General features: G+C 35.4%; 5 protein-coding genes across 12 annotated transcripts; 2 read left to right on the top strand and 3 right to left on the bottom strand.

Annotated features, from left to right (window-relative positions):
* Nucleotides 1–1,575: 1,575 nt before the first annotated feature.
* On the bottom strand, nucleotides 1,576–3,001 carry LOC140837711 (trans-resveratrol di-O-methyltransferase-like). The gene is made up of 2 exons (XM_073203826.1): nucleotides 2,181–3,001; nucleotides 1,576–1,952 (listed from the first exon to the last, which is right to left on the bottom strand). The coding sequence occupies exons 1-2, from the start codon at nucleotides 2,952–2,954 to the stop codon at nucleotides 1,644–1,646; spliced, it is 1,083 nt and encodes a 360-aa protein (XP_073059927.1). The 5' UTR covers nucleotides 2,955–3,001; the 3' UTR covers nucleotides 1,576–1,643.
* Nucleotides 3,002–26,230: 23,229 nt separating this feature from the next.
* On the bottom strand, nucleotides 26,231–31,944 carry LOC140838580 (uncharacterized). Of its 2 annotated transcripts, none has more exons than XM_073205000.1 (12): nucleotides 31,747–31,944; nucleotides 31,488–31,595; nucleotides 30,764–30,925; nucleotides 30,036–30,446; nucleotides 29,819–29,896; nucleotides 29,311–29,603; nucleotides 29,110–29,220; nucleotides 28,547–29,028; nucleotides 27,621–27,795; nucleotides 26,861–27,100; nucleotides 26,636–26,770; nucleotides 26,231–26,407 (listed from the first exon to the last, which is right to left on the bottom strand). In XM_073205000.1, exons 2-12 carry the CDS (start codon nucleotides 31,582–31,584, stop codon nucleotides 26,276–26,278), a joined length of 2,316 nt encoding a protein of 771 aa, XP_073061101.1. In that variant the 5' UTR covers nucleotides 31,585–31,595; nucleotides 31,747–31,944; the 3' UTR covers nucleotides 26,231–26,275. The 2 variants fall into 2 exon arrangements, with proteins under 2 accessions (XP_073061101.1, XP_073061102.1); XM_073205001.1 differs by having other exon boundaries at nucleotides 30,036–30,431; nucleotides 31,747–31,943.
* A 12,380-nt stretch (nucleotides 31,945–44,324) lies between these two features.
* On the top strand, nucleotides 44,325–51,299 carry LOC140838581 (uncharacterized). Of its 7 annotated transcripts, none has more exons than XR_012119619.1 (12): nucleotides 44,325–44,425; nucleotides 44,826–44,870; nucleotides 45,753–45,890; nucleotides 45,970–46,128; nucleotides 46,868–46,959; nucleotides 47,441–47,496; nucleotides 49,040–49,080; nucleotides 49,315–49,443; nucleotides 49,531–49,668; nucleotides 50,579–50,637; nucleotides 50,782–50,981; nucleotides 51,013–51,299. XR_012119619.1 is itself a non-coding variant. In XM_073205004.1 (12 exons), exons 2-11 carry the CDS (start codon nucleotides 44,838–44,840, stop codon nucleotides 50,864–50,866), a joined length of 930 nt encoding a protein of 309 aa, XP_073061105.1. In that variant the 5' UTR covers nucleotides 44,325–44,425; nucleotides 44,826–44,837; the 3' UTR covers nucleotides 50,867–50,910; nucleotides 51,029–51,299. The 7 variants fall into 7 exon arrangements, 5 of the variants coding, with proteins under 5 accessions (XP_073061105.1, XP_073061106.1, XP_073061103.1 ...); XR_012119620.1 differs by having other exon boundaries at nucleotides 50,850–50,910; nucleotides 51,033–51,299; XM_073205004.1 differs by having other exon boundaries at nucleotides 50,782–50,910; nucleotides 51,029–51,299.
* A 3,452-nt stretch (nucleotides 51,300–54,751) lies between these two features.
* LOC140838110 (uncharacterized) lies at nucleotides 54,752–55,660 on the top strand. The gene has a single exon (XM_073204193.1). It carries the CDS (start codon nucleotides 54,752–54,754, stop codon nucleotides 55,658–55,660), a length of 909 nt encoding a protein of 302 aa, XP_073060294.1.
* Nucleotides 55,661–67,397: 11,737 nt separating this feature from the next.
* LOC140838582 (protein DETOXIFICATION 21-like) lies at nucleotides 67,398–69,982 on the bottom strand. Its single transcript, XM_073205009.1, has 8 exons — nucleotides 69,496–69,982; nucleotides 68,748–69,289; nucleotides 68,576–68,662; nucleotides 68,421–68,477; nucleotides 68,040–68,278; nucleotides 67,830–67,948; nucleotides 67,671–67,757; nucleotides 67,398–67,565 (listed from the first exon to the last, which is right to left on the bottom strand). The coding sequence occupies exons 1-8, from the start codon at nucleotides 69,745–69,747 to the stop codon at nucleotides 67,503–67,505; spliced, it is 1,446 nt and encodes a 481-aa protein (XP_073061110.1). The 5' UTR covers nucleotides 69,748–69,982; the 3' UTR covers nucleotides 67,398–67,502.
* Nucleotides 69,983–72,089: the final 2,107 nt, after the last annotated feature.

Below are 72,089 nucleotides of genomic sequence, written 5' to 3' on the forward strand. Positions count from 1 at the left end.
CTGGTGTAACAGCCTCTCCTATTACAGATTTCCTCCATTCCTTCATTTCTGCCACAAATTCCATCATAACAGTAGAGAAAGTTTGGGTCATTTCCTTGAAATCACAGCGGATATTTTTCTCCATAGCCAACATAAAGTTCAGCGAAGACCCGTCACCACCAGAAATAGCAATTCCTTCTTTCATAGTTTCTTCCTCGAACTGGTGTACAAGCCTTTCAACCGTTCTTCCTTCTGCATCAGTTTCTTCCTCCTGTGAACGATGATTTTTTCCATGTGATGGAGGAAGTCCCTCATTTTTCTCAGTACGCTTTGGAGGCATTTGGTCCCACTGGGCGTGCCAACTTGTTTGTCACGAAATTTGCGGGCGTGCCAGGCACGTGTTCGTGCCAAAATTGTGAAATAATCTGACTTCTAATCAAACGTTGCGAATCTCGATTCGATCGTTCGTTATAATTCCCTCGAAATGGCTCCAAAAAATAAGAACGTGAAATTAAAAATATAATGAATTAAAGGAGGAATTCATAAGCAACATCAACATTAGTTATGTTTTTATAAATTCGAACGAAGTTTTTACAATAAACTTGAATGAACATGCTGAATCTATGGAAATTGATTACTGGAAATGAAAATAGCGACAAAGGAAATGTGAGGAATTTTCTACAGAGAGATTGCTGTAGCTTTTTTGTGTGTAGTTGTTGAGAGAGTTTTTCTGATCGTCTTCATCCACTTTTGTTCCACTCTGCACGACAGTTTTCCCTTCCCCCGTCACTCCACGTTCTTCCACTTTCTTCCACGTCGGGCCGTGGCAGCGAACTGCTATCACGTTTCTTCATTGGGCCATTGGGCTTTTTCTCTGTTTGGGCTTTATCTCTTGGGCTTCTCTAAAAAAATTAATTTTAGGCACAACAGTAGGATATCATCGTCCAAATCCGAAAGTCATATGTATTGAAGAAGCTTGTACATTTTAAGGAGGATTTTGATGGATCAAGAAAGGAATCAACTACAATTGATAATGGAAATCGGATATAATAAGGTTGCTTTTGGATTGTTGAATTTTATTTTGAGGAAGAATTTGAACGATGAATTTTTAAATGTTATTTATTTAAGCGTATTTGAAATATACAACAATTAATATTAAAATCGTATGATGTGAATTTAAATTTTTTTTCAATTTTGTTCATCCGAGCAAGTCAAAGAATTTGAAATGTATCACCTCAAGTCCAAGCACAACCTATCATTACTTTATGGAGAAGTCCATCTGATATTCGAACAAGTGGGAAACGTTTGCATATTTCAGAAAAAATTGGGTAGAGCTAGAATCAAATAATTGATTAGATTTGACGAGTTTTCGATATTACTTTTTAAATTTTATTTTTCATATTCTCTAAAATATTAAATAAATTATAATTTTTTTATAAAATATTATATTTTTCAACTTTTTAATGAAGAATGTCATTGTGAATTTTTTATATATTGAATGTTCATACATCAATATTATATTTCGTTTATTTTTAGCTACAATGACAAGAATTAATTGCAGTGATATTAAAGAAAACCAATGACGTTAAACTAAAGTACGAGATAAGTTTCTCTTTATTGATAATACAGATAATTGTTTTTCAATCATAGATAATATTCTTAAATTATGGAAAAATCTCAATTAACGATCTCAATCCCAAACAAGGAGTAATTTTGTAGCTCGTGAAACCAGCTGCCAAAAAGAGTTCTCTCCATTGTGTCTCCGTTCTCTCTTTTCCAGTGAGCATAGTCATCATCAACATATCAAAGAAGAACTGAGTTTCAGTTGCTTCGTGCTCTTTCATCATCTTATCATCCGTCACAACCATATCAACTATTATCACTTTTCCTCCATTTTCTTTCTTGTGAATCGCTTCTTTGCATTTCAGCAATATTTTAATGCACTCTTCTTCACTCCAATCGTGCAATATACACTGCATCATCATGTCAATTAATTACTTCTTAATTTACAATTTCAAGGTTGTTAAAAAAATCGGCTACTTGTTCAATGCAACATGTCCATTGCACCATCATGTCAATTAATTGGTTTTTAATTTACAATCTGAGGGTTGCTTGAAATAATCTATGGAGTATGTTAAGATTTAAGTGGATTTATGAAGTAGATATACAATAGTTTTTACATATATCAGTTGGAACCATACCTTGAGGAACACAGCCTCAGCAGGAGGAACAAAATTAAACATGTCTCCTCCAACAAAGGTCAAGCTATCCGTCCCTTCCAAGCCCGCAACGACATGAGGAAGATCCAGCACGATACATTTCAACCCAGGGAACGCATCACCAATAACCTTAGCCAGGGTCCCTGTGCCTCCCCCAACGTCTACAATAGATTTTAAACCTTCAAAGACATGCTTGCAATCTCTAGTAATAATGCTAGCCACAAAATGTGCATCACTAGCCATTGCTTCATTAAAGAACCGATTCATCCGCGGCTCGTGCTCTGCAAGCTCCCAAAACGCCTTGCCGTGAGCATTGGCGAATGGCGTGGGAGTGTCGTTTTGAAACCACTCTCCCACATGATGCCATGGATCTATTAGAAGCGGGTCGAGTTGGGCTAGTGCCAATGGTGCTACGCTCGAGGGATCATCTTTCAAGAGGAGACGAGAGGCCGGTGTTAGCCAGTAACCCTCTTTTTCTTCCTTGTCGGGGATGGAGACCTTGACGAAGAGCTTTGAATGGATTAAAATGCGCATGAGACGATCCACACCGTGGGATTTTTGTCTGTTGATCGGGAGTGCATGGATTAATTCAGTGAGGGTGATTGGCTTGCCATGTTTGTGGACAATATCAAATAAGCCAAGTTGAATCGCACATTTCAGAGACATGGAGTTTATGAAATTGAAAATTTGATTCCACACATGACCATGAGCATCGAGGAGTTGCTCAGACGACGACGTCTTGTCAGGGAAGGCCATTAATTCTTGATAATGGAAATCAAAATTTGATGACTTATCCAAGATTGTATACAGAATCGGAGCCAAAGAAGATAATGTTCTTTTATACCCGCGGGCCGAGGCCTGAAAAAGACAAGATAGGATGATACAAGCATGTATAATCCATGTATCATTGATGACTTTTTACATGCATGTCGTGTAATCCATGGTTGCATATATATTAATTTAAATATTCAAAATTTATGGATTTTAATTCATTCTTATTATATAATTCGAGAGTTTAATTAGTCTGGTGATAGAGATTAATCCATTGCTCTTCTCATTCATGAATGGGTTAATATACAAGGTACAAACATAAATTAAGGCTAGAGATATGTACAATAATCAAGCTAATTAATTATAAACATAAACTAAGCCTAGAATATTGCTAGAATAATGTACAAGCATGATTTTAGGATAAAAGAATTGTATTATCTAACACACCCCGCAGGCGAAGCGGGAGGTAAGTGGACGCTTAGACTGTCCCGAAGTGGAGGCGGCGGTCGGCCGGCGGTGGCACGGCGACGGCGGCGGTCGTGGCAGGAAGTGGTGATGAGTTTGGATATAGGAGAAGGGTAAAATTCGAAAAATAGGAAGGATTAGAGTTGGATAAATAGTCTTACGGGGATGATGATGTATTATTTTAACTCACCTAATATAACCTAATCATTCATAGGAGGTATTGACTTGGTTAAATAACCACACGTACCAAACGAGGGATAAGTTGGGTTAAAAAAAAATGAACACACCTTATCACCCCTACCAAACACTCCCCAAACGTATACGATCTCCATATATTGCCCTCTGTTTGCACAATTTTTTGAAATGTCTGGTGTAGTACTATGTGTTAAAAACAACAATTTATGTAATAAAGTAAATAATATAAAAAAAACAAATGATTATGAATTAGTGATCTTCTAATGGAACTTGAAGAAATGAAATTTTAACATGATTATATATATATATATATATATATATATATATATATATATATATATATATATATATATATATATATATATATATATATATATTAGTAGGAAATTACAAAGCATGAAAATTATAATAAAATTATGTTGAAATCTGAAATGAAAAAATAAAAAATGCTCGAAATTTATTGAACCACTAAAATTAGGATTGTCTGAAGACTAAGTTTTGTAGAGATAATTTGCAGATTTGTGTTGAGTAATATCGTGTGCTGAGTTGTGTGTTTTCTATCTATTGATGTTTCCTTTTATTCAGTTTTTGGATTAGTTTTTCCTAACTCCCTACTATCATTCGATAGTGTGTCACTCAACACATACACATTATTTGAGATAAAATAAATTTAGACCAAATAATTCAACATTACATGTGATTATTATATTGGACCAAAAAAGTTATTTTTAGTGCAAATAGTTCACTATCTTTCGTTAAATTTCCAAATATAAAATGGCCAGTTCTTTATCTCATCATATGAATCACACAAGAATCTAAAAATATAGAATTAATAATATTTTTTTTATTTTAGCAATTGGCGTGATGGGTATCTCTGCATACCAAGACAAAGTCTGACACGCAAAATGGACACCCTTAATTCAGATCTCATATATAACTTATTCTAACACGTGAGGGCATCTCCAAAACTGCACTAAAATGGTGTTTTTCAGGTTTAATCACTCCAACGAGGGCTGCGCGCCTAATTTGGCGCAGGGGTCTTATTTTTTTTATTTCATTTTTTATTTATATTTATTATAAATATCTGTATTATAAATTATAAATATTATTTAAATAATAATATAATATTTATTTTATTTTTTAATAATTAGATATTTAACCATAAAATTTTTAAAAAATAATTGTTAATTTTTAAAATATTTATTTATTTATGTTAATTATTAATATTTAAAAACTAATTTTATTTAATGTTTTTTAATTAATATAATTTAATACAGATACAAAAAATTAATATAATAATACAATTCATAACTAAATTAATTTATGTTATATAATTAAATTATAAACTTAAATATTATTATTTAAATTTATTAATAATAAAACAGTAGTCATAATTTAAATATATTAAATAAAATATAACAATTAATATATGTAAAATAAAATAAATATTTCGAAAATATTCTTTTTGGGTAATATTTGAAGTAAATGGATCGGAGATTGATGTTGTATTTAGTGCAGAAATCACATTATTTTAGTATAAAATTTGCACCAAAATAGATTTTGTGGTTGGAAATGGCCTGAGTGGGCTATACAAGTCACGGCCAACGGTGAGAGACAAAGCTCTAACCGGTAAAATTGGTCCCGTGCGACGTTCATTGAAGAAAATATCAAAACGATGATATTGATTTTCCAATGCTAGTAGAACAACAACGCATCAAATCGAAATACGTACTGGATATTTCCAATGTAGTGAACCCGGTTTCTAGGGGTCAACGTTTATTTTCGGTATCGGGTACCCGATCTGACCCGATCGGGTTTTGTATTTAAAAAAAACGGGTTCATCGGGTACCAGTTACTCGAATTCATCGGGTACCAGTTACTCGAAAATAATTTTCGGGTTTGGATTCGGTGTTTTACCGATACCCAATCGGGTATCGGGTACCCAAAAATTTTTTTAAAAAAAATTATGGGTCTATCCATCTAAACGTGGTTGGACTGGGGAACCTTTTTGTCTTGAAAAACAAGTCCGATGGTAATTTTTACCTGTTATACATTTTTTTTTTTTTTTGAAATGACCTGTTATACATTTGTTAATCGTTTTGATCCATATAAATATTTATCTATAATCAGTTCTATTTTTTTAATCTGTTTTCAGTATAAAAAATAAGCTAAATATAAGGATTATTTTGTTTTTTGGTGGCTAGTCATAATCCGATATAATGACAAATGAATAATCATAAAATGATATAATGACATGATATGTTGTGAAATATGAAAAATACATGCGTTTTTTAATTTACTAATCATAATATGATATAATGACTAGCCATAACTCGATATAATGACGTGATTTTTTGTGAAATGTAAAAAATATATATATTTTTTCATAAATAAAAATAAAAAATAATCATTCCGGGTACCCGACTGTCAGGTACCCGAAAATACCCGATCTACCGGGTACCCGACATGATCGGTTTGGTGTCGAGTAGTAAAATTTACTACCCAACTTGTCGGGTACCCGAAAACCCGACCCGCGCCCACCTCTACCGGTTTCTGTCATGATTGTTGTTCTCTCACATATATAGATTTATGATATCGTTTTACATGAGACATATTTTATATATAAAATATAGATATAAATACTAATTGCGGATGCAACATAAAATCTAAAAAATAATAATAATAATCGGAACATATAAAATATTTGTCTATTCGAATAATTGATTTACAATTTTATTTCCGTCCATATCTGGATATCCCATCATGGCCCCTTATTTTAATTTGAAAGAACAAAATTACAGCCACCGCCATAAAAGCCACCAAAGAAGACAGCTTCCTGACACAAAAAGTAATATTTACACATGTCTATCAATATCATCCGGTACTGATAGCACATACTTACCTAAGATTTTATTAACTAATTTATTTATTTTTATTATGGAATTGCATGCCTTAATAATTATGAAGAAAAATCATTTAATTGGATGAATACTCCTATGTATATATTTTTAATTATACTCCTTTCGAACCCTATAGAAATTTGAGGTTATAGAAAAAATGAAACTAGGTTATCAGGGGTAATTATAAGTGAATTTCTCAAACGAGGATTTAGAAGGTAGAGTTTAATTAAGATTGAGGGTGCATAAGGACAACTTAACGATTATCTTATCAGCGTAGCGCAGCGAAAGCGTGGATTATTGGGATACTAGAATTAAGAGTCTAAACTTTTAGTTTATCGAGAATAAGCGAATTTCGGGGACGAAATTCAGTTTAAGGGGGAAGATTGTAACGTCCCGAAAATTTGAAGGTCCACGTGAACCATATGCATGCAAGTTATTAAATTTCTTTGATATTTTATTAAATTGTTTTAAAGCATTAAATGCATGTTTACTTTGTTAGTTTGTGTTTTTAATTCATGATTTATTTAAAGTTCATGCAATTTAAGATTTTATTTTAAATTATGTGTTTAATTATTTTTATGCATGTTATGCATAATTCATGCATGATCAAATTTAATTCATGAAATTTTAAAAAGTTCACACATTAGGGTTTCTAGGTGCATTTCACGTTCGAGCAAGGAACGAGGACCGGGGAATTTTCAGGAAAATTATTTTAATACATGATTAATTTTTATAAATTAATATATGGTGTTTTAAGTGGATTTTTCAAATAATGGGATTTTACCGGGTATTCTTACATGTAGGACTTTATTTTTAATGGCACACAAATTTTATCGATTCAGGGGACTTTTTAAGGGTTCGGCCAATATTTTCAAAATCTTTCCAACACGGGAGTGTGTTTGGATCTAATGGACCTATTTTTAAGCTTATTGGACTTAAATATCTTTTTAATCTTTTAATTACATAATGTAAGGTCCATTAACCATTTGTTTATTATTTAATTAAACTTCTAAGCACCACTTAACCTAAACCTATAATCCCACCAGCCGACACCCTTTCAGAACCCATTATTTCATCGGTTTCATCATTTACTGCTAAAGGTCCCATCGGTTTCCTCTTGTTCTTGCAAAGGAGTAATTCTCTCGGACCCCTTGTCTCATCCTTGCTCTTCAAATCACCAAGGCACGCTTTGTATCCTTCTTTCCGCACTCGCATATGAAAAATGTTTTAAACCCGTTGTTGCTTTGTTTATGCTTCTTCTTATTCGTGAAAAATCGTATTTTATGCATTTAACTCACGTGTTTGATGTTTGGGTGCTAGGGGCTGCTGATCTAGGGTCCTAAGGAGCAATTCATGTCGAGGGTTATGTTAGAATAACTTGAGAGAGCCTCGGTTCATGTCTATGCAGGGAAAATTCGTTCGTTCGGGCGCTAGTGCGTGCTTAAGGGCTAGATCGAGGATTGGTTCGGTCTCGGCTGTGCAAGGGGCGTCCCTAGCTCTGGAACAGATCATAGAGGGTCTGAACCATGGCCTAGGGTGCTTCGAACGTGGCTGATACGAGGTTAGGAGCCGCTTGAGCATTGGACGTTTGGGTGATGTCCGAGTGCACTTCGTAGGGAGCTAGCGGTCGTGTGTGCTGTGTTTGATGCATGGGGCTGTTGGCTTTGTTCTGGTAGGTCCCCTAGGGTCTGGTCTAGGTCCACAATAGGCTGGTTCATGGTCGGCACATGGATTAACTTGAGGCGTGAGTTTTGAGAGAGAGGTGTGCATGAGGTGTTGAATTAGGATAGGACCGAGAGGTTGGAAAGTTATAGAAATTCCAGCCGTGGGTTTGGGGGCCTAATGACATGTTTTTAGGACCTTTTAAGTGTTTTTAAGATATGGTAAAAATTTGGGATAAATTTGGTTAAGTTTCGAGTCGATTTGGGTTAAAACCGGGACCTCGGTCCAAGTTTTAAAACTACTCGGTTAAGTATGGTATTGGGCTCGAGTTTACGTCTAAGAAAGCTTTTAAAAATTTTTTGGGACGTTTTAAGGAGTTTGGTAAGCTTCGGGTCAATTTTAGAAGTCCATGAGGTGAAACGGTAATTTTTGGATTCTAGGGGCAAAATGGTCATTTTGCACCCGGGGTGTGATTTTGGTCTTGACAGTGCCTTGAGCACAAATATATGATATTTAAATGTTTATTTATCGTTTTACAATTTTACGCAATTATGATAAATACGTTGCATGCTTGGTTTAAAAGAAAAGTTACGCATATGTATGTTTTTATTAAGTGATGAAAATGATGATATTTTTTAAGGATGAGAATTGGTTGTGACTGACGATGTATTTGTATACGATGACATGAGATATGATGAGCTGAGGCCCGGGCTCAGTGGGTGGGTAATGCTGTCGCTGATGTCCCCCGCCGCCGGGTACCACGGTTTTTATAGATGGATCCATCGAATAGAGCTGATACGATAGAGTTGATACGAAAGTCACAACTAATGAACTGAATTAAATTAAAAGAAAATGTTTAAGTTTTTGATGACACGACATGATTTTATACGACACGTTTATGTTCATGCTTTTAAGTTCATGAAAGTTATGTTGAATATGATATTTTTCACTGTTGTGTGCCTGTATATGTACTCGTTATTCCTGGTACAGGTGTGTTGAGTCTTTAGACTCACTAGGCGTGTGTGATACAGGTGAGCATTTTGATCAGGGGACCGGAGGTGCCGAAGACTGAGTAGGCAGGCGGAATGTGTGGTGACACGACCCGAGGACCATTATTTTTCCGCATATTGATTCACGTGTTTTGAGAGGAGTTGCACATTTTTATATGTTGATAATATTACGATTTTTACATGTTTACGTTTTCGTTGATTTTGGATGACGTTAGTTATTTTTAAACTGCGTTATTCTTGTTGGAAAATAAATACGAATATTTTAAATGTCATTTTGTAATTGCGAGCTTTTAAAAAAAAATATTTCCGCACTTTTAAACGGTAGACGTTTCAACATGATTCTCATACATGTCATCATCATAAGCATAAGCATAATTTTGGCTTAGGTACTGAGATTCCTTTATTTTCCATGGTCTACTGATATTATTCCTTAATTTTTACTGCTCTAAGAGAGCGATGTCGTATAACGGTTACAATCTCACCATGTAAGGGTCATAAACATATTATGCATATTAGGATTCCCAACCATATCTAGTTGAATCATCACAATGTCCAAAACATAAAACATACGATAATCGTATCAAGAAGTAGTAGAAAAAGAATTGCACTCAACCGTAATTTTCGAAAAAACAAAATAATTCATAAACGAAATTATACTTTTAAAACAAGCACACTTACCTTAGATCAGGAAGAAAATGTGAAGAACTCGAAAATCATAGAAGAATCATGCAACCGGCACTTCCAAAACGCAGCAGCACTTTGCCCGAAAAATCAGTCGTTTTGCAAAATTCTGTGTGACTTATTGCATCGTTAGATCGTGCTCAAACTTGGAAATTACGTTCATAAGTACGTTAAATAAATTATGAACGATGGATATCGGGTTTGGAAGTTGTTTTGACTTGTTCATGGACGAAAACACGTAGATATGTTGTTCTTGCCTAGAATCTGAGCAGTTTTCTTGCGAATGCTATTAACAAAAACTAACCGTTAGATTTGGCTGAAATTTGGATATGTTATTTAAAGCATATGAAAACATATTTTGAACGATGTAGATCGAATTCCAAGCAATAGAGTGAGAGAAATAATTTTCCGAACTTGGAAATAATTTTGATGATTGCAGCAGAATTTGGAGAGCAAAAATTTCAAAAATTCTAGGGAGAGTTTAGAGAGAATTTCAAAAATTTTGAGTGTATGAATTGTGAAAATTTTCGAATGGCATAGGGTGGGATTTATAGGGTTGAGCTGAAAATTTTACTATAATTCGATTGATATCCTTCCATAATTTAGGGATGCTCCTTCCATAAATTCCGAGATACTCCTTCCATAAATTTCGAGATTGTAACGCCCCAGAAAATTTAAAGATCCACGCGAACCACATGCATGCAATTATTAAATTATCTTGTATTTTAATTAAATGTTTTATTTGCATGAATTAATTAGGTTGTGTATATTTGAATGTTTAAAATATATTTTTCTACATAGTTGTATTAATATATATTTTTAAGAATTATTCGAGTTGCGATAAAGGAACGGAGACCGATGGCTGAAAAATAGAAAATATTTTTATTAAATAATTGTTTTTAATTATTTAAAATATGAGTGATGCTTTTTTTCTATTTTTGAAAGGGGTTTTGAGGTGATTTTATACGCGATGCGTAATTTTTATCTGTGTTGGATTTTCAACAAAAATACAAACGTTTTAGCAACCCGGATAATAAATTCACAAACTTATTTAAGCAATTTTTTTTAATATTTAAATTAAATCCTAATTAAGACTAATGGGCCTAAATTGTTGGCTTAATAGGCCTAAAGCCTTGTTAGTGATTTAATTAGTATATATTATACAAAACTCACCCTAAACCTACACAAAGTTCACGCCACAATACGCCTCACTTTTCTGAAAATCCACTCAAAGTTACGGCGCACACACACACACCACAATTTGGTAGAAAAATCAAGGAAACTCAAGGTAGAAGTTCAAGCCAAGGTCTTGCTCTGTTCTTCGCCAATCGTCAACAAATAATCGTGCGTTTAAAACGCAAAGACACGTCATAGTTCTTTCCTTCAAACATCTATCACACCATAGTATTTATTTAATTGAGTTTTACACAAAAATCAAATGTCATCATGTTATATTTTTGTATATGCTTCATAAGTGATTTTTAAGGCTTGGATTTTCATTCCAAAACATGTTTATTAGGTGCCTAAAGGGGCTGCCATGAATTAGGATGATATAGGGCATGTTTTACACTGAGTTGAGGCCTTAGACACTGTAGTAGCCCGAATTCCAAATTGGGTAATTAACGGATTAATGGTGATTAAGAAGGTTTAATGTGTAATTTTGACCGTGGTCATGATCGGACGGACCGAAGATGGTTCGGTAGCACCGAAGAGTTCGGACGATCCGAAGTGGGTTCGGTGGATCCGATCATGAGGTGTCAAGAGTTGATCGACACGTCAGTTTACATGCAAGTTCGGATGATCCGAAGTGTAGGTTCGGTGGATCCGATCATGAGGTGTCAAGAGCTGATGGACACGTAGGAGTTCGGACGTTCCGAAGTGGGTTCGGTGGATCCGAACATAGCCTATAAATAGTGCTCGGATTTCCTCATTTTGCATTGCAAATTCTTGAGTTGTGTCTCATATTTGAGAGGTTTGGAAGGTTTCTAGGGTTAGTTGTCGGTCGAGCGATAGCCAAGAGCTGCCAGGATTGGTAGTGTAGCGACGCCTGAGTTACGAGGCAATCGACATCAAAGGGCTGTCGACGGACGAAGGTAAACCCTAAACCTTTGGTAGTACTGGTTTTGCTAGTTGAGCATGGTAGTATTGTTCATTGGGTATGCTTTTGATGCGTAGGCTTGTTCTAGACCTGATTAGCGGTGTTGCGTAAGGCTAGGCTTGCTGTGATAGAGGTACGAAAGTACTATCCGAGATATCCTGGTCGAGTATACATCCTTATATGTGTTGCATGATTATGTGGTGCATTGATATATGTCATATGATGCATGCTATTATGTCACGTTTTATGATGCATGTTGCATTTCATGTTGAGCCGTATCTCCTTCGAGATAGCCTTTACTGTTGAGCTGTATCTCTTTCGAGATAAGCTATATCTTGTGGGGCCGCTCAGCCCTGTCTTGTCTTGTGGACGCATGGACACCGAGAGTACACAGTGGCCGACGGGTCCGGAGGGCTTCGGTGATCCGGGACATTTTAGGTCCACGTCTGTTCTTGTAGTGGATGCAGTGACCCAGAGGAGTACCGCGCGGCACTATCCACTTGGCGCCTCTAGACTGAGCATTTTGAGATCCTTTGTGACTCCTGTTTCTTGACTACCCTGGTATCATATCATAGCATGTGCATTTCATATAGGCTTGTATACTCATGCTTTTGTACTGGGCGTTCTTATCGCTCACGTCCTCGGTTTTGTTTATCTTGGACACCCCATTCCCACGGGGCAGGCCTCAGGTTGGATGGCTCAGGAAGAGCAGGAGGAGGACAGTGAGTAGCTGGTTGGTTTAGGTTTCAGTACTATTCTATTCGATATGGTTGTACCGAATATTTGTGAGTTGTTCTGATTTCGATTGGGTTGTATAACTATTGTCGTTGGCCATATTTCCGCTGTTATCTCTGATTATTATTAATTAAGTTAATTGCATGCTTAGTTCTTGATTAGTAGGTGATTCTGGAACGGGTCACTACATTTATGATATCAGAGCATGCTTACGATTTTGGGATATAGATTCTGTTTTGGGATTTTCGTTGACCATTTTACCATTTTCCCTATTCTATCTTGTAGCGATGGCTGACCACTTTGGTGATGAGAGTAGTCAGGGAAGTGTAGGTCGTTGGGGTGACCAGGACGATCGTAGGCGTCATCGTGAACATCGTCAGCGTCGGGATGGTCCTAGGCGTTTTGATTTGCACCGTTTCATTCAGATGGGGCCTAAGCCTTTAGTCGGCGGTGAGACTCCCGATGATGCTGAGGATTGGTTAGAGCGCATGGAGAGTTGTTTCCGTGCATTCCAGTGCACCGAGGAGCAGAGTATGGAGACCCTTAGTTTTCTTCTCGAGGGCCGTGCGCGCAAGTGGTGGCGATCGACTTCTGCGCCGATAGTCCAGTCTCAGGGTAGGGTAACTTGGGCCGATTTCCGTGCAGCTTTCATGCAGCTGTATTTTCCTCCAGCCCTTCGCCAGGCAAAGACGATTGAGCTCCTGAATCTTAAGCAGGGGAGTATGTCTGTTGATGAATATCAGCAGAAGTTCTTCGAGTTGTTACCCTTTGCCCCTCATATCAGTGGCAGTTCTGAGGCCAAGTATGACCATTTCCTCCAGGGTCTTAACCAGGAGATTTTTGATCGAGTCACTGTCTGTGATAATCCTACTTCGTATGATGGATTAGTGAACCGGTGTCGCCAGGCAGAGATCAGTCTCCAGCGTGGTAGGGCTATTCTTTCTTCTAGACCTCCGAGTACTTTGAGCCCTCGATCTCAGTCTTTCAAGAAATCTGGTTCTTCTTCTTCTGGATCTGGATCACGGTCTAGCGGTGTTTTCCGCTTTGGTAAGAAGAAGTTTTCTTGTGTGCATTGTGGGAAGAACCATCCATCGGAGCAATGCCGATCAGCCGCGGGAGCTTGTTTTCAGTGCGGAGAGATGAGTCATCTCAAGAAGAATTGTCCTCAGTTGCGAGGTGGAGCAGGATCTGGTTCCGGATCTCAGACGACTGTTCAGCAGAGGAGGCAGGGTCAGGCAGTGGGTAGTTCAAATCTTCGACCTCGTGCCCAAGGTCAGGTTTTTGCGCTGAACCAGGATCAGGCTGCAGATGAAACGGAGAGAGTCATAGCAGGTACTTTTCGTTTATGCGGTATTCCTGCTTTTGTTCTTATTGATACCGGAGCATCACATTCATTCATTTCTGCACGATTTGTTAAGCGTCATAAGTTACCGTATGTTTCTCTAGACGTCATTCTTTCTGTTTCTACTCCGATGGGTCATTCGGTGTTAGCGAAGCGTCTAGTGATGGGTTGTCCCTTAGATTTTGAGGGTAACGAATTGATTGCGAATCTTATGATCCTGGAGATGGAAGATTTTGATTGTATTCTAGGTATAGACCTATTGACTACATACCGAGCTACCGTGGATTGTTACCAGAAGCTTGTTCAGTTTCGTACGACTGAGAGCTCTAGTTGGTTTTTCTATGGTGAGGGAGCGCGACCTCCGATGCCGGTGGTATCTGCTCTGAAAGCCTGTCGTGCTTTAGAGGCGGGCGGGGAAGGCTACCTCATCTATGCGATTGATTCATCCACAGATAGTGTTGGTCTAGATAATCTTCCAGTGGTTTGTGAATTTCCTGATGTTTTCCCAGATGAGATTCCTGGTTTTCCTCCGGTTAGAGAGGTGGAATTTGGCATTGAGTTAATGCCAGGGACTGCACCGATTTCTCGTGCCCCCTATCGTCTTGCTCCGTCAGAGATGAGAGAATTGAAGCAGCAATTACAGGATCTTCTTGATAAAGGTTATATTCGCCCGAGTGTTTCACCTTGGGGAGCTCCAGTCTTGTTTGTCAAGAAGAAAGATGGATCTATGCGATTGTGCATTGATTATCGCCAGCTGAATCGTGTGACGATCAAAAACAAGTATCCATTACCTCGTATCGATGATTTGTTCGATCAGCTTCAGGGTACCTCTGTTTACTCCAAGATTGACTTGCGATCGGGTTATCATCAGATGAGAGTTAGGGATGATGATATTTCCAAGACTGCATTTCGTACTCGATATGGGCATTACGAGTTTCTAGTTATGCCATTTGGATTGACGAATGCGCCAGCAGTGTTCATGGATCTGATGAATCGAGTCTTTCGGGATTTTCTAGATCAGTTGTGTTCAACAACAATTGAGATGTAATAACGATGTTGTTATTTCGTTTTGTTCATCTTCTAAGCCTGATTTCGAGGACGAAATCTTTTAAGGGGGGGAGAATGTAGTAGCCCGAATTCCAAATTAGGTAATTAACGGATTAATGGTGATTAAGAAGGTTTAATGTGTAATTTTGACCGTGGTCATGATCGGACGGACCGAAGATGGTTCGGTAGCACCGAAGAGTTCGGACGATCCGAAGTGGGTTCGGTGGATCCGATCATGAGGTGTCAAGAGTTGATCGACACGTCAGTTTACATGCAAGTTCGGATGATCCGAAGTGTAGGTTCGGTGGATCCGATCATGAGGTGTCAAGAGCTGATGGACACGTAGGAGTTCGGACGTTCCGAAGTGGGTTCGGTGGATCCGAACATAGCCTATAAATAGTGCTCGGATTTCCTCATTTTGCATTGCAAATTCTTGAGTTGTGTCTCATATTTGAGAGGTTTGGAAGGTTTCTAGGGTTAGTTGTTGGTCGAGCGATAGCCAAGAGCTGCCAGGATTGGTAGTGTAGCGACGCCTGAGTTACGAGGCAATCGACATCAAAGGGCTGTCGACGGACGAAGGTAAACCCTAAACCTTTGGTAGTACTGGTTTTGCTAGTTGAGCATGGTAGTATTGTTCATTGGGTATGCTTTTGATGCGTAGGCTTGTTCTAGACCTGATTAGCGGTGTTGCGTAAGGCTAGGCTTGCTGTGATAGAGGTACGAAAGTACTATCCGAGATATCCTGGTCGAGTATACATCCTTATATGTGTTGCATGATTATGTGGTGCATTGATATATGTCATATGATGCATGCTATTATGTCACGTTTTATGATGCATGTTGCATTTCATGTTGAGCCGTATCTCCTTCGAGATAGCCTTTACTGTTGAGCTGTATCTCTTTCGAGATAAGCTATATCTTCTGGGGCCGCTCAGCCCTGTCTTGTCTTGTGGACGCATGGACACCGAGAGTACACAGTGGCCGACGGGTCCGGAGGGCTTCGGTGATCCGGGACATTTTAGGTCCACGTCTGTTCTTGTAGTGGATGCAGTGACCCAGAGGAGTACCGCGCGGCACTATCCACTTGGCGCCTCTAGACTGAGCATTTTGAGATCCTTTGTGACTCCTGTTTCTTGACTACCCTGGTATCATATCATAGCATGTGCATTTCATATAGGCTTGTATACTCATGCTTTTGTACTGGGCGTTCTTATCGCTCACGTCCTCGGTTTTGTTTATCTTGGACACCCCATTCCCACGGGGCAGGCCTCAGGTTGGATGGCTCAGGAAGAGCAGGAGGAGGACAGTGAGTAGCTGGTTGGTTTAGGTTTCAGTACTATTCTATTCGATATGGTTGTACCGAATATTTGTGAGTTGTTCTGATTTCGATTGGGTTGTATAACTATTGTCGTTGGCCATATTTCCGCTGTTATCTCTGATTATTATTAATTAAGTTAATTGCATGCTTAGTTCTTGATTAGTAGGTGATTCTGGAACGGGTCACTACAGACACACCCCATACACGCTGCAAAAACAAAAGAAACAAGCTGGTAAAACGTTGCTGTCATGGTGGAGAGGAGGGGTTGTGTTTGGGTTTTGTGGCTTTGCTGGGTCTTGGCTTGGGACCTGGGCTAGCTAAGGACGTGGTTGAGTCAAGGAAAGAGTCCTAGCCACGCAAGGACTCGAAAACCAGGGGCTGGGAGGAGTCCTTGCCAACAAGGACTCCACCCGAGAACAAGCTGTGGAAGTTGCGCAGGTTGGCCGCTGTTGCAGGGAGGAAGGGGCTCGGCCTGGGGGCTCTGAGCTGGACTAGGTCAAGTGGTTAGGGTCCTAGGAGAGTGCTTTAGGGGATGGTTCAAGGGCTGGCTGGATGGTTGGGTGGCTAGCAACAGAAAACAAGAGTCCTAGCAGGAGTGAAATTCTCGGCAAATGACAGGTGCTGCTGGTGTAGCTTCGGTTTTAGGGGCTTGGGTCGTTCCAGGGCCTGGAGCAGTGGTTATGGTAGTACCTTAGGGTCCTAGGTTGAGTCTTGTGGTGGTGGTTCATGGGCTGGATGGTCGGGTAGAGCGCTGGAACCAGAAACTCGAAAGCTGCACAGAAATTGGCCTCACATGAGGGGCTGTCACGTTTCTGATTTTTGGGACTTAGGCGCGGTTCTGAGTAAAAAGGGGCTTAACCATTGTCTTAATTTGTGTCTAAGCGTAACATCTAGGGCCTGGTTCGGGTCCGGTTTGTTGGGGAATTACCCCGAAGCGATGCCGATCACGATGATAATAGTACCCAAAAATGCGGAATAAAACAACCAACAAGAATACAAAAATTTACGTGGTTCACCCAATATATGCTACATCCACGGAGCACTGCAACTTTTATAACCGGGAGAAATATTACAACAAGTGTATACACCAATACACTCAATATCTCACGATCCCAACCCCGAGTATACCGAGAAAATATTTTCTCTAACTCACAAAAGAGAATTCCTGCACTCAAGAAAAAAATACACTCCTTTTTTCTATGCACTCTCTTTTTATCAAAGCTGAAAAGCTTTTGATTTTGGGATACAATAACTGAAGGAATTGAGCTCTATTTATAACTAAATTCCTCGTTCAATTTTATAACAAAACCGATGTGGGATCTGTGATTTATATTATTTTATTTAATGTGTGGACCCCACCCCATTAAATTCTTACCTAACAATTCTCCCACTTGAAGACTTGATTCCAATCATGTCTTCACACCATCAGTGCAGCAGCTCATACCTCCTTTGTTAGTCCAGGAGACCAACTGAAGTCAAACACAACTTCAGTTTTTCAATGATAACAGCCTTCGTGAGCATATCAGCTGGATTCTTGCTTCCAGGAATCTTCTCAAGATTCAAGACTCCATTCACCTGATCTCTAAGGATCCTCATTCCAAGGATTTGTTTTGCAACACCCAAATCCTTCAAAGCAAATTCTTTTGATAACTCTTTCTCGAGTTTATCAATCTCCTCCAGACAAGCTCTTGCTATCAACATATCATTTACATATATCAGTAGTATGATATAATAACCATCAAGCTTCACATAACAACAGTGATCAGCCTGATACCTCAGAAAACCATCATTATTCATTACACTGTCAAACTTCTTGTACCACTGTTTTGGAGCTTGTTTGAGACCATACAAGCTCTTCTGAAGTTTGCACACCATTTTCTCTTTCACTCGTACTTCAAATCTCTGTGATTGATTCATTTCTTCATCTAGATCACCATAAAGAAACGTCGTCTTTACATCTAACTGTTCCAGATGTAAATCTTCTTTTACCATCAATCCAAGTACAGTCCTGATAGTAGTTAACTTTACCACCAGAGAGAAAATATCAGTGTAACCAATGACTTTCTTTTCACCTTTTACAACAAGTATTTCTTTGTACCGCTTGCTACCGTCATATTCTAACCGGTACTCCCACTTGCTCTGTAAAACCTTTGTACTTTCAGGAAGTTCTGACAACTCCCACATGTGATTGGATGATAGTGAATCCATCACATCTTCCATGGCTAACTCCCACTGTTTAAAGGTCTCATAAACATCCGATTTATTTTTCACAAAATAAACCCAAAATCTCCTGCTCGAATCGTCAACAGTAGAGCCATAATATCTTGAGTGATCTCCAAGGAATGTCACAGGAGATGGTCCACATACATCAGTATGTACCTGTAGTGACCCGTTCCAGAATCACCTACTAATCAAGAACTAAGCATGCAACTAACTTAATTAATAATAATCAGAGATAATAGCGGAAAAGGTCAACAAACGATAGTTATACAACCCAATCGAAATCAGAACAACTCAGAATGAAAAGAAAGTATACGGTACAACATATCGAATCAAAAAGATACCGAAGAACTAAACCAACCAGCTACTCAACGTCCTCCTCCTCCTCCTCCTGAGCTGTCCAACCTGAGGCCTGCCCCGTGGGAATGGGGTGTCCAAGATAAACAAAACCGAGGACGTGAGCGATAAGAACGCCCAGTACAAAAGCATGAGTATACAAGCCTATATGAAATGCACATGCTATGATATGATACCAGGGTAGTCAAGAAACAGGAGTAACAAAGGATCTCAAAATGCTCAGTCTAGAGGCGCCAAGTGGATAGTGCCACGCGGTACTCCTCTGGGTCACTGCATCCACTACAAGAACAGACGTGGACCTAAAATGTCCCGGATCACCGAAGCCCTCCCGACCCGTCGGCCACTGTGTACTCTCGGTGTCCATGCGTCCACAAGACAAGACAGGGCTGAGCGGCCCCAGAAGATATAGCTTATCTCGAAAGAGATACAGCTCAACAGTAAAGGCTATCTCGAAGGAGATACGGCTCAACATGAAATGCAACATGCATCATAAAACGTGACATAATAACATGCATCATATGACATATATCAATGCACCACATAATCATGCAACACATATAAGAATGTATACTCGACCAGGATATCTCGGATAGTACTTTCGTACCTCTATCACAGCAAGCCTAGCCTTACGCAACACCGCTAATCAGGTCTAGAACAAGCCTACGCATCAAAAGCATACCCAATGAACAATACTACCATGCTCAACTAGCAAAACCAGTACTACCAAAGGTTTAGGGTTTACCTTCGTCCGTCGACAGCCCTTTGATGTCGATTGCCTCGTAACTCAGGCGTCGCTACACTACCAATCCTGGCAGCTCTTGGCTATCGCTCGACCAACAACTAACCCTAGAAACCTTCCAAACCTCTCAACTATGAGACACAACTTCAAGAACTTGCCATCCAAAATGAGGAATTCCGAGCACTATTTATAGGCTATGTTCGGATCCACCGAACCCACTTCGGAACGTCCGAACTCCTACGTGTCCATCAGCTCTTGACACCTCACGATCGGATCCACCGAACCTACACTTCGGAACGTCCGAACTCCCACGTGTCCATCGGCTCTTGACACCTCATGATCGGATCCACCGAACCTACACTTCGGAACGTCCGAACTCCCACGTGTCCATCGGCTCTTGACACCTCATGATCGGATCCACCGAACTCACTTCGGATCGTCCGAACTCTTCGGTGCTACCGAACCATCTTCGGTCCGTCCGATCATGACCACGGTCAAAATTACACATTAAACCTTCTTAATCACCATTAATCCGTTAATTACCCAATTTGGAATTCGGGCTACTACAGTACCAGCTCCAAATCCGCCGATATCGGTTCTCTGACCTCTTTTGAAAAGCTCACCTTTTTCTGCTTTCCAAAAAATACAGCTTCACACAGCTTGTGCTCAACGATCTTTAATCCCGGTAGCTTTCCGTTTGAAACAAGCATCTTCATTCCCTTTTCACTCGTATCCCCAAGCCTACTATGCCATAGACTTGAATTAGCTCCAGCATCCACAGCCGCTAATTTATTTCTCAAACTGGAAGTCATATAAAGTGTTCCAGTTTTCTTTCCTCGAGCAACAATCATGGCTCCTTTGTTCACTTTCCAGGAACCATCACCGAATGTCACATTGTGGCCTTCATCATCAAGCTGTCCCACCGAGATCAGATTGCGTGTCAATTTTGGTACATGCCTGACTTTGTTGATTTTCCAGACAGATCCATTTGACATCTTCATCCGTACATCACCCATGCCAACAATTTCCAAAGGTTTTCCATCAGCCAGGAAAACATTTCCGTAATCGCCAGCGATGTAATTATCAAATACATCGCGATCACCAGTGGTATGAAACGAAGCTCCCGAATCCATAACCCAAGAATCAACAGGGCTTTCCATGGATAATAGCAGAGCATCGTGTACTTCCTCAGTGACAGCATTTGCATTATTCTTCGTTGATCTGCAGTTCTTTTTCAGGTGACCAGTCTCACCACAGCTCCAGCACTTCAAATTCTTTTCAAAGTTGCTTTTGTCTTTTCCATTTCTTTACTTAGACCTACCGCGCCATCGGTTAGAACTCTTTTCGCCACTCCTGCCCCTTCCTCTGTTCTTGAGATTTAGAGCAGATCTCGATGATGTTCCTTCACCCGAGTCCATCCTGCGAACTTCTTCGGCAAGAATTTGATCTCTGACATCATTGAATTGTAGCTTTCTTTTTCCAACAGAGTTGCTAACCGCTGCTCGCATCGGTTCCCAATTGTCTGGTAAAGACGCCAAAAGAATAAGTGCCCGAATCTCATCATCAAATTTAATTTCAACAGATGTTAGCTGTGAAACAATCGTGTTGAATTCATTGATATGTTTAGCCACCGATACATCTTCTCTCATCTTCAAGTTAAATAACTTCTTCATGAGATGGACTTTGTTGTTTGCTGATGGCTTCTCGTACATGTCCGATAAAATGGACATCATCTCCTCCGTTGTTTTTGCCTCCGCCACGTTATGTGCCACGTTCTTCGTTAGGGTCAATCGTATTACACCTAACACTTGTCGGTCAAGAAGCTTCCAGTCATCATCCTCCATCTTTTCCGGCTTCTTTCCTGATAGAGGTTGATGCAACTTCTTACTGTACAGATAATCAATAATATGTAGTCGCCATAACGTGTAATCTGTACCGTCGAACTTGTTGATTCCCGGTCCCGATCCATCATCTCCGGCCATCACTTCTCTAGCCTTAACAAAAAAACTAAAAAATCTTTTCTGATGTGGAAGATCAGACAGAGCTGCAACCACAGAGCATACTCAGAATTTTAAAGAATTTTCACCACAAGGCTCTGATACCAGTTGTTTGGGAATTACCCCGAAGCGATGCCGATCACGATGATAATAGTACCCAAAATGCGGAATAAAACAACCAACAAGAACACAAAGATTTACGTGGTTCACCCAATATAGGCTACATCCATGGAGCACTGCAACTTTTATAACCGGGAGAAATATTACAACAAGTGTATACACCAATACACTCAATATCTCACGATCCCAACCCCGAGTATACCGAGAAAATATTTTCTCTAACTCACAAAAGAGAATTCCTGCACTCAAGAAAAAAATACACTCCTTTTTTCTATGCACTCTCTTTTTATCAAAGCTGAAAAGCTTTTGATTTTGGGATACAATAACTGAAGGAATTGAGCTCTATTTATAACTAAATTCCTCGTTCAATTTTATAACAAAACCGATGTGGGATCTGTGATTTATATTATTTTATTTAATGTGTGGACCCCACCCCATTAAATCTTACCTAACACGGTTCGAGTCGGTTTAAGCATGAAGTGGTTAGAAGCATGTATGTCTCGTTTGCTCAAGGGTGCCTAGGTGGGTTTTTTGGCTGTTTCTGCAGCTTAGGTTTTGGAGCTTAGGTTCAGGTCCAATGGGTTATAATGGTTCAGTAGGGTCCCTAGGTGGGTAGGCTAGGTTTTGGCTCGAGGTGGCTCGGGCGTGGCTCGAGTAAATTGGGAGATGGCTCGGTGGTTTCGATAAGGTGTCAAAAACGAAAATAATAAAGCTAAAAATGAATCCAGGGGTCCACGGGGGTGGCTCATGACTTGGAAGGGTAGAATAAATATTAAAAATGCTATGTCTAAAATTTGGGATCAAAATAACGAGTTTTGGATTTATTCAGGATTTAATCGTCTCACAAGACGCTAATTAACGAATTAATTGAAACGCGTAGTTTTAAGCTTAAATAATTATTATAAGTCTAAGTTTTTAATTTGGGAATTTTATATTAAAGTTTGGTTTAATTCGGGATTAAAACGAAGTAATATGCTATATTTAAGGATTAAATTAAAAGTCATCGATTTAAGCTAAATAAAAATATGAGAAAATTCATGTAGCCTTAATTAATTATTTGGGACATGATAGAGTCAATGAAATTAAGAAAAAGTAAAAAACGTGAAATTTTACGTCTAGGGGTCAAACGGTCATTTTACACTTAGAAATTAGTAAACGTCATGGCAGTGTTCTGAATGCTGTTTTATATGCTAATATGAGTATTTGGAATGTTTATGAATTTTTATATGTTCAAATGTTATTTTAAATGTTCAAGGATATGTATATGTTAAAATGTTATTTTTAAAACGTTGATGGATTTTATGGTTTAATTATGGATATTTAGAAGACATGTTGAATGCTTGGTTTAAAAGAAAAATGTTATATGCATGTTTAAATTTTATTAAGTGATGAGAATATGAAACGTTGAAGGAAGTAAAGTAAGTGTGACTAATACGAGGATATGTTGGAGATATCGTGAGGGTTATGGTCCCAATGGGAGCCCGACAATCGTGTTTCCTTGGATACAGATATGTAGATGTATACGATGATATGTTAATACGTAAGGCCAAGGCCCAGTTGACCGGTGAGAGTGTTGCTGGTATCCCCGCCGCCCAGTACTGTGGTTACATATAGATGAATTCATCGCCCAACACGTAGATGTAGATGAACACGAAAGTCACAATTAACGATCTGAATTCAACGAAAAGAAAAAGGAATACGCATATGTTGATGATAATATGAATACGAATATGTTGAGGATGACATGAATATGTTTATGAAAAATGATTATGAAAATGTTTTTAAAGTTTATGCATGAAAATGTTTATGAAAATGGTTATGCTTAAATTTTATGCATCTTCATTAAAACAATATTTTAAGTACAAGTATTTTTCACTGTTGTATGTTATCTGTATATGTATTACGTTGTTATCAAGATTATGGTGTGTTGAGTCTTTAGACTCACTAGGTGTGATTGATGCAGGTGATTATGATAATAATGTTAATGGAGGTCTTGATGGTTGACCTTGCTGGACTGAAGGTGCACATAACTTGAGGACCGACGCTAGTTTTCCGCACTAGTTATGATTTATGATTTTAAGTTATGTTAAAGATTTTTTTACGACGATTTATTTATGAGTGGTTTTTGAGAGGTTATAGTATAGACTATACTTTTCGAATAATGTTTTTGGGGTTGATAAAATAGTTGGTTGTTTTACTTTTAAAATGGTTCCAAAATATTTTATGATTCAGCCGAATGCTATGTGAGTTTTAAAAAAAAAATTCTAGTACTTTTTAAGCAAAACGAATAAGCAGACGTTTCAGAGATGCTTTCTTGTTGAGAAAAACTGTCTTTTATGCAATATTTGCTTCCAAATAGATGGATATCTCAACCTTAATTCGATATTAATTCATGATTTGCACTTGATTTTAAATTTTATGTATTTATTGGCTTGAAATTTCAAATACCACGTATTATTTAATATTTTTGAATTTATTATAAGTCGAAAATAAATTCTTATACATGTCTATAAATAATGACATGCCCAAAATTTTGGGTTTTTACATCTCTCCCTCTTTATTGGAAGTTTTGATCTCGAAACTTGAATTGGTTTGAGTTTCGAAAAAGTTGGGATATTGCTTGTGCATTTTCCCTTCAAACTCCCAAATATTTTTCTCGTTCTGCGTGGTTTGACCATTGAACCTTGACGTAGGGAATGATACGTCATCTCTGGTGTCTACAATTTGAATAGAGACATCTTTCATATTTCAGTTCTTCCCCAAGTTACTTTTGATTATGAGCGGTTCAATTTATATAACATGGCTTGGGTTCGGGATGTATTTCCTTAGTTTAGAATTGTGGGATACATTGTGGATTCTAGACATATCTGGTGGCAATGCTATTCTGTTGGTCAATGTGTCAATCTCTCTAGAATTTCGAATTATCCTACGTACCGAGGCGGCAATAGTACTCTACTTCCAAAACAATGCTTCCTACGACTGTCCCAGCTATAAGCATGAAGAGCACAATTGATATGACAATTGTGTCCACAAATCGTATTCGGCCTCGCTTTACAAAAATGATTAACTCGAGTTGCATAGAAGTCAATTGTAGCTCATTATAAACTCATTTTAAATCTTTAATTTTTACAACGTGGGACAAGAGGTACGAGACTTTATGCCTTTTTGAACCTTTGTAATGGTATTGCATTCTTCAGATGAAAATGTTATTCTAGAATCAATAGAGGACGAGGAGTCACAAGATTGTATAATGGATTTGCCTCAACCTATGTCTTTAATATTTGACCTTCGGGTTGAATCACTTAAACTTGAGGATGAGATCGATCATGTTTTGAATGCATTGAGGAAGTCTCAGGAGCTTGTATACATTCTTGCGGAGGGCTTTCCATTCAAAAGGATCACATTATAAATATCTATCAACAGCTTGACAAAGAGAGGCTTGAGCTTTCTCTAGATGCAGCACTGAAGGACCAAGACTAATTAGTTCTGGATTCTGTCCTTTGTCGGATTAAACAGATAAAACGAGAACTATCCACACTCAAAGACATGGAAGAAGTTTCAAAGGGATTTGGAAGAGTTCCGAAACATATTCTCGAGGAACAATTTGTGCTCGGTGTTGAGCACTGAAAAGATGGATCCATGCAGTATGCAGCGCCAAAAGCAACATGTAGTGTTTCAAAATTTTCTGCCCCGAATGTTTTAATCTGCTTCAAGAAAAAGTTTTCCAAGGAAATGATTTGTGAATTTGATGTTGCATTTGGATTGATGGATTTGATTATGAATACAAAAATTGGTTTCGAATTACACAGTTATCGATAAAATTGCATGAGTTTGCATAAAGTGAAATTGAAATTCAATTCAATTTTATTCATTCAAACAAGTCTACGGATTTGAAATACATCGTCTCAGATACATTAACCCAAGTAAAAGCCGAGTTTTTTTTAGTAATTTTTACAATATCATGTAAATTTAGTTTCTGGTCTAAGTTTTCAAGTTTTATGATGCAGTTGGCTATATAATCTAGAGTCTTGACAAATCATATGTTATTTCCAAATAACCGACATATTGCATCACCCCCTTAGGACTCGGCTCACACATACAAACTTCCATACCAGACGGAGATGTCTTAAAGATTGCAATGGCCATGTTAACATCCCATTCAGAGAAAAATAAGCTCTCAGAGTCTCACTTATTTGTCAAGTTTGACCACTTCACCCGTTCCACATTAAGAATGTTTAGATATATGTGAGTTTGCTTCGTGCTTCAAGATAATCAAATCATTGTCGGGCAGCAATTTTTCTATTCAAGTTGTAATTTTTGTATTCCACATTTGGCATGTCTACGAATTGCTGTTGTCTCATAGTATGTATATTCATATATTTTTTTAAAAAATAAGAATGTTAATAATAGAAATGATAAACTATGGTTCCCTGTTTATTATTTGAGTTACAACTCCGAGAGCAATAGTCCTTCCTAATACTCGAAGAGATGCTCTTCCCAAAGCTCTACATTTACTATATTCTTCCGCACACATGGTCTCTTGCAAAACCACCTGAAATTAGGAAAGAACCAACGCACTTCAGCTTGTTACCAAATATCATTTATCAACAATTTTCAACCAGAGAAACCAAATATAAAAAATTAAAACAGACGAACAAAACCACAAAGGTAGTAACCATTAGAAGTGATCTGGGTTGAAATTTTATTTTTTTTCAGTATTTTGATCTTGAAAACTATAATGGGAACTAGGAGGGGGAGAATCCAGGAATCATGTACTAACCTCTACCACAGCGTTCTGCTTAGCTAATAAACATCTTGGAAGCTTCTTTGTAATCTTTCCAGTCTTGGGATCAAGAAGAGACGATAACTTAACAACTCTAGCAGCCCCTTTTGCATGGTGTATGTGAATTTCCAACTGCATATATATCCATAAAAAATGTAAAAATTACCCCCATAAAGTACACACACTGAGAAACCTCTACACGCTATATTCATGTTATTAAACCTGAGAGCCGATTAGTATTGGAGTGGATATGTCCAGCACAAAAATCTTTAGTTCCAAGTGGTTTGCGACTGGAACTGGGAAGTCAGGGTGGCACAAAACACCTCCATTCGTGAGATGATTGCCCTCGATACCTTGCAAATTTACAGTCACATTGTCACCAGCTCTTGCGATGTCGCAAACCTGGGAATCCCGTTCCAAAGATCTGATGGTCGCTATTTCTCGTGAAGGCATAATCAGAACCTGAAACCAAAGAAGACTGTAACACATGCAGATATTGCACTTTTCAGGAAGCAAAACTATGTATATAATTTTAATTACACTTATGCAAGTTAAATAACCAAAAACATGAACAGAAAATTGATCCTATCTGAAAAAACTTTTCAAACTTGAATCCGTCCTTAATTCCATACAAAATGTAAGCATCCATTTCGCAGATTCGACTGAAAATGATGCATCTAATGAAATGCTTTTGTTTTATTAATGAAGTTAGCGATTTCATCAGCTGATTTGTTGAATCTATACAGATATAATATTAACCATTAATACACTAGATGGAGCAGCTGTCACAACACAAGTGAACTGATCGGTCATTAAAATAGAGACAGAAAGATTTATAACCTCCATTCACTAAATGGAGCTGTTCATGAATTCTTAGACCCTCCAACTTGAAAGTAAGTAGTTACGAAACGGAGCATAAAATGACTTTTGAACTTTGCTATAAGTTTGTAAGTATGAAGTAAAGAGCTACAGTATCTTGTACCTTTAAACCAGATCGAATAGCTCCAGACTCCAATTTCCCACATGCAGAAACCTGGCCTTGTGATTGTGATAGTGATTTCATAACCTCGCATATAGGCATTAAAGGTGGCTTGGAGTAATCTCTTGCTGGAAGTTGCAGAGAATCTATTGCATCCAACAAAAAATTCCCCTTAAACCTGTAATGCAGTAATTTCAAAATGGGTTAGTATGACAATAAATAGATGCAAAAAGCTGAGGTAGTTTTTCCATACAATTGAGAAAATAATGAAACGGAGAACAATGTGTGCAGACATGTCCAATCATTGCTTTACAAACAGCAATCTACAGCATCATCTTGAACTTCTTTCCTCATCCACACACAGCTATAAAAGCAGATGCATGGTATAAAGGATCAAGTGCTCATGACATCACCTCATTACAAGGACACACAATACATAAAAAGCTTACTTCTCATGTGAGATGAATACTATATATAGAGCATGGAGTGCTAATGACATCACCACTTACAAGGATACAAAATATATAAAGTACTTTTAATTTGCATAATTGACAGTAACGTATCACATGCTGATAATAAAATTTGCACATAATTTAATGCCAGGTTAAATGCAATTTGGGATTCAATCAGGCATGCTATGTCATTCGTCCAACATATACATGATGATCAAAGTTGAAGGAAATTTAAGTTAATTAGTAAACAAAAAACTGGCAAAAACTTCACTTCAGCCATAAATTCTCAAGTACGGTACATTGAAAAGTAGGAGGTGCCAAAATATATGCTCCCTATTGAAATATATATATATATATATATATATATATATATATATATATATATATATATATAAAATAATAATAATAATAACAATAATAACAGCAAAGAACAAAGAAAAAGAAACATAAGAGAAAGCTGCGACTCAGGTTACTAACCAAGACGACGTCAGATCAGATGGATTTAGCAAGTTTTGATTTTCCATGGCACTCACTGGAATCCATGATATGGAGGAATCTTTAAAACCACAAGAGCGGAGAACTGTTCCCAGTTTCTGCTTTACCACATCAAATCTTTCCTTGGAGTAGTTCACAACATCCATTTTGTTAACAGCGACTATAATTTGATTGACTCCAAAGCTTCTAATTAGCTGTGCGTGCTCTCTTGTTTGCCCCCCAACAGCATCTACACCTGCTTCAAATGAACCCATTGAAGCATCTACTACCAGAATGGCGGCATCTGCCTGGCTTGCTCCAGATATCATGTTTGGAACAAAATCTCTATGTCCAGGTGAGTCCAGCAGTACAACACGAAATCTTCTAGAAGTGAAAAAGGCTACACCCACAGTCATGGTTATACCCCTTTCCCTTTCTTCAACACTTTCATCCAATGCCCATGCAAATGCAAATGACCCTTTCCTCTGTTCAAATAACAATCGCATATATTCAGAAAATCAATCTAAAAGCATGAAAATAAGCAAGTAAAAAAGTTGTGACAATACCTGTTGTTTAGCCTCCATCTCATTTTTGTGCATCTCCTTCCGTGATAGTTTTCCCAAAAGATGAAGCAACCTTCCCGAAAGTGTTGATTTTCCAGAATCAACATGACCAACCTAAGCATTTATGAAGAAATTATAAACAAAGAATGTGTGCATATTACATAATTAATTAAATATCATATCAGAATTTGTACCATAACTTACAATTGCGAGATTAAGTTGACTCAATCCATCATCTACGTTGTCAGGACTCATCCATTTCTCCGGTTTATATCGTGGAATTGATGTTGCCTTATGATCACTGGTAAATTTGGTGTTTCCAGATTTGGAAGGTAAAGAGACATTGCTTGCAGAATCATCAGAAATAACAAGTTTGTTTCCACTGCATGAAGCCAATTCTTTCTCTTCAACTCCAGTCTGTTTCTTTCTTGACAATAAAGACGAAGAGGAGTTGTGCCCTTTAGCAGCCACCTCTGATTCAACTGCCATCTTTGTCCCTTTTTCAAGAAAGATGATATAGTGACGCGTTAATGTTTGCAAGTAAAAGGTATGTTAATGATAAAGCAACCAAATAACACAAATAAACATAAACCAGAAGACAAAAAATTCGAGTTATTCCTTACCCTGAAGTACTACTAAAATTTATGTTCTATAAAACAAAGTAAAGACAGACTTTAAACTGCAAAAGAGTGGGATTCAATTTCAGTACTACCTTTGGAATACAATTTCAGTGTCCGCAAACCATTTGATACTAAATCATCTGGAGACGGGGAATCAAACTTGAAAGGGGCTGCAATCAACAAGCGTAAAGTCAAATAACAAAGATCATGGTCACAAAGTTCAGTAAAAACACTTGTTAAATTGTCTTGAACAATATTTTTATGACTTTTCATCTCATGATCATTAGTTAAATTCAAACTAGTTCTGACCTGAAGTAACTTTGTGAAATTTTTTAGAGCTAAAAGCCCTATTGAGTTCAAGAAAATCAGCACGGTTATTTCCATTCTCGCATGAAGTAAAGATAATCTTCGGTGGAAATACATTTTCCTGTTCTTCAAAGAGTGCAGAATTTATGGGTGTCTGTTTCCCCGATGATGCAAAAAGAGACCTGGCCATTATTGATGCTCCAGAGCTAAAAGCCCTATTGAGTTCAAGAAAATCAGCATAGATATTTCCATTCTCGCAGGAAGTAGAGATAATCTTCGGTGGGAATACATTTCCCTGTGCTTCAAAAAGTGCAGAATTTATGGGTGTCTGTTTCCGCGATGATGCAAAAAGAGACCTGGCCATTGTTGATGCTCCAAAAACTTTGCATGTGCCACAAACTGCATGGAAAAGATCTATTCTAAAAAACATGATTGAACTCTCACTCCTGGCTACTTGGCTTATGTAAATTGGAGAAAGGCAAAAGTGTAAAAAAATGCAGGATATCAAAGCAGATGAAACCGGGAAAGAACTCATTAAACAAAGGGAAGTGGTACATCCCTGGAAGAGCTCAAACTAAGACAAAATATGCCTTTGAGATGCAAATGAGAAAACCAAACACATGAAAAGGGAGAATAAGCCCAGAAGCAACAAAGTTTGTTGTTCTGTTTTCGGACACGTATCAACATAATTATATCACACAACCAAAAGTGAGGTTATAAAAATATTATACCTGCAGTGGCCTTCCTTCTGGTATTATCTTTGAGCAAGAGGTTGCGTAAAACTCCACAGATGTCACATGAAGACATACTATCTTCATTATCATATGTACAAACTGCGCAACGCCAGACCCCAGTCTTGAGGATCTCTTCTTTTGCCTTTGTGCGAGAGGGACCTGTCACAGATAAGCAATGGAAAACTAAGAATGCATTGGAGAGAATCTGAACATGTTTATCGTGCAATGGCCAAGGAAAATAACGAACAACTAGAAGTTAATATAGACTCAGTAACACATGACATAATTGCTTTCCTATGAGCTCCCTGCACATTTGATGCTCGGAATTTGCCGTAATGAACTCAAACAAATTAACACAACCTCGGTTTAAAGATTAACAAAATCAAATCTTTCACACTAAATAAAAGAAACAACCTTAAATTTTTCCAAATAAATAATGAACCCTTTTGTTCAAAAACTACAACCAAGAAAAACTTCCTCGTGCAATAATACATACGATTTTCGATAAAATGAACCAGGTTAATTTCTTAATATAAAATACAAATATGTAACTGCTTCCTCGCGATAATGTAATTTTCACTTATCATAGAAGGGTTTAATGGAACCTGAATAGATTCATCGTGACCAGAGACGGAGCCAAGAGGGGGTTAGGTGCATTTTTTTAATTTCAACTAAGCATGTTCATATTTTCTTCACGCATGCAAGAGATATAAAAACTCACCATTTTCTTCCAATTCATCATAATCATCTTCATATTCATAATCATAGACATCATATGCATCATCATAATCAACACTGTAGCCCGCTTTACGAGGCATGTTCACGAACCCTGCATACAGAAGAACATCTACCAGTTATGATCATACAAATCTAAACTATCAACAGATTAAAATAGTTGAATTAATTGCCACTGCCAAAACAACATAGCAACATCACTCTTTGAAATCGATAGAAGAGTTGAGACACGAGCAACCTCCTACCTCAGAAATCAGATGACCAACCCACAATAAAGTGTCAATATCAATGTCCAAACACTCTGCAGTTGTTTTTTATAAACGAGATTATCCCCGAAAGGCCTAAGCTTCTAGGGTTAAAATAAGGCAAAATCCCGAATCCAATCTGAATTTGGATATGTTTGGAAGTAAAGATTTAGAGAGATTTGTGGACATTTAGATTTGTAAATATTAGTTTTAACAGTTTGTCAGTTGGATTTTATAGATAGAATTGGATTTTATAGGTTACATTTTATCGGATTTAGATTTAAATAAATCTAAAAAATATCCATAATAAATTTTTTAAATTATTGTGATTCTAATATCTTTATATGTCATGGATAAATTAAATGATAAATTTATTTATTTATTATTTTGTGTATTTTTTATTTATAAAATTAGGATATGGTTGAAGAATATTTAATTTTAAAATAATTTATTTCGTATAATTTAAATTTGAATGTTTAGATTTTATGTTTGATTATTTTATTTTAATAATTTATTTTGTGTTCATTAACAGTAGTTAATTATATAAGGATGCGTTTAGTTTGAAGGATAAAAAAAATTAATGATTAGTAAGTAAATGATAAAGAAAATTATTGTTGTAGCAATGTAATATATGGTGTTATGTTTGGTATGATTTTTAAGTATAGGATAATTTTGAATTTTTTTATGAAAGGACAAAATTGCCCTTTCTTTTTTTTTTCTTCTTCCACTCCGGCGGCGGCGGCGGCGGTCCGGCGGCGGCCGTCAGCGGTCGGTGGCGGCGGTAGTCGGTTGCAGCGGCGGTCCGGCGGACGGCCGGCGGTGGTGGCGGCGGTCCGGCGATGGCGACGGTCAGGCGGCGACGACGACGGCGGTCGGTGGTCAGTGGCGGCGGTCGTAGCGGGAAGTGGTGGTAAGTTTGGATATAGGAAAAGGGTAAAATTGGAAAAATATGAAGGATTAAGCGTTGGATAAATAGTCCTAGGGGGTGAGAATGTATTATTTAACTCACCTAATATAACCTAATCATTCATAGGAGGATAGACTTGGTTAAATAATCACTCGTACCAAACACGTGATTAGGTGGGTTAAAATAAATAAACTCATCTAATCACCCTTACCAAACGCCCCCTAAGAGTTTATGTAGTTTATATAAAACAAATATATAATTGAAATGGTATAAGAAAATAAATGATAAAATTAATTTTATTTTTCAATTTTTTAATAATGTGAATAATATGTTTTAAATATTGATTTATGTAAAAGATAATTAAAGTTATTTTAGTAAATTTTTAAATTTTCAAATTCAATTCTTGTTTTTTCCAAACAAGAAATTAATTTTAAATTTCAAACCAAACACAAAATAAAATTCTAAATCTATAGATTTTCAAATCCAATTCCAAATACAATTCTACTTCCAAATCCAAATATAAAATTTTAAACATCCAAACACACTGTAAAATTTTGGATGGATTCTAAGTAGAATTCGTGTTTATATATTCTTAAATAATTAATTAATAAAATGTAAAACTAATAATTTCGATCTATTTATAAATTGATTAATTAAATGAATAATATTATTATGTTCACATATCTAAATTGCGAGTTAATATTAAAAATCTATTGGACTATCACTAATGTATTTTCGCATGTATTTATCACTAAAAAATCTTTCTTATATTTTAAAAGGTTAGAATTAAATTTTGATTTAATTATAGAAATTACGAATTCTAAAATATTATTATTGAAGAAAATAATTAAATCTCTCAAAGTACAAAATGGGTAAATATAAAAGTATTAAATATTAATTGCCCGCAAAGATAGGGTTAACATTGACAATGTTTTAGGTTTATCTTTTAATATCTAAAATATTAAAGAATGTGGTAGTGCAAAATATAAACTCTAAAACATTTTTCTTTATCCATATCTTATAAAATATTCTTGAAACTTGGTATTCATCGTAGGATTAAATAGATATCCATCGTTTATCCTTAAATTTAGTAGTATAAATAGACTTAAAAGTTTGTTTGTAAATCATCCAAGTTTTTACAATAGTTTAAATTAAATTAATCTTTAAAAATATATAGGCTTTCATAAATTATTATTAAATAAAAACGAAATTAATCATTTGATAAAATATAAAAAAAATCTTATATAAATTATGATTATAATTATATAAACAAAACATGTGTGCATAATTTACTAGTTATTATAATTAGATAGAGACTAGAGGAGTTTAATCATACTTTATTTCTTTTCAAAAAATAAAATAAATTAATCTTGATTTACTTATCTGGCTATTATGATTTTGACTCAAACACAATATATAAATTATCTTCAAAAAGATTATTATTCATAGTGTGCGTACGCCACACGTTGTAATGAGATTTAAAGCTATGAGACTACGGACCAAAGCGAACAATATCACAACTGGTACCGTTACATTTGATATTAGAGTCAGTGTGTGTGTGAACGTCACACGTTATACGACGAGTTTTAAACTCGTGAAACAGAAGAAAGCAAACAATATCATAATTGGAACGAACAGTTATAGATATTCTCTTAAACCTCTAACTCATCAAAAAGCAAACAAATATCTAAAAATAACTCTTGCAACACGTCCATATAACAAAACTACAAATGCACATAACCACACAAATCAAATATCATAATCGACATTTGAAAAAATAAAATAGTATTTTAAATCACTCTGTCCATTACAACAAATGCTCAGCCGATTTATCCTTTCACAATGAATGCAAACAAAACAATATAAAGTTTGCAACATGATGAACTAAAACAAAAATAAAAATAAAAAACATTAAACGGTTTGGTATTAGTCAATATTGAATTCAATAACAAATAATCAATCCACCTTTAAATTTTAAAAATTGAAAGGCGATCAATCGAATGAAGCAGACAAGACATCAACACTCAGATAAAGAATCAAAATGAGACAACATTTTCATGGTTCGGCATTCCATTGCCTACATCCACGAGAGTCACCAACTTCATTAAACCAATTCAAGTTTTACAATTACAAACAATGATTCAAAATAAATGAAAGATTAAGTAAGTAGTTTATTCCTCTAACCAATTTGACAACCTTTCACTTGAACTTCTTTGAATCTTGTTCCCTTATTCCTCCAATTTCAATATGTGAATTCTCTCTGTGTTTTTATCTTGAAGAATGGAAGAAATCGAAATAATTCATGACCGACGAGAATCGGTTTTTATAATTTTCAACTGCTTAGCCACCATTGGCCAATTCCATTTTTCCATCCAACTTGATAGACACCACTTCATCAAATTCAGATTGAAAAGCCTAAAATCTATATGTGAGTGCATTAATTTATTCGAGAATATTAGACTATATTTAATAATTATATTTTGCTTCGGAAAAAAATCATTTAAAATTTTGATGGATGAATAAATAATTTTTAATATTTTTATAATATAAGTATACATTTTAAAATTTGATTTATGTTATCCACTTAATAAATTTAAATATCAACTAACTTGTTTCATAAGTAATTATTAATTTACATGATGATAGAATAATTAAATGTTCTTATTTTTATATATTTTATTTATATTTATAGTATTATTTTATTTCTTACTCTCTACACTAAGTAAAATTCAACCCAATTTGAGTTATCCATGAATTGATTTATCTATAAAATGGGAAAATTACGTTTTTGATCTCGTAATTAGCACGTTTTCTAGTTTTGTAGTTGTTAATCAATTCACAGTTTTAGTACACTAACTTTTTATTTTTTTTTTGCGATTTCGGACTTTTTCTAGATCCCAAGTGATGACCGGGAAATGCTTGTTTGGCAATCAAATATGCTGACACTGACTAATAAATTGAGCATTTTTGGATTTTGGAGGGAGATTAATACTTTTTACACCTGGTCATAAAACATTAATTGTTAATTAATAAATATGATATTCAAATAATATGAGAAGGAAAAATGGGAAATCTTTACACATTGAAATCAATAAATTTGTTACAAAAATGAAATAGTGCTCCACACTTTCTGTAGTTATGTCGTATGTTTTAAACAAAAATATATTTTAAAAAAAAATTGAAAAATGCTCACCAGATTTCGGTGGATCCCCTTGAATATTCTTTGTAACTTCGATTTAGTCGTTGGTCTAGGGTTAGGGTTTGGGTTTGGGATGGGAATGAATGTGTTGATACTTTTGGGGAAAATAGAGGAAGGCAAATATTTCAAAATTCCACTATAGATAAATTTATTCGAGAATTTTCAATCTATAATACACGAACTATATAAATATTTAGAAATTTTTTGTAATTTTCTTACAAATATATATTTGCATGAAGTTTTGATATGTTGTATACTTACCGTACACACTTATGTGAACACCTGATGAGATGACTCTCATATACTGAATTGAGCAATCGAAACGTGACGTTTGTTCTGCTGTGCGGTTTAAAAATTTGAGTTGTATCATTACTATGATTTATAATTTCTGATAAAACATTAAACAACCGGTCCTACAATTGATATAAGACAAGGTTATGTGTTCAATTTTCATTGATTGCTATTAGTGCAATTATTGAGAGGAAGATTGTTGGGTACAATAATTGTCGATGCTAAGCAGACCAACCGAAACGTGACGCTTATGCTGTTTTGAGGTTTAAAGATTTGAATTACACAATTAAAACTAGTTATAACTTTGGTAAAACGACAAACACTCGATTCTACGGATGATATTATATATAGTAAGTCCGCCAAACGTAATATGCCATGAAAAGAAATGCACATCAATTAATGCATTCACCTTTATATATATATATATATATATATATATATATATATATATATATATATATATATATATATATATATATATATATATATAAATATTAAGTAGAGTTGTTGCTATATATAATAGATTCCCATAAAAAACTTAATGCTAAAAAAATAAAAAATAAATGAGATTTAATATCATTAATTAATTAGTTTTTAAAAAATAATAATACGCCCCCTGATACATATAAAAGTAGAATTATTGCTATATATAGTATATATCAGTAAAAAATAATATGATATAAAAAGAAATACTTATTACTATTAATGCATTAAATATTATATTAAAATATTTGAAAACAAGTAAAAAATAAATATGTAATTAAATATGAAGTATTTTCAACTTTTTAAAAAAAAAATATAAGTTTGAATATGAAATCGTTTGAAAATACAAACTACATTTAGATGTCTACATAAGTTATATAATTTCATTTAATTTCAATTATAATTTTGAATTTTGAGTTATTTTTATATTTTTTAAAATTCAAATTTTAATCTGATCTCCTTAAAAATATAAAATAAATTTAAATGTCTACATTAATTATATCATTTTATTTAATTATTTGTTATTATTTTAAGTTTTATGTTACTTTTTCTATATTTTCTTATCATTATTATCTAACATGTAAATGAAATATAATTTTTTTATATGATATTATGTTTTTTTAACCTTTTTAAAAAGTGTCGTCCTGAAATTTTGATGTATCAAATTGTTATTATTATTATTATTATTATTAATATTATTATCATAATTTTAAATATAAATAATTTTAATATATTTTAAAAAATAATTAAAATTTCTATTCAAAGTTTATCATGACAAATTTTTTTGAAAATTTTTATTTATTTATTTTAAAATTTTAATAAATAAAATAATATATGTTTTTGAAATATTTGAAAATTATTATCTAATTTTTGCGTTATCTCAAATGACCTAAACAATTTGATATAATATTTTTTAAATAATATTTAAAATTTAATTATATTTATTACATTATATCTATAGTTTTAAATATTTATTCAAACGTTAATAATTAATCATCTAATAAATAACAAAATGTTGTGAAAAAGTAAAAATTTATGGTAAAAAGTAAAAATCTCAAACACTCAAAATTTACCAAACTACACACTTTATAATATTTTTCTCTCTACTCAATTGTGATTTTCTTCACAAATGAGAGATCTATTTATAGGAAATCTTTACACATAATCCAAAAATAAAATACATCATTACCTACATCATCACACACTAATTTTCAATATTCAACACCTATTTTTCAACATTCAACATTCACATTTTCAACACAAATATTTTTCACATTTTAAATAATATTTCAACACTCCCCCTTGTGATGATGATCATGATACGATGATGTCTTCATTACGTGTTTTGTACTGCCTCGTTAAAAACCTTACTTGGAAAAACCCATTGGGATAAAAACCATAGTAAGGGAAAAAGAGTGCAGTCACGTAAACTCCCCCTGATGTTGACATGAACAATTCTTCACAAATTTCGTAGATTGCGCATCCCAATATTATATATGTGCTTTCTGAATATTGACGTAGGAAGTGCCTTTGTGAAGAGATCTGATGAGTTTTCACTTGATTGAATGTGACGAACATCAATACATTTATTCTTCTCAAGCTCCTTGGTGAATGCGAAGAACTTAGGAGGAATATGTTTAGTTCTGTCGCTTTTTATGTATCCTTCTTTCATTTGAGCACCACATGCAGCATTATCTTCATATAGTATCACAAGTTTCTCATCGAATGATAATCCGCATGAGATTTGGATATGTTGGGTCATTGATTTTAACCACACACATTCACGACTTGCTTCATGTAGTGCAATAATCTCAGCATGATTTGATGAAGTAGTTACGAGCGTTTGTTTCTGTGAACGCCAAGAAATTGCAGTGTCTCCACGAGTAAATACATATCCAGTTTGGGAACGTGCCTTGTGTGGATCAGATAAGTATCCAGCATCAGCATAACCAATCATACTTGAATTAGCATCTTTTGAATACAAAAGTCCCAAGTCTGTTGTTCCTCGTAGATAACGGAATATATGTTTAATTCCGTTCCAGTGTCTCTTTGTTGGATATGTGCTAAATCTTGCCAACAGATTTACGGCAAAAGATATATCGGGCCTTGTACAATTTGTAAGGTACATAAGGGCACCGATGGCACTTAGATATGGTACTTCTGGACCAAGAATATCTTCATCATCTTCACATGGACGGAATGGATCCTTTTCTATGTTTAATGATCTAACAACCATTGGAGTACTTAAAGGATTTGCTTTATCCATATTAAAACGTTTAAGGATCTTTTCTGTATAATTTGTCTGGTGAACAAACATTCCACATTCTTTTTGTTCAATTTGTAAACCCAGACAATACTTGATTTTTCCAAGATCCTTCATTTCAAATTCTTCCTTCAAGTATGACACAACTTCTTGAATTTCCTTATTCGTTCCAATGATGTTTAAATCATCAACATATACAGCAATAATTACGCATCCGGATGTTGTTTTCTTAATGAAAACACAAGGACATATTGAATTATTTACATATCCCTTTTTCATCAAGTGATCACTTAGTCGATTATACCACATTCGACCTGATTGCTTTAACCCATATAATGATCTTTGTAATTTCACAGAATAACATTCCCTGGGTTTTGAACTTTGTGCTTCAGGCATCTTAAATCCTTCAGGGATTTTCATATATATATATTACTATCAAGTGATCCATATAAGTAAGCTGTAACAACATCCATAAGACGCATTTCTAAATTTTCAGATACCGCCAAGCTAATCAAATACCGAAACGTAATTGCATCCATCACGGGAGAATACGTTTCTTCATAATCAATTCCAGGCCTTTGAGAAAAACCTTGTGCAACAAGTCGAGCTTTATATCTTACTATTTCATTTTTCTCATTTCGCTTTCGAATAAAAACCCATTTGTATCCAACAGGTTTTACACCTTCAGGTGTAAGGACTATAGGTCCAAAAACATTACGTTTATTTAGCGAATCCAATTCAACCTGGATAGCATCTTTCCATTTTACCCAATCCTGTCGATTTTTACATTCACCAAAAGATTTTGGTTCATGATCTTCATTATCATTTATGATGTCGATTGCCACATTATAAGAAAATATATCATCAATTTCTTCTATATCTTTTCGGTTCCATATTTTTCCAATATTAATGTAATTGATAGATATTTCACGATTCTCGTCAGTTTGTGGTTCTGACAGAACATTTTCATCATCATGTGTTTCTTCAGGAACATCATTCTCTATTTTGTGATCATCATGTGTTTCTTCAGGAACATCATTCTCTATTTTGTGATCATCGTGTTTCTCTATGAATTTTCTTTTTCGAGGATTTTTATCATTGGAACCGACTGGCCTTCCACGCTTCAGGCGTTTAATGACATCATGAGTATTTTCAATTTGTTTCTTTGGAATTTCAATTCGAGCAGGGGCATTTGCAGCATGTATATATGATTTAGTTACCCCTTTTGTGTCTGCAAATGCATCTGGTATTTGATTTGCTATTCTTTGCAAGTGTACAATTTGTTGTACATCATTTTCACATTGTTTTGTTCTTGGATCCATATGTAACAATGATGATACATACCACGTAATTTCCTTTTCGGTATGTTTCTGTTCTCCCCCTAACATTGGGAAGATTTCCTCATTAAAATGACAATCAGCAAAACGTGCTGTGAACACGTCGCCTGTCTGAGGTTCAAGATATCGAATGATTGATGGACTATCATAACCGATACAAATTCCAACCTTTCTCTGAGGTCCCATTTTCTTTCGTTGTGGTGGTGCAATAGGCACATACACCATACATCCAAAAATTCTCAGATGAGAAATGTCTGGTTCTTTACCAAATTCAAGCTGCAATGGGGAGTATTTATGATATGCACTTGGTCTGATACGAATTAATGCAGCAGCATGTAAAATTGCATGTCCCCATATAGAAATAGGGAGTTTTGTTTTCATAATCATTGGTCTAGCAATCATTTGCAGACGTTTAATCAATGATTCAGCCAATCCATTCTGTGTATGTACATGAGCAACATGATGCTCAACAATGATTCCCATAGACATACAATAATCATTGAAAGTCTGGGAAGTAAATTCACCAGCATTATCAAGTCTAATTTTCTTGATTGTATAATCGGGAAATTGATTCCTCAATTTTATTATTTGAGCAAGTAATCTTGCAAATGCAACATTTCGAGTTGACAATAAACATACATGTGACCATCTGCTGGAGGCATCAATCAATACCATAAAGTATCTGAATGGTCCACATGGTGGATGGATTGGTCCACAAATATCACCCTGAATACGGTCAAGAAACATTGGTGATTCAGTTTGGATTTTGGTTGGTGATGGTCTTATAATAAGTTTTCCGAGAGAACATGCTTTACATTGAAACTTATTATTCTGAAAGATCTTCTGGTCTTTCAATGGATGACCATGTGTATTTTCTATAATTCTTCGCATCATTGTTGAACCAGGATGTCCTAATCGATCATGCCAATTGATCAGTATTGAAGAATTATCAACTACCATGTTTGATTCAATTGGACTTATATATGTATAATGCAATCCAGTAGGTAGCATTGGTAGTTTTTCAACTACATATTTCTTTCCTGATTTATATGTGGTAAGACACATATATTTCTCATTCCCTTCATTCATTGTTTGAGTATCATACCCATGGGAATATATATCATTAAAACTCAACAAATTTCTTTTCGATTGTGGTGAATATAAAGCATCATTGATCAAAAATTTTGTACCATTAGGTAACAAAAATTGTGCTTTACCACAACCTTTAATCAAGTCTACAGGACCTGATATTGTATTCACCATTGTTTTTGTTGGTTTTAGTTCCAAGAAATATCTTTTATCTCGGAGGATAGTGTGCGTTGTACCACTATCAGGTATCCAAACTTCATCTTTGTTCATAGTATTTTCCATATTTGAACTTCAAAAAAATATGCAATGAAATAAAATTACTGACAATACATTTATAAAAATACAATACAATACATATGCCAAAATATAACACACGATAAAATATTATCATACAATTACATGAAAAATAAAATGTTTTACATATTTATTCCACCCGCAAATTGATCATTGTCTGAGAAATCAATCAGAAAATCTCCAGCATCAAAATGAGTTGAATTACTCAAAGGTTCACTGTTTTCAGCGAAGTTGGTCTCCTTTTCTTTCCCCTTTATTGATTCTTTATAAAGTTTGCAAAGGTGCTCAGGGGCTCGACAAATACGGGACCAATGTCCTGGAGTACCACATCTGAAACAAGAACTTTCAAATCTTTTTGAGTGATTTTCATTTACACTCATGTTCTCTTGATGCCTTTTCGGTGGATGATTTGGGACGTTCCTTTGAGATGAGTTATTGAAGTAACTATCTCGATTATTTTCAAAACCACGGCCGTGTCCACGACCACGACTATTTCCACGTCCCCGACCACGTCCACGACCACGACCACGACCTCGATTTCGTCCTCGACCAAAATCTTGTCTATAACTTTGATTTTGGTTGTCAGATTTAAATTCATTTTTGCTTACGACATTTGCTTCAGGAAATGCCGTTGAGCCAGTAGGTCGTGCCTGATGATTTCTCATTAATAGCTCGTTATTCTTTTCCGCCACAAGGAGACAGGCGATAAGTTCAGAATATCTAAAAAATCCACGCACTCTATATTGTTGTTGTAGAGTTATATTCGATGCGTGAAAAGTGGAAAATGTTTTCTCAAGATTTTCCAATTCTGTAATCTCGTGCCCACAAAATTTCAACTGCGAGATTATTCTATACATCGCCGAGTTGTAATCGCTGACTTTTTTAAAGTCTTGGAATCTTAACGTATTCCATTCATCCCTAGCGATCGGAAGTATAACTTCCCTTATATGTTCGAATCTTTCTTTTAATCCCTTCCATAAAGCCATGTGATCTTTTTCAGTCATATATTCACATTTTAATCCATCGTCGAGATGTCGACGCAAAAATATCATGGCTCTTGCCTTTTCTTGTGATGTGCATATGCCATTTTCTTTTATGGTCTCATTTAGACCTAATGACTCAAGATGCATTTCTACATCGAGAGTCTATGGCATATAATTTTTCCCAGTAATGTCAAGAGCGATGAATTCGAGCTTTGTCAAGTTTGCCATGGTGGTACTAAAAATCACGATGCATTTTATTAGTTAATGAATATTGCAATACAAAGTAATGGATAAACAACAAGTACAAGTATTCGTAAAAATAAAGAAAACACACGAGGAGGATATTCTCCGATAAATACAAGACTCGTGAGTATGATAACTAAAATAATTAAAAATAACCTTGCGAAAGCCATCTTCTTTTTTCTCCGAAAATTTGATGAAGAATAATTTTTAGAGAAGAAGAGAAAGTTGAGGTGATTGAATGAGTTTGAGAGATCATATTTATAGGGCAAAAACTAGCCGTTTTGTTACCGTTATGACCGTTGGTGAATAAAAGAATAAATGTATGCATTTGTATAATTTTATGGTAATAATATGGTATATATAATATTAGACATGTTTAAATAATTATATATATCATATCATAATATTATAACGACTGTCATAATTTATTTTGTTTAAAAATCTTATAGGCTTTTATACTTGTCGTATCCCTTGCCGGGAGTGTGGGATGTCGTCTTAACATCCTCCCAGGATTTATAACAAGTTTATGAAAAATTTATTTTTATTATTTCTAATAATAACATTATATTGTATATTAAATAAATACACAATAAACAAATAACAGTAAAATAAATATAATTACTTTTGTTATCTTTTTCTTCTGTTTGGAGCTTGGAAAAATATGTAGGACTTTTAGAGCTTCGTGCTGATAACGTGTTGTGAAAAAGTAAAAATTTATGGTAAAAAGTAAAAATCTCAAACACTCAAAATTTACCAAACTACACACTTTATAATATTTTTCTCTCTACTCAATTGTGATTTTCTTCACAAATGAGAGATCTATTTATAGGAAATCTTTACACATAATCCAAAAATAAAATACATCATTACCTACATCATCACACACTAATTTTCAATATTCAACACTATTTTTCAACATTCAACATTCACATTTTCAACACAAATATTTTTAAATTTTAAATAATATTTCAACACAAAAATATTTATTTATTTTTTAAAATTTTGATTGATAAAATAATACATGATTTTGTAAATATATATTTTTATTTATTAGCAAGAATTCTAATCAACCAAGATAAAAAAATAAAATTTAATGATAGATTATTGTTATTTTTATTTGAATATTATCAAGATGACTCATTTTTTCTATAAACTAGTAAAAGATGCACATACATTGCATGTGCTATTATTATTTTTAATTTAATTAAATAATAATAAATAATTAACATGAATTTATTTTTAATTTAGAAAAATTGTTCGATTTAAAAGGAAAATTTTGTTTTGATTTTTTTATATTTAAAATATGGAGTGATTTGCAAAATGATTTTTAGAGTAAGAAGGGTAATTATGGAATTAGATATTTTGGTGTCCTCAAAGTAGTTATTCTAAGACCCTCACAATTAATATAATAGTATAGATATTAAATATATTTATTGTATTATATATAAATTAATATTCAATTCAAATGTTGATATTTGTTATTTTTAATCATTAATTATATTTTACGATACTCCTGACATCTGACGAGAGAAATACGACGCTGAAAGGAGAGCAGAAGCATCCGAAAGAGCGATAACGATTTTATTCAAGGTAAAAATTTTTAGATGATGCTTACTTTAGAAGTTCCATATTTGATTTAGACGGCATTACCGGCGTTGATCGATTTCGAAAGGATCAGGGCGCGGGTGGTTAGGGTTCGAGTTTCCGTTTTTGTTTAGGTGTTATTTTGGGCTCTCATAGTCTCAAGGGAGGTTTTGCAAATTTCTGGAATAATTTCTGTCACAAATGTGGGCAGAATCATTATCTTCTATGTTCGCACACTTGTTCACTTTACGTATAGATTTATTATTATTACTTTTTTAGCAATATGGATTTATTTATATATATGTAATATGTTTCTGTCATAATCTATAATGAATTATGGCATTGTTCTGTGGAAAAGTTGTACTATTTTGTTTGATTATACTGCGTGCAAATTTAATTTGTGCAGGGCTTTCATGTGATGGAAAACTTTGGGATGTCACATCTTCGTGCCGTACGTAATTTCATCCTTCGCTGCCAATTTCTGTATTATTATTCTTTTGATCCACAATTTATAGACTTGTGAATTGGATCTAACATATGGGTTCATTGATTGGGAATTTCAATATGACTTCGTGACTACGTTTGGTTGGAAGGATAGGATAAACTAATGATTAGTACGTAAATGATAAAGAAAATGATTGTGGTAGGATTGTAATATATGGTGTAAAATAATATTATGTTTGGTAAGATTTTTAAGTGTAGGATAATTTTGAATTTTTTGATGAGAAGACGAAATTGCCCTTCCCCTTCACGACGATGACAGTGGCGGCGGCGGCCGGAAAAGGTCGGTGGGGGAGAGGAAAATTAGCGACGGATTATTGGGAAACCGTCGCTAATTTGAATTTTAGCGACGATTTATTAAAAAACCGTCGCGTTTTGCGACGGAATTTTACAAACCGTCGCTAACCGGCTATCGGCCGGTGTTCTGCTGGCGGTCGGCAGTCCGTCGCCGTTCGGCCGGTGCTCGGCCGCGGTCGGCGGTCGACCGGTGGTCGGCCGGCGGCGGTCGTGGAGGCGGCGTCGGTGGCTGGAAGTGGTGGTAAGTTTAAATAAAAGAGAAGGGTAAAATTGGAAAAATAGGAGTTATTAAGAGTTGGATAAATAATCCTAAGGGGTGAGGAGGTATTATTTTAATCTACTTAATATAACCTAATCATTAATAGGAGAGATTGACTTGATTTAATAAAAATCGAACCAAACAAGTGATTAGGTGGGTTTAAAAAAAAAAACCCACCTAATCAAGCAAACCAAACACTGCCCGTATGTATTATTATTCATATCTGACGCCATTTCCTCGGACACAAAACCATCTTTTTTAAAAATTTGTTGGCAGATGTGTGATGACTATTTCGAGTATGACCCACATGAAATGGATGTCGGTGGAGGCAGAACACATGTGAACATCAACACCAACATATTTAACGTCAACAAATGGGCAAATCTAGCCTTGGACTTCTACAAAAAGCAAAAAGTTAGACATATTATTTGACTATTTGCGTCCCTGATTATTTAATGGACATAAAAATCTTATGGTGCAATTTTTTTTTTAGAAAAAGAATTTCAATCTCGTGGAGGTTGTGAAGCTCAACACAGGAGGTACATGTTTCTGCATGACTTTCTGGGCACATGATGCTGTAAGTGATGAGCACCATCTTTTTCGAGCCGTTGTTTGTGTGGTGGATGAGGAGGTATTGCTTTGTGAAATTAAGGTACCATCCTCACCATGATATCCTAGTTACTTTGGTACATATTATATTAGAGTTTTTGTAATCTTTGTTATTGGTTTATATGAATGTTCGATGATTGTGTTGTGTGGTGTCTGGATGCACTTGTGTCAAACAAAATATCTTTAAAAGTCTTAAAAATTCAATCGTCAGCAAAGGCACAAAGGCTTGGCATGCCAATTCAAATTAACTTAAATAAATTAAAATTCTCAATCTGTCATCAAGAAGTTTGGATTTACAAGTTAGTTCATTTTAGCTTTTAAACTTTGGGTTGTGGGGTTATTTTAACTGTATGATAAATGTGTTTTTCTTTTTTTCTGTTTTTGTTAATTTTTCAACTTTCAAAGTCCATAGCCATGAGATATGAAATAGGGAGAGGTTGTATTAAGATTTAAGGCAAAGTAGAGATATGGTGCATACTGGTTAGCAAGTTTTAAATGTAGACGGCCAAATTGAGTTTGATGCTTGTGTCAATGTGGATTTAAGCGAGTGCTTGAAGTATTTTCTCGAGTTTCCGGCTGGTGCAGTCTTTTGCTACAGTCTGAGCTTGAGTTAAACCTAAAAGTGAGTGTGACACGGATGTCAAAGCCATAAGGTGTAAATTTTAGTGTAGATTTTAAATAGGAGAAAGAGGAATACATTTGCCATCAAATGTTGTGCCTTTTATCATTAAACTTGTTATTGACTAAGAAGTTTGAAGGTTGATTTCTGTCTTATCTTTTAGGATGACCATGCAATTTCAATTCTGATTGACTACGCGGACGATTATTTCCAAAAACTCGGTGAAAGTGGTGAAGATCAGTCCTCTAACACATGGTACAAGTTTATCCAGAAATTACGTTTTAACATGTTCCGGTGTTTATTTGCCGTTGATTGAGTATTTGTATGTTCTATCTTCTACCTTTAACATTATGTTAGTTGTTAGGGCTATCTATTCATGAATGTGCTATGTAATTAATTGGGCCATGATAAATCATAAAGTTTTACTTTATTTGCTTCCATATATTATTAATGAGGACAGTTATGTCAGATTGATCGAACCACCTTTATTTAGTACCATGCTTGGGGTGTTCATTGTTTTACCGAGGCTACTTTCGTGATGTACCATTTTTATTAATAACTGAAGACTAAATGTTTAATAAATGTTTGTTTTCCACATATATTGGTCTTTTTATTTTATAACTGTGTAGTGTATCTTGGTTCCCTGAAAGTTCTCTTATAATTGAAATATTTTTGAGATTAGGTTCATGATTGTACCACATTTTCTGAATAGCTTTTTTTCCATACATGAAACCAGTAAAAATGATCTCGGAGGTGGCTATGTTGCTGGTGTAATTCTTGTCTCACCCACGAGTAAGAGTTTGTAGTGAATATTTATGTTTCATCTCATTTAATTTTTATTTGCTAGTGTCAGCGTAATTAAGAAATTTAGGTGTGCTGATATCCTGCTCATCCCTTTAGTTCTGTATAATTTAAGTATGTGTGAAGCTCTTTCTTATGTTTGATAGAATTGTTCTCAAATTTTTTCAATGCCATAGGACCTGTATATGATTGATGATGGATCAAACACAATAAAATAATCATGAAAACTACAATTATTAATATCAAGAATTGAATCTTTGCATAGCATTCAATGTATTTTCACTTAATCAGGTGTCGTATGACTTCATCTGGAAAATTATTTATCATTTTTTGTCTAGTTAGTCGATCCAAAATATTTTTAAAAGCAACTGATAAACAATTTGTTACAATATCAAAGCATGTGCTTGTTGGTATTCATGACCAATTATTGATGGAATAAAATTTAATTTCATATTAAGTGTTTGGTATAAAAATAATATGTTGGGCATGCAAATGATGATATGATTACAATTTTTGCGACAAAAAATGGTTTCATATGGAAATGATAGTTGTCTCATCATTGAGATTTGATTAAAGAATTTTTTTTATTAGAAGAATGAGTGATAATGAAAATATAAAATATTATAAATCAAAGTCCTGATGTATATCTAACGTTGTACGAAGCATCCGTATTTTTCATGATGAAATTGGGAAAAAACAAAGTTGTATAGTTCTTCACAGATATCAAGATTGAAGAATTGATGATGCGAAATCTTTTGTGAGGACATAAGGATGTTAGTTGAACTATGTTTGCATTATGAGTGTTCTATCTCCAAAATAAAATTTCTATTTCTGTCACATATTTGCAATTTGTATTTGATCTTGGTTAAAAAATCGGTCAAATTAGTACATATCCACATTAGCATAAAACTTCAAAAGACATGTTTGTGCCGCTCTTCACCTCTTAAAAGCTCTTTACATGTGTTAGATACAAAAACATACACGTAAGGAAAATGAAAATTATCAAACAACTTTTGGTTTTTGATTGAGGTTGTAATATGATAATTATCTTCAAAGAAAGATTGGAGTCTATCATTTCATCAATACCATCGTTTTTTCAATAAGATTATAGGTGGAAGAATTTCTTATTGAAATGAAAGTTGATAGTAATAGTTTTGGAAGTATGATTGACGTGTTGGATGCCCAATCCTTGTGAAAAGATCAGTATTTATTTATATTAATTTGAGCATTTTGTGATTAAATATGTATGGTAGTTACTAGTTAGTTTATTTGTTTGAAGAAAATGCATCAATCTTTAATGCACAACATTTCAGTGTGTGTGTGTGTGTATATATATATATATATATGCAGTGTGTTCTTTCATTGCATATTTTGTTGAAATCATTGACACATAGGTATTACTCTATTGTTATTTGCATATATATTATATGCGAAATATTTTGTACTGCGAAAAAATAGTCGATTATTTGTGAATATAACTTGATTACTGACAAAAGAAATTAGATTCAATCGTATTGCTACGCTAATTTTGCAGTGTTTCATATGATTGGAGATAATTTGAATTCATATCATCAGGTATACAGATTTCTTCTTTTTTACTCCATGTGATTCGTTTCTTTGGATCTTATTCTGTCCTTGCTTAGAAGAAACACAATTTGGAAAGAATTTTCTGCAAGTTTCTTACCATCATATTGTTCTTTTGACCCACAATTTGGCTCGTGAATTGGATCTAAATTGGATCTGTTAATTGGTGGAACAATCTGTATCACTGAGTGTAAAAAACTTAACTTTATTTAAATTTGTTGACAGATGTGTGATGATTATTTGGACTCTTGTTTGTATAAGAACTGTGGAATGATGACAGCAGTGGATATCAAATGCTTTGACTGGGTTGGAAAATACGCGGAATTGACCATAAACATCTACAATCAGAAAGAAGTTAGACATATTATCTAGCAATTTTGTAGCCCTGATTTTGTAGCACACTTCCTAATTTTGCTCTGCATATTTTTGGGACAATAACAGCAAAAGCATTTCGGTCTCATAAAGGTTGAGAGGCTCTACTCTATGTCGTCTCCGTCTTACTGCATGACATTCTGGGCACGGGATGGTAGAAGCGATGAGTGTTGTCTTTTTCGAGCCGTTGTTTGCGTTAAGGATGAGGTATTGCTTTGTGCGTGAGTAATGCACGATCCTCTTGCTGTTCTTACTTACTATCCTGATTCCTAGTTTATATGAATTTTCAATGTTTGGTGTGTATGGATTGCTGTTTCAAGCAAAATTTACAAATTTGAAGTTTGTGTTAATCATAGGTTGGTGCAAAGGCTAAGCACGCCAATTCGAACCAACTTCAATGAGATAAAATTCTCAGTTTGTCATGAAGGAATTTGGATTTAAAAGCCAGTTTTTTTTTATGTTTCACACCATGGGTCGCTTGCTTGTTGTAATTGGATGAGAACTTCGTGAATATTTGTTTGATTCAATTAAAGTCTCAAGTCTATAGTCATAAAATATGAAACGGGGAGAGATAACAATGAAGGGAGGGCAGAGAAATGGTGAAAATTGGTAAGAACGCCAATTCAAACCAACTTCAATGAAATAAATCTCTCAGATTGTTCATGAAGGAATTTGGATTTACTAGTGAGTTGCTTGTCGTAATCGTAAGACAGCTGTTTGAATTTTTGTCTGATTGTGTTGAGTCTAAAGGGGAGAGAGAACCTTGTAGGCAGAGCAGAGAAATGGTGAATGTTGGTTAAATTGTAGATGTAAGCCACCAAATAAGCCTGATGCTTTTGTCGGGGTGTTTTTTTTAAGTAAATGCTTGAGGATATTTTTTGAGTTGCGGTGCCGTGTGATGTTAGAGTGAGTGAGGCTGCAGACCGAGCTTGAGTGAGACCTATGACGAAGTACGAAACAAATGGGGAAGCCGTAAGATGAAAATTTTAGTGTAGATTTTATGTAATCTAAAGAGGAAAATGACTATATAATCAAAGACCAAATCTTGTCATTATTTATTATTCTGTAGGTATTAGAAGCTTGGAAATTGATTAAAATTACAATTCTTGATAAGCAGGAGGATGTTTGCGCCCAAAAGTTAAACGAAAGCGATGAAGATCTATCCCCTTACACATGGTACATATGTATATTTAGAAATTATGCTTTAATGTGTTCCACCTACATTCTTGTCATTGATTAAGCATTTTTATATTCTAGTTTAAAATAACTTTAATATCGTCTTATTTGTGAAGACATCTCATCGTTCTATTTATTGCTAAGTTATACTTTACTTGGATCTGATAATCATGGAAGTTTTCACAATATTAATCGCGAGGATCATGATTTAGATGGATTGGGGAGTTGATACTGCTATCATTTCTACTTTAGTGATTCCTCTGATAATACAAGGTTAGATGTTTCTTTTGTCCAATCACCTGTCCTTTATGTTTTTGTATTTGTATGTATATATTTGATATTCCTCTTATATATATATATATATATATATATATATATATATATATATAAGATAGGGGCTCTGCTGGTGGTAACCGTGCCTTTGCCGTTGGTTCTGGTGGTGCAGAGGGGAACTTTGAAATATTAAATTAGTACGGTTGCCCAAAACATTTCAAAATTTGTGAGTTGCAGGTGCTAGTAAGAATTAGGAGAGAGTGGTTATCAAGCATTATATTTAGATGTTATTATATTGAGTTTTACTTAATTGTGAAATTTGTACTCTGTTTGTAAAGCTCTTTCTTGTTACTATGTTGATGAATTGTTGAATGCCACCGACTAGTATCTTATTTATTATGGATTGAAAGCCAAATATTCGCTATTCATTTGTATCTACTTTTTCTAAGTGATATTTCTTACAGCTTGTTCATTCACTCACTGCGCAGTTATTTCACTACACAATACTTCAATTTTTAAGTTTTATTCTAAGCACAAACACTGACTGATCGAAAATCAAACCATTGTTTACTTAATTTTACATCTGAAACTAAATTCGATGCCTGACCAAATATCAAGCCTGAAACTGAAATTTTGGGGGTTTTTTTATTAAAATTATTTAAATTTTAAAGGAAAAAAATTTCAAAATTAATGTGAATAGGAGAGTTTTGCAAGAGTATTGCAAAAATACCCTAAAACTAATTTGCAGGGTCCGCCAAGCACATGGCGGACGCTAAAATGTGCTTTTTTTTCGTGTTCTTTGGAGTCACGTGGCGAATGCTGCAAATTTTATATTTTTATTTTTTCTTAAAAAAATCTGGGGTCGTGTTTTTTTATTATATATATTTTTTAAAAAAATCCAATTATGTTATGACACATTATATTTATTTTGAAATATTTGATTTAAATATAATCTCACAAATTTGCATATGGTCACTCAAAGCATACTGGCCACTATTCAAAGAATTTTGCAAACCAAAATTCAAGGTATTTGCAAATTTTGCTTATGCATAATTTTGAACTAATAAATAAATTACCTAATTCGACAACTAAAAAGTTCACGATAAATTAAAGACTTTTAATAATTCAAATTTGGCAAAAACTTGTGTGAGACGGTCTTACGGGTCGTATTTGTGAGACGGATCTCTTATTTGGGTCACTCATGAAAAAGTATTACTTTTTATGCTAAGAGTATTACTTTGTATTAAAAATATGGGTAGGGTTGACCCGTCTCACAGATTATGATCCGTGAGACGGTCTCACATGAGGCCAACTCTTCAAATTTTATAAGAACTAAGACGCATTGTCGGTGCCTAACCACCAACGAAATTAAATCATATCAAATTTGAATAAAAAGTTACTCAAATCACGGTGAATTTTCTTAAATTAAATATTAGACTTTCTCTCTAGAATAAATAATCATATTTTTATTCAACGGTCATAGATATTTTATAAAGATCTAATCGAATGAAAATGCTTAGCAATTTGGTGAAAGTTCATTTTTAACATAAACTGCATGTACTAAATGCTAATTCTCTAGCCGTCGAGAGTTTCTTCCTTCTCTCCCAGTCGAGAGTTTTTTCAACCATCTCTGTTTTGTGCGATATCAATGTTGAGTTCTTGATCATCTCTCGGTGGAAAGACTCATAGAAAATTTGACGTTGTCAAAAGCTGAGGATGAAGAAATCATCATTGAAGCCGATTCAAGCTCTCAGGAAGGTTCTGAATTTGAATTATGCCTGATTGGACGACTCCTCACTGATAGATCTATTAACTTAAATGCCATGAAAAATAGAATCGCTAGCATATGGCGCTCAGGTAAAGGTATCTGCGTTAAGGAGCTAGAAGGAAACCTATACCAGAGGCGGAACCAGGATCTTGGTTCAGTATAGTCAACAATATATTATAATTAATAAAAAAATAGCAATGATTGATCGACAACTAAAAATAATGTCATAAAGTTTGAACAAAAGTTACACACAGCCCGTATCATTGATAATTGATGGAAAAACGTCAGAAAAATGACGAACAACAGCGTGTACAAAATCTGAAATCAATACAAAATATGATATAAAATATCCGTTCGAAAAATAAGCATGAATTCATTATCGATTGGAAAAAAACATAAAATTATAAAACAATTGAATGATCGACAAATATTGAACGAAAAACGAACCTAAAATTTGGTAACATTTTGGATTTTTTTAGAGATTATGAAAGAAAAGATAAATCACTAATTAAAAGGAATTGTAATTATTGTTAATCAAAGTATATGACGTTCGTGACTCGAGAAGAGAAAACACATATATAAGGCTATTTTGTGTATACTTGGATACTAATAACATGTAAAAAATTGAGTCTAAAATTAAGGTCTACAAATTATTAAAAAAAATTGGATCGGTATAGACAGTTAATCATATAATAATAGAATACACAAATTTAAAATTTATATATATATATATATATATATATATATATATATATGTTATATATATATATGTATATATATATAAATATATATTTACCCAGTGTAGGCAACAACCCACATTGGGCCTAGGCTGGCTCCGCCAATGCCTGTACCTATTTCAATTTTTTCATCTTATTTATTTGAAGCACATTATGGATGGTGGCCCATAGTCATTCGATAACCACATTCTAGTTCTTCATAAATTGGAATTGGGGGAGGCACCATCTCTGCTTTCTCTTCACAATGTTGATTTCTGGGTTCAAGTGTAAGACCTGCCGATAGGTTTTATGTCAGAACATATTGGTAAACTACTCGGCAATTTTATTGGAAAGTTTGTTGCATATGATAGCAATAATGCTTCAATATGGCGTACTTTTATGAGAATTTGAGTTACGGTTGATGTAAGGGAGCCATTAAAACGTTTTAAAAATATTAAGAAACAAGGAGGAGATTGGGTGATTGTAAATTTTAAGTATGAACGATTGACACAATTCTGCTTCATTTGTGGTTTACTTGGCCATATGGATCGTTTCTGTGACAAGCTTTTCACCATCCTTGAAGCTGATATCAAAAAAGAATAGGGAACATGGCTTCGTGCACCAACAAGGAAAAACACAAATACAGAAGGGAGTCGATGGCTTCGGGATGATGTTTACACTGCCGAACCAAACAAAAATATTTCTGGATTAGGGTCGTGCCATGGGAACCGATGCAGTTCGAAGGATATTGTAATTTGGAAACATATCTTCTCGAGGCATCAAATGCACAAAGAATGGTGAGTTTGAATTTTAATCACCGAACAATCAGGGCGGACAATGAGGATTTCCGGGACAATCTTAAAGGAGATTCAAATCAAAGTATAATGTATGACTCGGAATAGGGTCTTTTGGAAATAACCGAGCAGCGAAAAAGAAGGCGTGGGATTGAGCATATCACTTATTTACAAAACAATATGGACATGGGTATTGATATGCAAAGAAGTGAGGCCCAACAGAGTATGGAGACCGATGCTAGTAACCCAAAAAACTTCTTACTGGCAGGCTCTGGATTCCAGGACTGCCACAACCCATGATCGTGTTAAGTTGGAACTGCCGAGGACTGGGCAATCCTAGGGCAGTTCCTCTGCTACGTGAGTTAATAAGAACTCACACACCAGATATCATTTTCCTTTTTGAAACTCTTGTTTATGCCCAAAAGTTAGAGGATACCCGTATAAAGATTTGTTATCAGGGATGTTTTTCTGTAAATCGAGATGGAAGAAGTGGGGGAATTGGTGTGCTCGGGCGACGCTCCTCTACATGTTCACTGATGTCTTTATCGAATAATCATGTGGACATGGAAATAGTGGTTAAGGCTAGAGGGGGATGGTGTTTGACTGAATTTTATGGGTTTCCAGAAAGACATCGAAGAAGAGATTCTTGGAATCTTCTTAGGACTATAACTGATGCGTCCACTTTGCCATGCTGTATAATTGGTGACTTCAATGACCTATCACATATTGAGGACAATCAAGGAAGGGTAGAGCACCACGAATGGTTATTCAATGGTTTTCGAACAGCTGTAAATGACTGTGCACTCCAGGAAATCTCGATGCAAGGATATCAATTCACCTGGTCCCGAAGTAGAGGCAAGCCAAATGCAGTTGAGGAAAGGCTTGATCGGGATTTTGGAAATTCTGAGTGGATGGCTCTCTTCCCAGATGCCCAAGTTAATAATCCGGTTGCTGCTATCTCTGACCACTCACCACTACTGCTTAGGACTATTCAACCTGAAATTTTTCTTCAGAAGCGCAAGTTTCGCTTTGAGAACAAATGGTTAAGAGAACTCGATTTTAAGGAATTGGTATACAATAGTTGGGATGCTGGTTCATGTCAAGATCTACTTCCCAGACTTGAGAGATGTTCTGAATTATTATCAAACTGGGGAAAACAATGCTTTGCATTTTTCAAAAGAAGTATTAACCAGTACAAACAGAAGCTAGAACAACTTAGGCATTATTCGGATCCCGACTCGGTGGAAGAATATGATACAATAAGAAAAAATATGATCGATCTCTTCGTACAAGAAGAAGATCATTGGTGTCAGCGAACCAAATCTTTTTGGTTGAGTGAGGGTGATTTAAATACAAAATTCTTTCACGCAAATGCAAATGCCAGAAGGAGGAGTAATCAAATCACACGGCTACATGATGGAAATGGGATTTGGTATGAGGATAAAACAGATATATCTCACATTGATATGTAGTATTTTGCTGATCGTTATTCGAAAAGTAATGGGAATTATTATCCAGTAATAAATGTGATAAACACTACCATTTTGGCAGAAGATAATGAGATGCTTCTTGCTCCTTACATTCTTGAAGATTTTAAAGAAATGGTGTTTCAAATGCACCCCGACAAATCCTCGGGACCGGACGGCTTTAATCCAGCGTTCTGACAAAAATTTTGGCATCTGCTGGGGCATGATGTATATAAAAATTGCAAGAAGTGGATGGAGCAGGTAACTTTCCCTGCTAGCCAAAATGATTCAAATATTGTTTTGATCCGGAAATGTGAAACTCCATCTTCTATGAAAGATTTTCATCCGATTGCTCTATATGTAATTTAATCTACAGAATTATGGCCAAGGTGATTGCAAATAGACTAAAGAAAATTCTGCCAAAAGTGATATCTTCATCGCAATCCGCTTTTGTTTAGGGTAGAACCATAACGGACAATATCTTGGTCGCCTTTGAAATTCTCCACCATATGAAAAGGAAAACAAAAGGCAAGGTGGGTGGTGTAGCTTTGTAAGTGGATATTAGTTAGGCATATGATAGGGTCGACTGGGGATATCTTAAGTGCATTTTGATTAAAATGGGCTTCAACACCAGATGGGTACAACTTATTATGAAATGTGTAACTTATGTCCGATACTCCATCCTGCTCAATGATCAAAATGTTGGCCCTGTTCAACCTCAATGTGGCCTCCGACAAGGTGACCTTTATCGCCTTATCTATTTATTCTATGTGCCGAAGGCTTTTTACACTGATTCGAAGAGCGGAAGCACATGGATTAATGCATGGTTATAAGTTATGCCGAGGGGCACCCATTGTATCTCATCTGTTTTTGCAGATGATAGTTTCTTCTTTTTCAGATCTACAACTGAAGAAACAACTGTCATGAGGAATATTCTCACAATATATCAGGAAGCATCGGGGCAAGCAATAAACTTTGGAAAATCAGGTATTTTCTATAGTGGTAATGTACACCATGAAGTAAAAAACAATATCTCATAAATTTTAGGGGTGAATTCTCCACTTGATACTGACAAATATCTGGGCCTTCCATCATTGATTGGGCGAAGTAAAAAAATAGTTTTCAACTATTTAAAGGAGGGAATTTGGATGCGAATACAAACTTGGAAAAATAAGCCATTGTCAAAAGCAGGTCGTGAGATACTCATTAAGGCAGTGGCACAAGCTATACTATCATACTGTATGAGTGTTTTTCTATGGCCGATGTCTATAGCAGAAGAAAACCAACGTATGTTAAATTCGTTTTGGTGTGGATCGAAGAAAGACAACCAATGTTGTATCCATTGGCTTTCTTGGGACAAGTTGAGCGTTACAAAAGAAAAAGGAGGTCTAGGATTCAGAGATATCTACGGTTTCAATCTGGCAATGTTAAGGAGACAAGGCTGTCCTTTATTTCCAACCTAGATACACTCGCAAGCAGAATCTTCAAAGCTAAATACTTCCCTCGAGGGGACTTCCTAACAACCCAATTGGGCCATAATCCAAGCTTCGTTTGGAAAAGTATCTGGAGCTCTCAATCATTGTTACAAATTAGATGCCGGTGGAAGATCGGAGATAAAACAAAGATAAATACTTGGAATGATCCTTGGCTACGAGAGACAAACAATTTTCGGGTTCCAACCTCGATGATCTCTGGAATGGAATCACTAAGGGTGGCTGAATTAATGATTCCAGGGCGCAAGCAATGGGATGTTGAGCTAATCAATGAATTGTTTAATGCAATACATAATTGTGAAATCTTGAAAATACCTCTATAGGAGGCTTCAATGGCAGATATAAGAATATGGCATTACAGTAAAAATGGGAGATATACCGTAAAATCGGGGTATTGGGTGGTTTATGAGATTATGTCGTCCAATATGGAATTCAGGAATTCGGGGGAATGAAAATTGGGAGATATATCGTAAAAAATTGGACAGTTTTGCAGAAATGATATTCTTGATGATGAATACATTAACGAATATGGAAGTCGAGAAGTCTGTTATGATCATGTGGGGATTATGGAAACAAAGAAATGATAAACTATGGAACAATAAGCATTGCACATCATCACAGCTGGTCCGTGAAGCTCTACAGACACTGTATGATTGGCTACAAGCAAAAGAAAGAGGACCTATATTCAACCCAAACATGCAAAGGGTTGACCCAATATGTTAAAGATGGCTCAAACCTCTCCCTCATTTCCTGAAATGCAACACGGATGCAGCCATCTTCACGAACAATAATACATTCGGCCTTAGCTGTGTCTTGCGAGATTAAAACGGATAATTTATGGCTTGTCAAGTGCAACATGGCCCTGGAAATCCAATGGTGAAAGAATGTGAAGTTCTTGCTCTAATCAATGCTATAACCTGGACAAAAATATGAACCTGACAAATGTGATCTTTGAACTTGATGCAAAGAATGTTGTGGATGCTATCAAATCTTCCGCCGCTGACGCTACCGAGTTCGGATTTTTTTTTGCACCAATGCAAGCTGCTACTGAATCAAGGAACTGCACTCTCGGTTCTGTAGCGCCCTTACCCGAGCCACTACTAAACAGACTAATAAACATGCAACATTAAACTTAATAACAACAATTAAACAGCAGAAACCAAATACTTAATCATCTTACAACCCAAATAAAAACAAAACAATAATAAAAGTCTTAAACATTAATACAACAATAACAAATACATGATTCTAAACGTGAAAACGATAAACCACAGAAAACCTCCACTGGATCACCACCGAAAACCCAACTGCTCTAGCCACTGCCCTGGTCGTCCGAACCGTCCAACCTAAGACCTGCCCCGTGGAATGGGGTGTCCAAGATGAAAACAAGGACGTGAGCGACAATCGCCCAATACGAGAATGTACGAGTATACAAACTAATATGATGCATGCGAAATGCAATATGCTCGGATATTAAGGATCAAGTCAAGAATCTCATGCTCAGTCTAGAGGCGCCTGAGTGTGTAGTCTCTGATCTGCCCTAGGCATGTTTTGGCTCCCACACTCATCATCAAGACGTGGACCTGCAATGTCCAGGTCATCAGAGCCCGCGGGTCCCGTCGGACACTGTAGCTCTCGATGCCCCATCGTCCACAATACAGAATAGGGCTGAGCGGCCCCAACAAACGAGGTATATCTCAAAAGATATCAGGCTCAACATGATATGTCATGCATAATATGCCAAAGCAGTAAAACATGTATCATGCAACAGATAAATATGCAGCATATAAGTGTGTATACTACGCTTTGATATCTCAGTCAGTATATCACGTACCTCACTAAAACAATCTGACAGAAAGCTCTGAACCTAGACAATACCAACATAAAGAAATCACTAACAAACCAGATCAAACATTCTACAAAGATCTCCCTACTGATCCTTAAATCACTATCTAAGGATTTAAGATTATACGTGCGTCCGTCGTCAGCCCGCTGATGATGTCTCGATCTCAGTTCACCGACCCTCATCGAGTCGACACTAGCTCCGAAACTTCCCGACACCAAAGTGCCCTAGAAACTGACTAGAAACTATGGTATAACTAGAACTCTCTCTGAAGAATGCGGTGAAGGAAACAAAAGAATCGGCTTCCATTTAATAGGCTGCATCCGCACTATTTCAGAAAATCCGAACCAATCTTATCTGCCACGTGTCAGAATTTAATTGGTCTAGTTGGATTTCTCGAGATAATGTAATCTGAAGTAGGTCGGGTTATCCATTTAAAATTCGGTTGATACCAACAGCTTAATCCCGAATTATCAATTCCTTAATAATACTTAATTAACAACTCATTAATTATGTCTTAATTAATACTTCATTCAAAACAAATATTCGGGTCATTACAGTTCAATTCGCATATAGACAAGCAAATGTTGTAGCCGATGCTTTGGCAAAAGCTGCTCATTTTTATGCTAGTCCTTCGATTTTCTTTGACAACCCGCCTTGTTTGATTGAACATTTAGATGATTATTGTAATTCCTTGCATGATTAATGAAATTTCCTTTCAAAAAAAAAACATAAACTTCATGTTGAAACTGAATAATATTCCATGTATCATTTGATATTTTGAAGCTAAATTGACACATTTGTCTCTCGAGTCCTAGATTCACAAAAGATCAGGAAAATAATTGTTCACATGCAAATTAAAACTACATCAAACGATATTTGAGAGTAGACATCAAAAAATTTAAGCAACAGTGAATTTGACAATACAAATAAAGTTGAATCTGCCTATGAAACCAACTCTTCGATCTTTCATGCATCTTCATTGAGAGCTCAATTTGTATTTCTTGTAGCTTTGCAGCAAATAGTTTTTTCTTCGATCTATTAATTTAAACTACGTTAGCAAGTTTACAACAATATTTGATACTAGACAACAGAAAATTTAAGTAGCAGTGAACTTGAAAATAAATAAAATTAGATTATAACATGTTCAACAATAAAATGAATTGTAATTTCTTCATCATATAAAAATTTGATAAAGATCAATCACATACTCAAGGATACGTCGAAGTCTCCCCCTTTTCATGTTGTTCCATAACATCCAAATGTTTGCGCTTATGAGTCACGTTGCAAATGATGACTTATACTATGTTAACATGGAAGAAAATGCTAAGAATAATTTTAAAATAAATTGTTCTAAAGTGCTCGTACCGCGTCATTCCATTTCGGTTTATCCAGCTTCCAAATTTTTTTAAATACACCAGGATATTCAAGTTTCATTACTACTAATCCTACGAAGCCAAATGTGCATCTGTGGCTATTTTGCACTATAACGTATTCCTCACATCGGCTCTCAGCTTCGATCTTAACACTCCCAACAATTACCGCCGCGTCGTATCCGATTTGCTTTTCTGGATTGATTTTTCATCCTCTCTCGTTCCATCATATACGACCTATGCAAAATATTGTTTCATAGTTCCGAATTATGGACAAAAGATAAATATTATTTGCAAATAATGTCATAGATAGATTCATACTTTTCGACAACCAATAAAGCTCCGGTAGGCAACCATGACAAAAATAGCAGGGGCATCCTTCACACTTTTTGCCACCTCATAGCATCGCAACTTCTGATAGGAACTGATTTGACATCTTGAAGCATATAAAAAATGTTTATGATAAAACATGTTTAAACAGATATTAATATAATAATTGTGTTATTTTACCTTTTCATAAATTGAGAGACCAAGTTTTTTAGCTGGTTGGTAGTAGACCATACTTTTTAACAAATTCAAGGACAAAGTTTGCTCGAGTACATTTTCATCCCTTTAAATCATTCTTCTTCTCTTTGGCCCCAGGAAGATTTGGATATACATCATACAAATTGTCAAACACATCGCCGATGTTGAAGAAATATTGGTCGGACCACTTAGAGAGATGGACTTTTGAGATCCTAACCATGATTTCCAAACATGTTACTGTAGCCACAAAGGCAAATCGCCCCCCCTCTTCCATGATTCCTCACCGGGGATAGATATTCGTTTAAAAAAATGATTGAGTGTGTATTCCTCCACGACTCCCCAATATATTCTCTTAGATATTTATATAATCTATCAAAAAACAAACAAATATCTAGAAATAATTCTTGCAACATACACACATATAACAAAACTACAAATGCACATACCCACACAAATAAAATATCATAATTGACTTTTGAAAAAACAAAACTTTATATTACCTCTCTCTGTCCATTGCGTAGTATCCGATTTGGACAACCCCTAAAAAAATTCGTTTTGTAAGGATCAAAATTACAATTGATATTACACAACCCCTAAAAAAATTCGTTTGTATTGGTATGGAGGCACCAGAGGAGGACTTGATCATCATCCTTATCTACGAAAGGCTACCAGATTTTTGCTATGCTTGTGGTCGTATCGACCATACATTCTGACATTGTGACAGTGCATCAGTACATGGGGAGAAAATGGGATATGGACCTTGGCTACGTTCATCCTTAAATAATGGAGCGAGGAAGAATAAACCTAGTAACTCCCAAAACATGAATGATGACGATCGTGATACTACTCAGTTCGAACAGCATGATCTGGGTGGCCTACCAAGGAAAACACTTGTCCACATTGAGGAAGATGGGAAAGATATCACAGCCATGATTCAAGAGCAAATAGACATATCACAAGATCAATATGAACTTATAAGTTGTGCATCCGTGGCTATTTTGCACTATAACGTATTCCTCACATCGGCTCTCAGCTTCGATCTTAACACTCCCAACAATTACCGCCGCGTTGTATCCGATTTGCTTTTCTGGGATTGATTTTTCATCCTCACTCGTTCCATCATATACGACCTATGCAAAAAATTGTTTCATAGTTCCGAATTATGGACAAAAGATAAATATTATTTGCAAATAATTTCATAGATAGATTCATACTTTTCGGCAACCAATAAAGCTCCGGTAGGCAACCATGACAAAAATAACTGGGGCATCCTTCACACTTTTTGCCACCTCATAGCATCGCAACTTCTGATAGGAACTGATTTGACATCTTGAAGCATATAAAAAATGTTTATTATAAAACATGTTTAAACATATATTAATATAATAATTGTGTTATTTTACCTTTTCATGAAATTGAGAGACGAAGTTTTTTAGCTGGTTGGTAGTAGACCATGCTTTTTAACAAATTCAAGGACAAAGTTTACTCGAGTAACTTTCCATCCCTTTGCATCATTCTTCTTCTCTTTGGCCCCAGGAAGATTTGGATATATATCATACAAATTGTCAAACACATCGCCGATGTTGAAGAAATATTGGTCGGACCACTTAGAGAGATGGACTTTTGAGATCCTAACCATGATTTCCAAACATGTTACTGTAGCCACAAAGGCAAATCGCCCCCCCTCTTCCATGATTCCTCACCGGGGATAGATATTCGTTTAAAAAAATGATTGAGTGTGTATTCCTCCACGACTCCCCAATATATTCTCTTAGATATTTATATAATCTATCAAAAAACAAACAGATATCTAAAAATAATTCTTGCAACATACACACATATAACAAAACTACAAATGCACATACCCACACAAATAAAATATCATAATTGACTTTTGAAAAAACAAAACATTATATTACATCTCTCTGTCCATTGCGTAGTATCCGATTTGGACAACCCCTAAAAAAATTCGTTTTTGTAAGGATCAAAGTTACAATTGATATTACACAACCCCTAAAAAAATTCGTTTGTATTGATATGGAGGCACCAGAGGAGGACTTGATCATCATCCTTGTCTACGAAAGGCTACCAGATTTTTGCTATGCTTGTGGTCGTATCGACCACACATTCTGACATTGTGACAGTGCACCAGTACATGGGGAGAAAATGGAATATGGACCTTGGCTACGTTCATCTTTAAATAATGGAGCGAGGAAGAGTAAACCTAATAACTCCCAAAACATGAATGATGATGATCGTGATACTACTCAGTTCGAACAGCATGATCTGGGTGGCCTACCAAGGAAAACACTTGTCCGCATTGAGGAAGATGGGAAAGATATCACAGCCATGATTCAGGAGCAAAAAGACATATCACAAGATCGATATGAACTTATAAGTTGTGTCATGCCTCTAACCTACTAGTATCTGAATATGGAGGTAGGAAAAACTCCATCGATCATATTAAATCCTACCTCTCATCCCTCAGTGGAAGGGAAGCATAAAAGTAACCCAATGACATGGAAAATGAGGGCATGAGGTAGTCCGAATAAAAAAAGATCAGAGACATTGGATAAATATCAAGTTGCGGGGAAGAAGAGGAAAGACGGTAATGATGAAACAAGACTTTACTCAATTGATAGCAGTCCCCCTAAAAAGCTGCTGATGTCAGATACAAATCCAATGGCGGTGGTTGCTCAGCAACCCCGCTGACAACAATAAGTTGCGTGGTATGGAATACCCAAAGGGCTTGGGAACCTACGGGCATTCCAAGAACTAAAGCGGCTGGTAGCTGAAAAGAAGCCCACCATTCTCTTCCTAAGCGAAACAAGGAGGAGAAATGTAAATGCCACATAATGGAGATTTTTGCTTGACTTTTTTGGATATTTACAGTGGATTGTGAGGGACGTAGAGGTGGGTTGTGTCTACTATGGAAAGAGTTGGTGAATATTTCAATCACTGCGTGGTCTTCAAGTCATATATATTGCATAGTTTTGGATAGGGATAAACATTGGAGGTTTACGGGCTTCTATGGTCACCCCGATCATTCTTGCCGTTCTCAATCTTGGGCCTTACTGCGCTGTCTTGCTGAATTCTAGAACTTAAAAACTTGCCTTGGTTAATAGGGGTGATTTTAATGAGATTCGTTTTGAAAATTAAAAATGGAAGGGAGGTGGGGGAATTCGACCCCCACAACAGATGCAGGATTTCAGGGATGCTCTATCTGATTGTTATCTACAAGAATAACATTGCACTGGTGAATTATTTACATTGGCGAATCGAAGAGCAGGAGACAAACAAATCCTGGTGTTGCGTGTTTTCTTGATTGCTCGCAAGCGCACGATGTCAAGTTATAATAAAATTATATTTCTGATCACAAGTGTCGATCCCACGAGGAGTGTGTATAAAAAATGTATATCAGTTCTTGTAATTAAAATAGTCAAGACTTTATCTAGAAAAATCAATAACCGGATTGGTTTGTTTGAACGAACTAATTGATGATAAATAATTAATCTAATCACCGAGTTGAAGAATAACAATGAGAGATAATATCTAGAGAAATGATTTCACAAAGTTTCCACGATAATTATTCCCAGTTGAATTTATATTCATGAATTCCAATTATTTAATGGTCAAGAACACTTAAATCATTTTATTCCTCATTTCCCAAGTGATGAATAACTGTATCAATCAAACTTCGATTCACTTATTCCTAATAAAATCTACGTTTGATTGGTAAATGCAAACGATGTTCTTACCTAAGCCTCGCTAAAGTTATACGCCTTCCGAACGCTATAAACATTCAACGTTGTGTCTCTAATTATCTATAATCCTAGTACCTCTTCCGAGTTATAGGATTAATCAAACAACAAACAATTTATGACCAGTAAATTGCAGTAAAATAAATACAGAAAACACAATTAAACAAGAGCGGAATTCAATCAATTAAACCACTGTGTCAAATCATCGTATCCACAAAGTTACGTCATTCTCTAGACTCGAAAATTAGTTCATGACGAATTCTAAATAAAAACAAAACATTTTTGAATATTTAGACATCGACACAATAGAAAATAAAGATGAAAGAATCAGATAACAAATCCGAGATGTCGTCTCTTTCCCCAGATCCGTCGTTCTTCGTATTTGTTCTTGTTCCCTCGTGTCTTTTTCTCCCTGGACGGCTGAATCTCTCGTGGAATTCTTTCTCAAATGACGGCTCTCCCCCTGTTCTGACCTAAGGATCGCGCTTTTATAATTTCATGGAACGCGGTGGCGCGCATCATTCTGCCGGGTGGTGTGTTGCTCAGAGTGCGCGGCTGCGGGTGAAGTCGCGCGGACGCGAGCTGTTCTCGAGTCTTCACGTTCTACTGTGCGCGCGCGGCCGCGCGTGAAGTGGCGCGGCCGCGCGCGTACCTCTGTCGACCATCTTGCATATCTGCGCGCGCGACTGCACGTGAAGTTGTACGGCCGCGCGCGCACCTCTGTCCGATTGCGTGCTCATGGCTGTGCATTTCTTGGTCCACTTGGCTTCGTTTATACTTTTTTTTCCCTTCCCTGAGATGACAATCAAAACAAACCAAAAATGCATAATTCCATTCGAAACAAGCATAATTCAAAATGGATTTTAATGTAAATTAAGTGAAAATCTTGCACTTATCACCTAGAACATCTAGATCGCTTTGTTGGTAAGATTGAGTGGAGGTTACTATACCCAACCGCTTCAGTTCATGCATTGGAATTTTTCCATTCGGATCATAGAGCCCTTTACATCCAACTGGGACCCAAAGATCCAGGAGCAACAGATTGGTTCTAATTCAGGTTTCATCCCTCGATTTGAATTAGGATGTTATGAGAACCAGAGTGTACTGCGACAGTGTATGAAGGGTGGAGACCTTCTGATGGAACAATGAGTTTAATAGAAAAGATTGCAAATTGTTCACGGACACTTCATCATTGGTCAAGGCACAAGCTACGGGCACTGCCAAGAAAAATTAAAAAGACAAGATCCAAACTCAATGTACTAAAGCAATCATCTCATAACTGGGCCTACTCAACAGTGCAAATCAATGAGCTTGAATCTGAACTGGAGAAACTATGCACACAAGAGGAAGAATACTTGAGGCAGCGTAGTCGTCTTACCTAGCTCCAATCGAGAGATAGAAATTCCAAGTTTTTCCATATGCGAGCGTCTTCCCGAAAGCATAGAAATAAGATGAGGGGACTGGTGACGGCTCATGGGGATTTCTGTACGAAGCCCCAAGGTATGTGAAATTATTATTAATTACTTTGCTCAGCTATTGATCTAATCCTTCTCTAGAAAATTTGACCCCAATTGTAGCTGTTTACACCCTAAAGTTACTACTCAGATGAATATGTTACTTTGTGCCCCTTTCACGGCGAGCGAGGTGAAGAAAGCATTATTTGACCTGTCCTCGGAAAAATGACCGGGATCAGATGGAATGTCAGCCATATTTTATCAAAAATTTTGGTCCATCGTGGAAAAAGATGTTACTGAAGCAGCTTTAGGTGTCCTAAATGAGGGAGCTCCCCTCAATGATTAATGTATGTATATAAAAAGTATTACGTCACATGTGTAATTAATTCTCCCTCTAAAATCCAAAATGTTCAATTTATTAGTCCATGTTATCATATTTGATTGCCAAATAAGCAATTTCCTGTGATCTGTTAGGGTTCCAGCAAAAAAAAAAAGAGACCGAAATCGAAAAAAATGTGAATTAATGTATTAAGATTGTGAATTGACTTGTATCCACACAAAAAAAACGTAGCCCAAAATTGATCAAATCATTCGATTTTATCATGAATTCATTTATGCTAGAAAGAAAAAACCAAATTTGATAAATATAAAGCCCAAACCTCTATAATGTGTCAGCATCCGGACACGTGTACGTCTCTTAAATTTTTTTTAGTGTTGTATAAATTTTTGGGTGAATATTTAAATAAGATATTAAATAATTTAAAAAGTCAAAAGTATGGAAGATAAATATATTTTAGTAGTTTTAAAATTTTTTGGAAATTAAATACTTAAATTTGAAAATAGAACCAAATTGCAAAGATACAAAAAATAAAGTACGAAAGTTGCAAGTGAGCCAAATTAACGACTGAGGCCTCAGTTCTATTCTATTATGATTAATATCCATTTATTGTCGTGAAGAAATGAAAATAGAAATAACTGTTTTATTTTTGCTGGAGTTCCGATAAAAAATAATGTCTCTTGTGATATGATAATCTTTTATCTGCGAGACATGTCAACCATATCGATATTCATAATAAAAAGTAATAATATTTCATGAATGACCGAAATAAGATATCCGTCTCACAAAATACAACCCGTGAGACCGTCCACATAAGTTTTTGTCTAAAAAACATATAATTTTTATAAATGAATGGCACAATTTTTTTTTTTTTTTTGAATTTATTAAAGAAATCATTCAGCACTTCCCGGCCCGAGCATGGACTTAAATTTGGAAAATCTACAACTAGAAAAAAAATGAGCCACACAAACAACCATTATCGATGATTCCTTCAATCACAGCTAGCAAAAGACATGGTAATAGTTCAACATTTGATTCATAAGGCAAACCAACCCCATTGGATTAATTGGCATCAGGTTCGACTTCAATGAACCATCTATTAACTCGTTTCTGAGCAATCGATACCTATATCCACAACGATAGAATAAAATAAATCGATCATGTGTTACAAAGAACGCGCATATTAAAATAAAAAACGAGAATTTTAAGAAGAACATATATGTCATGTACCTGTTTCTCCCAATCAGTTCTGTAAGTTATGATAATAAGCACAATAGTTTGAACCAGTACTCCAATCAGCATTCCAATCCAAACACCCTACAATGTATACATGTGTGAGAGCTTGTACGATGAAATCAAAAATGGCTACAAAATAATATTTAAACAGACCTCAACTTGTAGATTGTAGGCATAACCAAGCACAACCCCGATAGGAACTCCGATGAAGTAATATGATCCGACGTTTACCCATGCCACAATACTCTGCCATCCGGATCCAATAGCCACACCTGTATTGCACAACAATCTTGTTTTACTTTTAGATAATGATGTCTGAGGAAGAGGGGGAGATTTGTAGGTGTGTAATATATTCATGCTCACCGGAAAGAACTGGCTGTATGCTGTTCAAAAGTATCGAGAACGCCAGAAGAGGGGACAGTTGAGCAACTGAAGATGCCACAGCTTCACTCTCTGTGAACAGATAAGTGATACGTCCCCGGAAGAGTATGAAAAAAATGAATAACACAAATCCAATGGTGAATGATGTTGACACTATATTGGCTATTGAAAACTTGGCTGCTTTAGAGTTCCCACTTCCGAGTTCATTCGATATTCGAACGCTGCAGAAGCCAGCAAGAAAACACTAGGATTTCCAGTACTTATATGACAGGACATCCGGCTTTGTAATTAAGGTTGAGTCTAGTAGACTACAAGAATGTTTCTATGTTTCAACGAACCATAAAAGGGAAGTATATTTAGTACCTTGCTGCTGCCATGAAACCAAGGGATATCATCATTTCCCAGCCGTTAATGTTGAGGCTGCAGGCAGGTAAAGAACAAATTATCATTAGTTTTATTTATTGATCCCACAGCACATGAAAAAGGAGCTCAAAATAAGATGAAAGGAAACTTGTTACCAGATAGAAAGGGCATCAATGGCAACCTCGGCATTTTTCATATTTCCTGTCAAAAGAATCAGCACCGTGTTGTACCACACTTCGAGACTGTCAAAGAAACAACGTTCATGATATTCAAGAAAGTGCCCCGGCCAATTGAAATTTGTAGGCATGAAGATGTAACAAGACTAACCAAAGCATCGCCCCGGCGGACAACGAGAGCTTAAATATCGGCCATAAATCTTTGAAAGCTAACCACGAGAATCCCCTCCACGTTTGTGGACAACCCCCGGATGTAACGAATATCAATTGACCAATATTAGGGATCCAGAAGGCCAAGACAGTCGATATCATGGCACCTGTGACTCCAAATTTGTACTTCACTGTCAAAAGCCACGAAAGAAACACGTGTAATGATAAAGAGATCGCTGCCAAATACGCGATGATCATGTTCTTGCTTTGAGATTGCAAGTACATTTGACATGTATAGGACACGATGAATGAATACACTACAGGGATCATCCAGAGAGCCATCGTTCTCGCCATATCTGCAATATCTTCATCTTGGCCAATAGCTTTCAGGATAGGGGATACAAAGATAAATAGTGGCAAAAGAACAGTTGAGGCAATAAAAGAAACTAGCCAGGCACGTTGAAGATATATCCCGAGCATGTGGTGCTGTCGCGCACCATAGGCTTGCCCACATAGAGTTTCCAATCCATTCGCCATACCCAACTGCATGCTCAGATTGTTAATCTCAAGAACTCAAGAAATGTAATCATACCAAGTCCCTTATTAGATTCTGTCCTTGTAGCTAGTTAAGTTGGAACTACATAAATGAACTCAAAAAGCTCGGACTCAATTTGATCAAAATTTTCAAGTTTCTTTAAAGTAAATCCATGATAAAGTAAAGAGGTTCAAGTAGGGTGTAATGAATGTACCAGTATGCCTTGAGCAAACCTCAAGAACACGGTGAAGACGAGGGCGAATGCAGCTAACTCTCTAGCTCCAATGTGGCCTAGAAATGCCTGGGTGATGACTCCCGTGCCAAAGGTCGAAAACCGGGTAAATATAGCAGGTGCAGCCACAACCCACATTTTCTTGTTTTCCTTCCATATCCTATCCTTCAAACTCTCTTGCTTATTGCCATTTTCTGCATCCCCCAACAACTTCTCCGTGATTTCACCTTCCATTTCTTCAGTAATCTTCTGCTTTTTGTGCGCTCCTACATGCTCACACAGTTCCTGTAAAAAGATTTAGTTGAGCATAATGGTTCCATCGATGATATGGTTAAAACATCGAATTCGAGTCGAACTCAGATGATCAAATCAAATTGGGTTGTGCTCTAGATATTTATGTACATTTTTTTCGACCTGGTGGTGTCTGCATTTTCTCGCAAATATCCGTCATCATCTGATGCTAACGACTCAATCATTTTTGTAAAGCCGATTTGACAAATCGATTATTGGACCAAATAATTAGCTTAGTTGAACGAAACATAAACATTGAATAATATGATAACAAACCTCTTATGTTTTAATAATATTCAGTCAACCATTTGGTTGGCGAATATAATCATATAATATAATGTTACTTAAAATGTAAGATATATCGACCCGGATCCGGATACAGGTCATACTTTTTAACTTTATATGGATGTCCAAATCATATCATCATATTCAAAAAATAAAAATAAAAAATCTTATCACCTTGCTTTTAAATCCTCAACATCATAGTTAAATATCATATGTCGTCTCGTCTCTGATTCACATAAAAATATTTATGCACTCTTTATGCTCACAATTATTTTTTCGAATGAAATTCAGTACAAAACATTAAAAATCTGGAACATATATATGATATTGCAAAACAAATTGATTTAGATATGATACAAATGATAAAATTTTGGATATAAAATTAGAACAACTATATTAATATCAATACTTATTATAATTGTTTGTGTGCTCAAATATCATGTATTAATACCCGATCTGAAAAAGTTTATACTGAAATATCATGTATTAATAGCAAACTTTGTTATACATGTTTTACAGTTTGAGTACTCAAAAGTCATATATTAATATCCGATTTTAAATATTTAATACTCAAATATCATATATAAAAACCAAAATTTTTAAGGTTGTGTACCAAATTTTCATCCGAGAAAAACGTGTCGTTAATATCAAATTTTGTTATACATGTTTGGATATTCAAAAAGAACATATATTACTATCATATCTAAAACATTTTTAATCATGAAATATCATATATTTGTTCCTTGTTTTCAAAGTTTTGTACCAAATTTCATTTAAAAAACACATGTGGATAATTGGAATGTAAAAAAAAAATTTAGATTAGTCAATGACAGAAACAACAAAAAAAATAATTTATTGTGACTAAATTGAACACAAATTTTTAACTATAGAGATGAAGATTTATTTCTCGTTTGTTGTCTGAATATTTCATGTGGACACATATTTAATAAAAGAAATTGTCCCCACGTGTTAAATTCTAGTGATCGAGAAATAAACACAAGTATATGCACCTACATTTTTTTTTGTACTTCTTCTAGATATTTCTCAATAATAGCTTCATGTTTTATAAAAAAAAAAAAATTGACCGTCGATTAAATTTTTATTATTTCCCGATCATGAATGGAAAATTCCCGAGCCTTGTATCGTTTACCCTAAACAATAAAATACGAAAGAGGGAAACACGACAATAACAATACAGAAAATTATTGCATTTTGCAGGGGGAAAAAAACAAAAATTGTTTTCATTTATGTGAAAATATAGGATATCACAAGCAAATTAAGAGGTTAATTTTTTGAGTGAGTATCTTATAAGACGATCTGACGAATCTTTATCTGTGAGACAGGTCAACTTTAACGATATTCACAATAAAAAATAACACTATTAGCATAAAAAGTAATATTTTTTCATGTATAACCCAAATAAAAATATTCGTCTTACAAAATACGACTCGTGAGATCGTCTCGCGCAAGTTTTTGTCAAACTTTTTTGCTTAGATGATTTGATTTTATAATAAATTAAAAAGTTTAAATAAAAGTATAATGCTTATAGTCTGTCTGTGCATATTCCTGGAGAAAAAAAAGAAACAAAGACTAAAAGTCTTTAAATATATAATAATAATAATAATAATAATAATAATAATAATAATAATAATATCATCAACTCAAAATATTGCATTTAATAAACTGGGTGAGGCGGGTCCAATCCAAGAGGTACTACACGATAGAATATTGAATGTAATTATATCTTGATAAATGATGAATGTGTGTACATTTTCCTTTTCGCCAAGAAATTAATGTAAGCAATAATTTTGTGGTAGAACAAATGTGGTTGAATTATTGAGGTTGCTTTAATAAACAAATTGAATTTATGATCCTCTTGAAAAAAAAAAGAGGTAAAAACAACGAGGTGATCAAATAAATGCAAAAGGAATTCGATGTTTTCGACAACAGTAATATTTCACATGTGAGACGGGTCAACTCTACCCATATTCACAATAAAA

Source organism: Primulina eburnea, chromosome 8 (genome assembly GCF_022965805.1).
Source record: "Primulina eburnea isolate SZY01 chromosome 8, ASM2296580v1, whole genome shotgun sequence".
Taxonomy (NCBI): domain Eukaryota; kingdom Viridiplantae; phylum Streptophyta; class Magnoliopsida; order Lamiales; family Gesneriaceae; genus Primulina; species Primulina eburnea.

Bases quoted from the DNA above. Each gene is read 5' to 3' on its own strand.
- LOC140837711 (XM_073203826.1), bottom strand. From the start codon at position 2,954: ATGGCCTTCCCTGACAAGACGTCGTCGTCTGAGCAACTCCTCGATGCT. The intron at 1,953-2,180 runs GTATGGTTCCAA...ATGATGATGCAG, and splicing joins CTGAGGCTGTGTTCCTCAAG to TGTATATTGCACGATTGGAG.
- LOC140838582 (XM_073205009.1), bottom strand. From the start codon at position 69,747: ATGGAAGGTGAAATCACGGAGAAGTTGTTGGGGGATGCAGAAAATGGC. The intron at 69,290-69,495 runs GTACATTCATTA...CTGAGCATGCAG, and splicing joins GGTTTGCTCAAGGCATACTG to TTGGGTATGGCGAATGGATT. The intron at 67,566-67,670 runs GTACATGACATA...TTGTGGATATAG, and splicing joins GAACTGATTGGGAGAAACAG to GTATCGATTGCTCAGAAACG.
- LOC140838580 (XM_073205000.1), bottom strand. From the start codon at position 31,584: ATGCCTCGTAAAGCGGGCTACAGTGTTGATTATGATGATGCATATGAT. The intron at 29,604-29,818 runs GTAGTACTGAAA...TTCTTGAAAAAG, and splicing joins ACTGAAATTGTATTCCAAAG to GGACAAAGATGGCAGTTGAA. The intron at 29,029-29,109 runs GTATTGTCACAA...TTATTTGAACAG, and splicing joins AGATGGAGGCTAAACAACAG to AGGAAAGGGTCATTTGCATT.
- LOC140838110 (XM_073204193.1), top strand. From the start codon at position 54,752: ATGGAAATAGTGGTTAAGGCTAGAGGGGGATGGTGTTTGACTGAATTT.
- LOC140838581 (XM_073205004.1), top strand. From the start codon at position 44,838: ATGGAAAACTTTGGGATGTCACATCTTCGTGCC. The intron at 44,871-45,752 runs GTACGTAATTTC...ATTTGTTGGCAG, and splicing joins GGATGTCACATCTTCGTGCC to ATGTGTGATGACTATTTCGA. The intron at 49,444-49,530 runs GTTAGACATATT...GGACAATAACAG, and splicing joins ACATCTACAATCAGAAAGAA to CAAAAGCATTTCGGTCTCAT.